Source organism: Antennarius striatus, chromosome 11 (genome assembly GCF_040054535.1).
Source record: "Antennarius striatus isolate MH-2024 chromosome 11, ASM4005453v1, whole genome shotgun sequence".
Taxonomy (NCBI): domain Eukaryota; kingdom Metazoa; phylum Chordata; class Actinopteri; order Lophiiformes; family Antennariidae; genus Antennarius; species Antennarius striatus.
This window is the reverse complement of record NC_090786.1, coordinates 55,169-124,028: the sequence shown is the minus strand read 5'-3', so window position 1 is coordinate 124,028 and position 68,860 is coordinate 55,169. Positions and strand designations below refer to the sequence as shown.

The window sequence follows — 68,860 nt, the reverse complement described above, 5'->3', positions numbered from 1 at the left end:
AGATGGAGCACCTACACACTTAAGCTGCTACATTGTAAATAAAGTTTTGCTGTTCACTTTACACTTTATACATCTTACTTTTTTAACTTTTTTCTTATTTATCTTATTGACCGGCTTACCTTCAGAGACGTATTTCGTACTGTCATATGTGGAAACGTGTGTCAGCATGACAAGTAAAGACTGAGTTTTTATTAGTATTTATTTTTAAATAAACAAATGTATTGAAGAAAATTCAGTATAGTATACAAAAACCGTATATAATTACAGACAGAGAATATATAAGAGTTGCCAGGGGGTGCGACCACAGGTCCTTACATTACACTAAAACACCTAAAGCGGAACGTATGCTTAAGGTCTTCGCAGCTTTTTTGTTGTCAGAGCCGTCAATAAGCTGTATATATTGTTCAACATCTTTAAAGAAATTGAATAAAATTCGTTTTTTTTGCTGAATTTACATTTATGAATAAAAAATTTAGCCAAAATTATTAACAGATTTATAAGAAAATAAGCCTTTTCCTCTTTCTTAGAGCACTTATAAAAACAGAAAACACCATTTTACCAAGATAGAGTAACGTCTTTGGAAACATAGTCTATAATGAATCTACTGACATCCTTCCAAAGTTTTTTGTATAAGGGCAATGCTAAAGTAGATGTAACACAGTCTCTGGGTAGTCCACACAGAAAGAACAGTCTGTATTCATGTCCCTTTTAATTTAACCATGTAGTGATTTGCAGGATAGTATTTATGAATAATTCTGAAGGAAACTTCCTTCACCTTATTGTAGATGAGATATTTGTGTGGAATCATCCAGACCTTGTTCCAATCAATGTTATTCACAAAACGATTCCAATAAGAAACAGAAACAACATCTTTCTGGAACAGAGCACGTGTGTGTCTGTTATCATTACGGGGAAAGGTCGAAAAACACATGTTCCCTATGTGGGACTCAATTGGATATTAGGTACGGAGATTGAGGGGGGTGGAAGGTAAAGACTGATTCTGATTCTCAGTGAACTGCTTCTAACGTCACTTGATGTCCCCCCCCCCCCACGGCACACACGCACGTGTAGCGGAGTTGGTTGTTTCCACTTCTCATTGGTTGATTAATTGTTAGAGCTCCCCCTATGGGACTCTGCTGGTGGTGCGCGGAATACCTGGAGACCCCTCCTCAGTCGGTAATGACCGCGGCTGAGAGAGGTACGTGTCTGTAGCGGGTGGGGTCAATCTTCATGGTTGGGGGCTAGACAAGTAGGGGTGACAGTCGTAAGGTCTCAACTAACCTTGTGCTTCACTGCGACTGTTTGAACGGAAGTTGTCTTTTCCCCCAACAGGTAGTTTGATGAGGATTTGATCGCCGTCCGCACATGTTGTGTGATGCCAGAATAACCCCCCCCCACACACACACACACACACACACACTCGGCAGCTTTCTGGATGACATTTAACAAATGAGTCACAAAGTGAGGATCCAGGGGACCTCCTGAAGGGTCCACAAGTCCTTCTAGATGGTCTGTCTGTCCTCCAGGGGGACCGGGACAGGATCTGGACCTCCACCAATCAGAACTCAGGGAGCCGAACCGCCCTCCGGCCCCTGAGGCTGGTTCCGCTCCACTGCATTGACTCCAGCTCCCCCTGCTGGCCAGAGGTGTAGCTCACACCTCCGTGACGCCTCTGTTGTCATGGTGAACAGTTGTCATGGTGAACAGTTGTCATGGTGAACAGTTGTCATGGTGAACAGTTGTCATGGTGAACAGTTGTCATGGTGAACAGTTCATGACACGTTGGGATTAAAGAAGTCATCTCTGCTAGATTAACGTCGGAAGTCAGCCGAGCTTTAATCCACACAGCTGGAGCTGCTTGTGACGTCACGGACTTTTGAATGGGTTCCGCTTCCGGTACCGACCCATCATCCATCCGTTTATCCATCCACCGTTCATCCATCCGTTCATCCATCATCCATCCGTTCATCCATCATCCATCCGTTCATCCATCATCCATCCGTTCATCCATCCGTTCATCCATCCGTTCATCCATCCTCATCTCGACAATAGAAGAATCAATAGAATCTGTTTCCGGTGGGCGGTCCCGTCTGTTCTGATCACATGACCTTTATTGTGAAGGGCCCGGGCCCGGCGGAAGTCATCGTGTTGTTGTCTCGCGCAGGGCGCGAGCACCTGTAGGCACGAGCTCTGGAGCGGTGAGGTGAGTGGATCAAAGGAGCCCCCACCGGAGGAGACCGACCGACCGACCGCTGTCCCCAACGACCGGCGGGGGGGGCAGCTAACGCTAGCTGGGGGGTTAAGGGGTGCTAAAGCTAGCCGGGGAGCTAACGGGAGCTAACGCTAGCCGGGGGAGCTAACATTAGCCCCCGGTGCGGTGAGGGGGTGTCCGCTCTGGGGGGGTTAATCGTTGTTCTCTGTTCGTCGCAGCCGTCAGGATGTCTCTTCCTCCCGCCGGAACCGGAGCCCGGGGTCAGGACGGGTCAGAGGGCGAGTCTGAGGAAGAGGAGGTGGGGGGTGTCCCGGCCTGGGGGGGGTTCAAAGGTCACCGCTGGAGACGAACGGGTGGCCCGTGATGACTCAGTCCCTCTGCCCCCACCCTGTCCCTCTGCCCCCACCCTGTCCCTCTGCCCCCCCCTGTCCCTCTGCCCCCCCCCCTGTCCCTCTGCCCCCCCCCTGTCCCTCTGCCCCCACCCTGTCCCTCTGCCCCCCCCCTGTCCCTCTGCCCCCCCCTGTCCCTCTGCCCCCCCCCCTGTCCCTCTGCCCCCCCCCCTGTCCCTCTGCCCCCCCCCCGTCCCTCTGCCCCCCCCCTCCCCAGGCGCTGGCCCTGCAGCGGTTCCTCCCCTACATCCGCTGTGGGCTCTGCTTCGGGTTCCTGATCGACGCCTCCACCATCACTGAGTGTCTGCACACCTGTGAGTTCACCTGGTGACCTCAGTGGGGTCGTGACCCCACGACCTCCACTGCTTCCTGTGCTGCACCGTCTCACTCTGTCTCACTCCCTGTGTCAGTCTGTAAGAGCTGCATCGTGAAGCACTTCTTCTACAGTAACAGGTGTCCCACCTGCAGCGCCGTGGTGCACCAGACACAACCGCTCTACAACATCAGGTGGGGCAGGGGGGCAGTTCAGTGGGGCAGTAAACCCTCTGAGCCCATGAATGGGGGTGACTAAGCTGACAGAACGTTTGACCTTCATTCACTCTGAGGAGTTCCTTCAAGAAGTGTCTGTCCTGAAGCTGGGGGGGCACTTCCTGTTGACGTGGACTCTGCTTCCTGTAGGCCCGACCGACAGCTGCAGGACATCGTCTACAAGATGGTCCCCCACCTGGAGGCGTGTAAGTGGCCCCCCCTGAGGCAGGTGCGCGTGTGCGTCCCACTGGTGACTCATCCAGGTGTTTGTCCACAGTGGAGAGACGACGCATGGTGGACTTCTACCGGGGGAGGGGGCTGGAGGTCCCACATCCAGGTCAGAGGTCCTGCCTGAAGGATCTTCAGACACGCCTCCTGCTGGTTTAAATTGACCTTTGACCGGCTGGAGGATGTCCAGTAACGTGCTGCTTGTCTTCTGAGCAGTGGTGGCACCCCCCCCAGGCCCAGCGGTCGTCAGGAGGCAGAAGAAGGACAGCGGGGCCCCGTCTGTGTTCACGGTCCCTCCTGAGCTGGACGTGTCTCTGCTGCTGCAGTTTGTTGGGTAAGACCCCACCTCCATGATGACCCCCCCCTCAAATGCCTGCTGTGTGTCAGTGACCCTCTGTCTGTCCTCAGGGCTGAAGAGGGCATCAGCGACTACAAGGTAGGTCACCATTTGACCTCTGAACTCTGAAGAGCTTTGAAACATAGAGCTGTACTGTCAAATGATCAAAGTCGCTGCTCGTTTAGTCTGGTCTGTCTCCTAAGGACCTGAGCTTTACATTAGAGGAAGGACCTTCCTCTAATGTAAAGGGACCATCAGGACCCTAAGGGACCGTCAGGACCCTAAGGGACCATCTGGACCTTAGGGGACCATCAGGACCTTAGGGGACCATCAGGACCCTAAGGGACCATCAGGACCCTAAGGGACCGTCAGGACCCTAAGGGACCATCAGGACCCTAAGGGACCGTCAGGACCCTAAGGGACCATCAGGACCTTAGGGGACCATCAGGACCCTAGGGGACCATCAGGACCCTAGGGGATCATCAGGACCCTAAGCTTTGCTTTAGACGGGTTGGTGATCGTTTAGTCTGGTCTGTCCTCCTGTCCAGCCTCTGGAGCGTCCGTACGTCCGGGTGTCGGGGGAGGCCACCGTCAGACACGTGGAGCTCTTCATCAGGAGGAAGATGGAGCTGAGCCCCTCCTGTCAGGTCAGTGACCCGACCCCCCAAAGCTCTTCCTGCTGGACCCAACCCCCCCCCTCTTTGGTGTGTGTGTGTGTGTCCCTCTAACTTGTGTGTGTCCAGGTGGACGTGGTGTGTGTCTCTAACCCCCCCCCCCCGTGTCCAGGTGGACGTGGTGTGTGTCTCTAACCCCCCCCTGTGTCCAGGTGGACGTGGTGTGTGTCTCTAACCCCCCCCTGTGTCCAGGTGGACGTGGTGTGTGGGGACCTCCTCCTGGACCAGTTCCGGTCCCTGAGGGACGTCCAGAGCTCGGTGGGGGAGGACGGTGTGCAGGTGAGGCCCCCGGTGGGAGCGACCCCCCTCCCCCGGTGGAACCCCAGTAACGAGTCTTCTCCTACAGGACGGCCTGTTGGTGCTGCACTTCGGTCTGGTGCTGCCCCCCCCCGAAGGACGGGCTGACCTTTGACCTCTGCAGACGTTCAGTAGCATCAGGGTTCCAGGGCCGAGCAGACCGTCGCCGTCCTGTTGTTGTTTATTGTTTATTGTTTATTGTTGTTTGGGGTAAACAACCTGCAGGTCTTTTCTACTGATGAACTTTTCAAACGTTTCTCTACTTTTGTCAGAATGAATTAATAAACCATAAACAGTCAGCTGGTCTGTGGCTCCTCCTCCCCACTCTCAGGGGGTCATGGGGTCACGTCCCCTCAGATCAGCTGACCCAGACGGGACCAATCAGCAGCTGGTGGGTGGTGAGCACAGGTTCACAAGCAGCTACACACGTTTCCATGGAAACAGCTTGATGTTCAGAACACTTGCGACCACACACACGTACACACACACACGTACGTACACACACACACACGTACGTACACACACACACACGTACATACACACACACCGACACAGGTTCTCCATTGGACTTGATGTTTTGCTGCTGGGGGGCTTCTCTGCCGTCCTGGGGGTCGTCCCTCAGGGGTCTCTCTTTGACCCCCCAGCGTTCCCCGGTGGCGCCGGAGAGGCGGAGCTTCTGGCTGAAGCCGGCGGCGCTGAACGGCGTCCCCGACTTGAAGTGGGTCTCCTCCCCCTCCAGCAGCTTCCTGGGGGGGCAGAGGAGGTGAGACGGGTCAGACCACCCCGGACGGTCGTCATGCCGACCAGCACCTGTAGGCGGCGATCTCCACGTCCAGCGCCATCTTGACACCCAGCAAGTCCTGGTGGTCCCTCAGGCGCCGCTCCAGCTCCCCCCTCAAGGCTCCCAGCTCGCCATCCAGCCGGCCAATCGTGTCCTATTGAGCAGAGAAGCCGTTACATGACTGTGGGCGGGGTTTATCGGTGCCACACCCACTGGGGGTTGGACTACATCGTGGAACCTTCAGTGAACGCACTTCCTGTCACTGGTTCAGGGGTCAAAGGTTAATCTAGTCAGGACGGGGCAGGAGCTTCAGAACCGATGGGGTCGGGTGGGGTCACATGACATGACTGATGTCACAGCGTCCGCAGGGAGCACCAGCACCCCCACGGCCACGCCCACCACATTATAGCACGTGAAGGACACACCTGCAGGGCGGCGCCTCGTGGGGGGGTGTGGCCTCACCTGCAGGGCGGCGCCTCGTGGGGGGGTGTGGCCTCACCTGCAGGGCGGCGACTTCGGCGCCGTGGCACTCCTCCAGCTCTTCCAGCTGGCGCTGCAGTGACTGGTTGGCGCCCCCCAGCACCTCCACCCGGGCGCTGCTGGCCGCTAGCTGCCTCCGGAGGGCGCTCTGCTCCTCCCTGCCAGCCTTCAGGGCGGCGCTGTTCCTCGCCGTCTCCTCCCTCAGGGCGCCCAGCTGCTTCCTGTAGCGCTCCTCTGCTGCCTGCAGCGTCCTGGCGCCCATGGACTCTTATTGGCTGCGGATCTCCTTCAGAGCGGAGCTCAGGTCGGCCTGGGGGGGCGGCGGCTCCAGGGGGGGTTGAGCCTCCGTCCTGGTGGACGCTCCTCATGAAGGAGATCTCCTCGCTCAGAGCCTCCAGGCGGTGCTCCAGCGCCAGACGGACCGCCCCCGCCTCGCCCACCTCCCTCCTGAAGGACCTCAGGGTCTGCTCCGCCCGCCCCCGCGCCCTCACCTCCTCCTCGTACTTCACCTGGAGCTTCTGGCAGGAGAGAAGAGGAGAAACGAGGTGAGGACACGCCCTTCCTCCTCCTCCTCCATCAGGAGGGGGGGGGATTTACCTGGAGCTCCGCCCCCACAGAGTCCCTCTGGATCAGCAGACGGTTCCTGTCCCCGTCCAGCTGCTCCAGCCGGGCCCTCAGGCCCCTCAGCTCCTGCTGGTAGAGCTGGAGGACCCAGGGGGGGGGCGCTCTGCTTCTGTTTCAGCGCCGCCAGCTCCGCCTCCAGGCCCCCGTTCTGCTTCTCCAGGTGACGCACCTTCTCCAGGAAGGAGGCAAAGCGTTCGTTCAGGCCCTGGGGGGCAGACCACAACCTTCACTTGGTTCCCATGATGACAGCTGATACACTGAGGGGCGGAAACTCAAACCACACCCTTCCTGCTCCCACGAACATGCACCTGGTGGACGGAAAGCCACGCCTCCTTTGGAAGCCTGCAGACTGATTGGTCGACAGAAGCGACCGGCTTGGGATGACGTCTCTTTAGACGCCCCCCCAGCATCACGGCTGTCCTCAAAGGGCCAGATGTAACTAATAAATGTAACTAAATGTAACTCAGTGTAATGTAACTAAATGTAACTACTCCTTAATGTAACTAATAAATGTAACTAAATGTAACTCAGTGTAATGTAACTAAATGTAACTACTCCTTAATGTAACTAATAAATGTAACTAAATGTAACTCAGTGTAATGTAACTAAATGTAACTACTCCTTAATGTAACTAATAAATGTAACTAAATGTAACTCAGTGTAATGTAACTAAATGTAACTACTCCTTAATGTAACTAATAAATGTAACTAAATGTAACTCAGTGTAATGTAACTAAATGTAACTACTCCTTAATGTTAAATAACTGAATTTCTGACTGATTCTAGTTCCAAACATTACAGTTAGACAGAAAAAACATGTTTGTTTGTTTCTCTGTTCTAACATAAATCCTTTTCATTTGTCAGGTTATTAAACCCACAGAACTCCATCAATCAAGGATCAAACTATCAATCAATAAAGAAAAATAACATCAGACACGAGTTAGGACGTTAACTTTGTTCACTACGTTTAGTCAGAGTTAAGATGGGATGAACTACTGCATTGTGGGAAATGTAGTTTTGGTCAAAGCACACTCTTGACCTTTTATGCTCTTGCGGGCCACATTTGGCCCGCGGGCCTTGAGTCTGACACGCCTCTGGACATCGGGGACTCTAATCGGATTAAGTCTAATCCGTCCCGCCTGGATCCGGTTTGACACCAGAATTAGAATCTCAGAACCGGAGCCTGAACAGTGAGGTTCGACACCCCCCTCCTCGAAGCCCCCACCCACCTGGATCTGCTCCTTCTCGGTGGTCCTCAGGGCCTTCAACTCGGTGTTGACCAGCGCGGTCCGGTTCCGGTCCTGGGACTCGGTGCGCACCGGGGGGGCTCGGTGGCCGAACGGCCGGTAGGCGGTCAGGGAGGAGTCGCCGCTGCGGGTCCCAGCCCCCGGGGGGCCCCGCCCCGGCGGGAGGGGGAGCCCCCGAAGAGCTGCCGGTAGGAGGAGGGCCCGTACCGGTCCCCGCGGCTCATGTCGGCTCCGGGGCGGAAGTACGTCACGGGAGGCGCTCAGCGCGCTTATTACCCGCGTGCGGAGCGCATCACCTGACGCGCGAGCGCACGAGCAGCTTCTGATTAAGAGGAGCTGTGACGTCAGAGGGTTTCTTCAATATCAGACGCTGATGTTCACGTGATCAAATGTCAAACTTCGCCCCTCCCCTGCCTCCATGTGACGTGCGTAAAATGATGGAAGCGTCCATTGATGCCCCCCCCACGCGCGTCACGTGGGTCAGGCGCTCAGCAGCAGCCCTTCTCCTGGGGGGGCGGGGGCGGGTAACAGGTAGGTGGAAGGTGGAAGTGACGTCATCAAAGTTACCACGAGGAGCAGAGGAGCTGCTCCAATCACACAGGCAGCTCCAGCTGCTTGTCCTTCATCACTGATGAAGCTGATTTACATTTATCACCACAGGGGGGGGCAGTAGGTGTTGACCCGTTTAAAGATCAGGTTTGTTTTCATCACAGGAACACCTGAAGGGGAGACAGACGATGTCATTTCCTGTTTTTATTTACATCCTATTTGTGAAACTGGGTGATCAATAAGTTTTGGGCAGCTAGAAAACCAACAACTCCTGTCCCTCAGACCAGTCTCTTACTCTTTCAGTTCTTCTACCCCCCCTCGTTAACAGAATGAATGGCACCTGTCTGAACTGATTAGGTTCATAAGACACACCTTCAGACCCTCACCAGGACCAGACCAGGGAGCTTCACAGATCGTGTACGACTCCACAAAGCTGCACAAAAATACTTCATGAAAAAAGAACAGTTAGAAACATTATTAGAAAATGAAGAAGTATAACATCACTGACAACCCCCCAGGAGTGGAGCCTGAAGCAGATTCCTACCCACTGGTTCTACCGGTTCTTCAGCGCGTTGGTTTGATGGTCAGGGTAAACAGATGACTCTGGAGACGATGGTTGAAGTTGGTGGTACTTTACTGAACAGAGCTCTGGGTCGTTCTCCAACACAACAAACATCTGTGCACGTGATGAGAAGGACCAGTTCTCATCTCAATACACTATTCAAGACATCATGACGTCACATGACTCCTTTACAGGGTTACTGGTAAATTCAAAGGGACAGTCTTAGAAACATGGTGAATGCATGATAACCTCAAGGTCCATAAACCACATCTTCAGAGGCAGGAAACTGAGCTTATTTAGCAGGTGTTGACTGAATGTTGTGAGAGGACCTCCTCTACAGTTCAACAAAAGGACAAAGTGTGTGTGTGTAGGATAAATCCAGTGAAACGGGTTCACTTAAAGTTCTTCTAACCCTAAAGGTGAAGAGGTCTTGATAATGTTTACTTCCAGTATCCTGAGTAATAAACCTGGAGAACAAACCTCGGGGGGAGACAATGATCACAGGGTTTAAATGCTGCTCACTTAAGAAGAAACTCAACAATGACACCGATATTCCTTCAAGCTCCCTGCAAGATCTCACCTCATGGGGTTGGAATGATCTGGAGAACAGTGAGTCATCATCCTAGACCCACACGGCGGGAACTGGTCAGTGCTTTGGAGACAGCTGGGACCCCCACAAAGATGACCATAAGTAACACACTACGCCATCATGAGGTGAAGTACTGCATTGCCCAAAGGTTCCCATACTGAACAAAAAACAAGTAAGGGCCTGTCTTAAATCTACCAAAGACCATCTGGGCGGTCCAGAGGACTGGGAGGACTGGGAGGAGACCAAACTGGACTTTGTGGGTTTTACACCACGCGCCGTGTTTGGAGGAAGAAGAAAGCTGAGTTGCATCCCAAGAACACCGTTCCTACTGTGAAGCGTGGGGGTGGAAACATCACGCTCTGGGGATGCTTCTCTGTAAAAGGGACAGGAAGACTGGTCTGTATCAACGGGTAGATGAATGGGGCATTGTGGGTAAAAACCTCCTTCCCTGGGCCAGAAAAAGAGGAAACCTGTCTGATAACGATCCACAGGTCAGGAACCACAGGTCAGGAACCACAGGAACCTCTGCCACGCAGCCTTGGTTGGCAGTGACAGAGGTCAAAGTATTAAAAGTAACTTTTGCCGGATGCCCAACTTATTGGTCACCAATTTTCACAAATAGATTGTTTAAAAATCACACAACGTGATTTCCTTTTTTTTTTTTACATTCTGTCTCAGGCTTGATGTGTTCCTAGGATGAAAATTACAAACCTCTTACGTTTTTCAGTGGGTGAACATGTAAATTTGTTAGATTGTCCATTACTGGCCCCGCTGTGGTCGAATAAACTCTTTATTTCCAAAAGACACGTGAACAAAACTTTATCACTTCCTGTGGCGCAGAGGAGACTGAACCGTCACTTCCTGTGGCGCAGAGGAGACTGAACCGGGTCACTTCCTGTGGCGCAGAGGAGACTGAACCGGGTCACTTCCTGTGGCGCAGAGGAGACTGAACCGGGTCACTTCCTGTGGCGCAGAGGAGACTGAACGTTCCAGCGCCGCCGACCTGAAGTTCTGAAGGAAAACAGAACAAAGATGTGAAGAATCTGCATGTGGGTTTCAAACCAACAACCTGTGGCAGCACAGATCTCCAATCTGTGTGTGTGTGTGGACACACCGTTCTCCTGGCTGCACCTGAACATCACTGGTGTTCTGCGTTGGACCTGGGGGGCACAAACGTGCTTTAGAGGAGCCTCGGAGGAGCTGCTTCCTGTTGGTGTGACACACTTACTTGTTCCCCGGTCGCTGAAGATGGCGCTGAGCCCCTCATCAAAGGACACGTTCACCCCGAGACCTGTGGGGGGGGGGGGGGGCAGGAGGGGGGCAGAGCTGTTAGGGAGTCCTTCAAGCAAATCTGTGTCAACTCTGCAATCCTAAAAAGATCCGTCTGAGTCTCTGGTGGGGGAAAGACCCAAACCTGGGGGTGTGTAGCGTGTTTACTGTGTGTAGCGTGTTTACTGTGTGTAGCGTGTTTAGCTCCCACCTTTGGGGGTGCTCATGGCTCTGTTGGGCGCAGCTCCTTTAGGAAACACGGGAACACGGGATCTCTGCACACGGCTGAAAACACTGAAAAGGCACCAACAGTCATGTGACTGACGTGTGTGTGTGTGTGTGTGTGTGTGTGTGTGGCACTGAGCCAACACGGACAGCGAAACAACACCCTACCTATCAGTGCCGGCCAGCCTGGCAGACGGGGGGGTGGGGGGGCGCTGCTGGGGTGTGGCCACGCCCAACCGGAGGCGGGGCCTGGAGCCCTGAGGACAGAACCAACAACGTGATGCCTTCACTGACCCCCCCCCGTGTGTGTGTGTGTGTGTGTGTGTGTGTGTCCTGACCCCGTCGGTCAGGCTCTGCCCCTCCTCCTCCCTCTCCTTCTCCTTCAGGGTGAACTCCACCTCCACTGCCAGCTGCTCGTCCCCAGAGAAGAACTTCTTCACCTCAGAGCGAAAGTCCTGCATGGTCACCTGACAGAGAGCATCATCTTCATCATCTTCATCAGTGCTGCATCACTGCTAGCCCCCCCCCCTCACCTGGAGGTAGTTCATGAGGTCTCTGAGGACAGGAGAGCGTCTCTGCTCCAGCAGGTTCTTCAGGCTGATGATGAGAGGAACCGTGTTCTCCAGGAAGACCCTCCTGTGGACCTGTGGGGGGGCAGGAGGCCCAGAGGGGGGTGATGCTAGGAGGTTGGTGCTGGGGGGGTGATGCTGAGGGCTTGTTTGGTCCAGCTCTGCTCACCTGCGTCACCACCTTCCTGTGGGCGGCCTGCTTGACGGCCGTTGCCATGGCAACCGCGTTGTCCTCCTCTGGCTCCGCCCCTGCAGCACACATGACCCTCAGCTTCATCTCCTCCAGACTCAGCACCCGGAACGTCTCTGACAGGAGCTCAGCCCCGCCCTCATCCAGGGGCAGCTCCTCATCCGCAAAGCATGCTGGGAAAAAAAAGAAGTTCCTCTAGTCAGCTGCTGTGGAGCAGGGGATTATGGGTCGTGTGGAGCAGTGCATTGTGGGTGGTGTGTGTGGAGCAGTGCATTGTGGGTGGTGTGTGTGGAGCAGTGCATTGTGGGTGGTGTGTGTGGAGCGGTGCATTGTGGGTGGTGTGCAGCGGTGCATTGTGGGTGGGCTCACTGAGGACGGTCTGGCTGATTCTGTGGGTGACGCTGAAGCGTTGGGCGTCGGTCATGTGCTTCAGCAGGAAGCGGTAGATACGGAACCTCTTGTCGGCGTGCAGCGCCCCCCTCAGGGACAGCCCCGCCTTCACTCTGTGGGGGGGTCAGCATTGATGAGTCATCAGCACAAGAACAGGAAGTGGAGGCCCCCCCCCGGTGCTACCTGTGGCTCTGGGGGAACCTGTTGTAGGACGGATGTCGGTCGTAGGCGTTGAAGTAGAAGATGCACTCGATGAAGTTCTGGCTGAACACGGGGGGGTTGGTCTTCAGCAGCACGTGGAGGAGGCAGTACTCACACAGGCTGGGGGGGGCAGGAAGATGCTGTGATTGGGTCTCACCACACCAAAGCAACACAAGCAGCACCAACCAACAAAGAGGACTGGACGACCACAGGTCATGTTACTCAGTGTGGAGCCAGGTGAGAAGGTCTTCCTGACGTCTGTGTGGTGACTCACCTGGAGATGGAAGGAACCGGGTCCACCAGCGCCACCAGGAACCGGAAGAACAGAGAACCCTTCCACTTCACGTACTCCTCCTGGAGGAACCCACAGAACATCAGACACGTTCTCCTGACCACAGAACATCAGACACGTTCTCCTGACCACAGAACATCAGACACGTTCTCCTGACCACAGAACATCAGACACGTTCTCCTGACCACAGAACATCAGACACGTTCTCCTGACCACAGAACATCAGACACGTTCTCCTGACCACAGAACATCAGACACGTTCTCCTGACCAGAACATCAGACACGTTCTCCTGACCACAGAACATCAGACACGTTCTCCTGACCACAGAACATCACACGTTCTCCTGACCACAGAACATCAGACACGTTCTCCTGACCACAGGACCATCCAGCGTGTTGGCTCCACCTCTCACCTGCAGCAGGTTGGTCAGCATGATGAGGGCGTTCTCCCTGATGATGGCCTCAGCGTCCCCCAGACAGGCGGAGATGTTGGGGATGTAGTGATCCACCATGTTGGTGTAGCGGACACACAGGTCACACATGATCACCACCACGTTGTTCCTCACGGCCACCTCGGAGCCCACCTCCAGCTCCCGGGCCAACACCGGCAGGAACCTCTGGGCCAGGTCCTCATGCTGCAGACACAGCTTCCCTGAGCCCCCCCACAAGTGACCAGGAATGGACATCATTAATATGCATCATAATATACGTACATCATTAATACACATCCTAAATGGAGGACGTGCACTTGCATAGGTAGAACAAACACCAGCGGTAGAACACACACCTAAGGTGATGACCCCGTGGGCTCGTACTTTGGTGGGCAGAGAGTTGGTCTTGAACTGGGTGACAGGAAGTGAGGCTGGAAGCTCCTCCTGGTTTCCTGTCAACATGAAAAACATGTCAGGGTCAGATTTGGGATTAGGGGTCAGATTTGGGGTCAGGGACCATGTTTAACTTTCTCCATGCTGCTCTAGAGTGCTGTGTTTCCTGTGGGGGGGGCCCTGAGGATCATGGGGCTGCCCCCCCCCCCTACCTGACAGCTGGTCGGAGTGTGTGGTGAGGATGGACTCCACCAGCAGCCTGGTCCTCCTGCTGACGCGGGCGGGACACTGGAGGGAAGCCACACCCAGAGTGTGCAGGTGTCTCACCTGAGGAGAGAGAGTCTGACTCAAACATCACCTGCTGAAGCAGGGGACACTCCGGACGCAACACCAGTGCACATGTAGACAAACACACACACCTACGGACCAATCACCTGAAGCATATCCTGGAGGGGGGAGGAAACCAGAGAAGCCACGCGACATGGGAGAACACGGCAACATACAAGCAGGAACCACCCTGCTGTGTGGCGACAGCACTGCCCCCTGCACCGTTCCCCCCCCACCTCGCCCCCTGCAACCCCCCTGTGCCTCCACGTTTGTCTGCATGAACCCAAATCAGTGCTGACACGCGTGTCACCACGACTGTGAATCTGGGGGGTTGTTCACCAGAGGACGTCGTTCAGTCGTGTCCTCAGAACAGAACATGATAATGTGACGTGTGGTGATGATGTTCTGGCAGCCGAAGGGTTAACGGCTATCTCCTGGGCGTCACATGACCAATGTTTTAAAGGTGTGCTTAACCCTGTGAGAACCAGAGTAAATGGTGGTGTCCTCACCATCAGGTCCTGGTTCAGGTTCTGGGCTCCGTCTTGGTTCAGGAGGATCCTGGACAGGAAGTCCTCGCTGGTGGACACCAGCTCCCCACAGTGCTGCTCCAGGAACGCCTGGACACAAACCACAGCACCATGGAGAAGACACACACTCCTCTGCACCAATGAGACACGACCAGGAAGTGTGGGAGCCGTGTGGCGTTCTCACTTCCTGTTAGCCCAACCTGCGTCTGCTTCAGGTCTTCGCTGCTACCGATCTGATGGAGGGTCTCCACCGCCGCCGAGATCAGCTCCAGAGGCAGGGAAAAGCTCCTCAGCCAGGACATCAGGTCACCTGGAGGTCAGAGGGCGTTAGGGTCCTCCTGGGGGTCGCGACCCCACCCACCACTCCCCACACACTCACGAACGAGCCTGCCCCGGGTATCTCCATCCAGACCAGAAGCGACGTCCCCCACCACACTCAGGACGTGACAGCAGGTCGTCACACTCACGCCCCCGGAGCTACGGACCAATCAGAGTCCTTTGAGTCAGATGGGGGGGCTGAGCCTGGTGTGGGAATGATCTGAAGGCGTGTGATTGATCCGAGGACGTGTGACTGATCTGAGGACGTGTGATTGATCTGAGGGTGTGTGATTGATCTGAGGGCATTTGATCTGAGGGTGTGTGATTGATCTGAGGGCGTGTGATTGATCCGAGGACATGTGACTGATCTGAGGGCGTTTGATCTGAGGGTGTGTGATTGATCTGAGGGTGTGTGATTGATCTGAGGGCGTGTGATTGATCCGAGGACGTGTGACTGATCTGAGGGTGTGTGATTGATCTGAGGACGTGTGATTGATCTGAGGGCGTGTGATTGATCTGAGGGCGTGTGATCGATCTGAGGGTGTGTGATTGATCTGAGGACGTGTGATTGATCCGAGGACGCGTGACTGATCTGAGGGCGTTTGATCTGAGGGTGTGTGATTGATCTGAGGACGTGTGATTGATCTGAGGGCGTTTGATCGATCTGAGGGTGTGTGATTGATCTGAGGACGTGTGATTGATCTGAGGACGTGTGATTGATCTGAGGGCGTGTGACTGATCTGAGGGCGTGTGATTGATCTGAGGGCGTGTGACTGATCTGAGGATGTGTGATTGATCTGAGGGCGTGTGACTGATCTGAGGGCGTGTGACTGATCTGAGGGCGTGTGATTGATCTGAGGACGTGTGATTGATCTGAGGGCGTGTGATCGATCTGAGGGCGTGTGATTGATCCGAGGACGTGTGACTGATCTGAGGGCGTGTGATTGATCTGAGGGCGTGTGATCGATCTGAGGGCGTGTGACTGATCTGAGGATGTGTGATTGATCTGAGGGCGTGTGACTGATCTGAGGGCGTGTCACCTGATCATGTGGTCCCAGGCGTCCAGGATCTTCTCACAGGACAGTGGTGACAGTGGTGATGCGGAGGCGGCGACCTTGGACAGCAGCAGCCAGGCGCCGTCGGCGTGAGGGACCTCAGTGTGCGACAGCAGGCTGCTCACAAACGCAGCTGAAAACCTCTTCTGATTGGTCCAGATGGTGAAGGCCCTGCTGAAATACCGGCTGCCACAGAAACACCATTAACACCCCCTTCAGTCACACACCAGAGGCACTGATGGGGGGGTCTGACCTGAGGTCCTGGCACTGGTGACAGAGCAGCCCCAGCAGGTCCCAGGTCAGCTGCTGACTGGCGTCCAGGTGGCGCCCCCTAGAGTACGGTGTGAGCTGCTGCAGCAGCACCTGGTCCAGAGCCTCCAGGGCCTTCTCCTGCACCGAGCCCTCGGCGTCCACCACGGCGGGCAGCACGCCCCGCAGCCACGCCTCCTGCACCGCGCTGCATCCCGGCTTCACCTGGAGACAGGAGGGCGTCAGCAGCAGCAGGGCTCTGGCGGGCCCAACCGCAGCCCCCACCACCTCACACTCACCGCCAGCAGCTCCCCCACACACTGCAGAGCCTTCTTCTTCACCGACACCGCCAGGTCTCTGCTGCGCTCCCACAGCCGCTCCAGGTTCTCCGGGCTCAGGGGGATCACGTCATGTTTCAGGAGACCCACCAGGGCCTGGACAACCAGAACAGAGGTCAAAGGTCGTCTGCAGACACCTCCCACATGGCCCCGGTGAATGGCACCAGTGAGCGTGTTCACCAGTGGCGTACCTGTAGAGCCGACTTCCTCACGTTCGTACTGGAGTCTCCCACACGGCGCAGGACCAGAGCCAGGTTCTCCTTGACTGCATCAGAACATTCATTTACACCATTAGTGAACAGTGCAGCGCCTCGTGCGTCACAACAGATCAGATGAGGCCAGTCACCGTCACAGCTGGCGCCGTGCGTGGTGCTAAGCTCCACCGTCCTGAAGGGCAGCGTGCTGTAGGTCCTCTGGGAGCTGGCAGCTCCTGACAAAGTAGGAGGGGTTAGAACTCTGACCTCTGACCCTCTGGTCCGTGTGGTCACCATACACTACAGCCTACCAGCAGTGGTGTCCCCCTCCAGCTCCGTCTGGGCTCCAGCTGAACAGAGCAGACAGTTCACTGTTAGAAACACTTCCCAGCATTCCTCTGAATGACGCCAGCTGTATTAGTAAAGGGTGATTGATTGATTGATTGCTAGATTGATTGGTCTCACTGGCAGAGAACAGGTTGTGGACGGCCTGGGTGACGTTGAGGGACGGCAGCTCCAGACACTGGGCCAGGCAGGCCAGCACATGTCCCCTGACGGTGGGGGAGGCGTCCCCCCGCCGGGCAAACAGGACGTTCTGGATCAGGAACCTGTGAGGCAGGAAGTGGGCCAGCTCCGGATCGGGACGTTCCCCCCAGTGTCGCTCTGGCTGCTCCAGCAAGACCATCACCACGTCCACGGAGAACAGGCGGTGCACCATCTGCACGAGTCACACCACCGTCATCAATACGCCCGATCGGCATCAACACGCCCGATTGAGTAAACACCCTCCTGTCTTCATCAGACTGTCATCAGGTGACCCGCCTCACCTTGGAGCTCCTGGAGAACCTCCACAGCCAGCGGGTGAAGCAGGCGTAGTCCCCCCCCTCCATCTGGGACGTCAGCAGACCCACAGACTGGGCGCCATGGCTCCTGAACTCACTGCGCTCCACCATCTGAACACAGCAGTGTGTGTCACACATCAGTCAATAATCAATCACACCGCACAGCGTGTCACACATCAACCACTAATCAATCACACGGACTGACCTGCACACAGAGGCGCTGCAGGAGGACCTGCAGGAGGGGGGCAGCCAGCTCCTTCTGCTCCTCCACCAGGTGACTGGAACAAAACGGACCAATGAGAAGAAGCACAGACACCTGAGCAGCCAATGGGAGGCCTGGATCAGAGGTCAGATGCCCACCAGATGAAGTGAATGGCCTGGTCTCGGGTGGACAGTGTGGCCTGGCTGGGGGCCAGCAGTGACGGGCCCCCCTGGCTGCTCCTCTTCATCATCAGGATGACGTAGAGGAGCTGGTGGAACACCCTCCTGAGGGACTGGAGAACAGACCCCCCAGGTCAGATTAGACTGTCAGTGTTACATCCAACCAATCAAAACGTTTGCCTGAAGCTTCAGTGACAGGAAACCAGGCCCCTCTGGGCCCTGCTTGTCGGCCCCTCTGGGCCCTGTCTGTCGGCCCCTCTGGGCCCTGACTGTTGGCCCCTACCTCTGTCTGGTCTCTGTGCCCGTTGGCCCCTACCTCTGTCTGGTCTCTGTGCCCGTTGGCCCCTACCTCTGTCTGGTCTCTGTGCCCGTTGGCCCCTACCTCTGTCTGGTCTCTGTGCCCGTTGGCCCCTACCTCTGTCTGGTCTCCGTGCCCGTTGACCCCTACCTCTGTCTGGTCTCCGTGCCGGGCGGAGCAGAGCAGCTCCAGGCCGTGGAGGGCCATCTCAGGGATGCTCCTCAGGGTGGTGACATCTCTATGGAGACAGAATATCAGTTCAGCTCCTCCTCCTCAGACCTTCTCCGCTCTGAGTTGATGAACTCACCGTCCAGCGGTGAAGACGAGCTGCCCAGACACCGGCTCAAAGTACAGCAGTCTGATGAAGACCTGCAGAGGAACAGAGAGGTGAAGACGTTCCAGAGCGCCACCATGTGGTGGGGCTGATGGAGGCGTTCTTCACCTGGGTGCAGCTGCTGGCGCTCTGGGGCGTGTCTTTAAGCGACAACATCTGCAGGAGTCTGAGGAGGCTTTGGACCAGAACCACCACAGCATCCCTTAGCTTCACCAGGTCCTGGTCAGAGAAACAAACCTCCTCTTCTTCCTCCTCCTCCTCCTCCTCATCTACGTCCACCTGAGGGTTAAAGGAACAGTAACTTCTGCGTTCTCCTCACTGCAGTGGTGTTTCACCAACACCCACCTGTGTGAGACCGACAGACCAGAACACACAGGTAGGAGAGAACAGAACTCAACACAAGCTCTTCAGAAACAGAGTTAAAGCGTGCTACAGCGCCCCCTGTGGGTCACTTCACCTCTGGAGAGTCTTTCTGCTGTGGTTTGGAGCGTTTCCCAGCAGAACTCTTCAGAACGTCCTTTTTGCGCTTCTTTCCAGGTTCTTGAGGCCAGCAGTGAGAGGTCAGGTCTGCACAGGTGTCCAGGAGAACCTGATGGAACGCCCTGCTGGCGATGCTCCCTGGAGAAAAAACACACACGCATCTGAACTAAACACTGCACACGGGTGAGGTCAGATGGACACGACCCAGACTCCAGGAAAGGACTCACGCAGCAGAAACCTGAGGCTCACTGGACACCAGACGGTCAAGTCCAGATGCCGGCGTGACGAGCGGAACTTCACTTATTGTGGGTTTCTGGATATTTTTTTCTTTCCAAACTCAAAGCGTTTTGTCAGTAAGGGAAGTGTTTGTCAGATCTCAGGGACACACACCAGGAATCAACTTCCTGTGTCAACACCAGACTGAACTGCTGCAGCGTTAACGTGAGAGCAGATGCCCTCAGGTGTGCGTTTCTCACCTGGGATGGCCAGAAGCAGCAGGTAGACGGCGGCAGCGTTCAAGCCCATCACTCTCTGCGGGACATCGGCCCCTTTCGCTTTGGCCCTCAGCACAAAATAAGAGAGCAGGGCCACCAGCGACCGAATGGACACGCCGTGTTCCCCCAGAACCGCCCAGACGCCCTGCAGGTCAACACAGAGTCTGCTGAGCTGCTTCACCACACCCGCCTCAGCATCACCATGACAACACAGCTGTGTGCTCCACTCTCTGCACTTGTATTTGTTTCATTACTCACTTTGAACTGCTCTTATTTACTGATCTTACTCGCTGTCTATCCTGTTCTTCCATTCACTGACTGCTGCTGATGTAACTGAACATTTCCTCATTGTGGGACAAATAAAGGCTCATCTTATCCAACTCTAAAGGAGACGGTACGTTGTACCTGGTCGTAACTCTGTGGAAATCGTATGCATTTGCATTAACTTTGATTTAGTTCACTTGAGAAAACAAATGCAGACAGGTCAAATAAAGCATGAAGTCAATCTAGTAGTGATGTAAATATATAAATAAGAATATAAACGCTCTCCAGGTGAAATGAACCTTGAACAGCAGTGACCTTTAGTCGGTCTCACCTGTGACCCGGCTCTGCCTGCAGCGTATCCCAGCAGGCTCTGGTGCAGGGCTCTAAAGGCCGTGGCTCCACCCGCTGAGAGCTCATCGTCCACGCTGCCATCCAGTGGCTCCGTCTCTGTGAACTCTAAACTCCACACCACGTCCACCCAAGCTGGAAAGCACAAGAATTATGACCTGAAGATAAACAACAGCACCAGGGACAGGATTCCAGAACTTTGTGCCTGACAGGGATCTGGTTGATATTCGAACATGTGAGCGTCTCCATTTGGATGGCACTAGTTTCCCTTCAGAAAAGCATCAGTAAATATCTGCTGCTTACTGATTCATCTGCACGATGCAGGAATCCTATGCTTGTAAAATGTATTTAATCGTAAAGAAAATACTCACATTTGATAAGAGGAAATTCTTTTCCTTTGGTTCTGGAAAGTATTTCAGCATTACCAGAATAATAATTTGGAATTGATTAAGTGAAAAGGTTGTTTATTTCAGATCTACGATCAATTGTTAGAGATTAAACTAAGAAAGAAGAGTTGTAAAATAGACATGTTGTATTTAAAGAGACGGACATTTAAAGATAACATGAGGAGAACAAAGTAAAGACACAACAACCGTCTATTGTCTTATCTCCCCATTAAACGTCCAGTGGATGAAGACTAATGGTGTTCATGAGTGTATTTAATCCTGTCTGTCTATATATTATTACTATTATCTACATGTATTTTAATCCTGTCTGTCTATATATTATTACTATTATCTACATGTATTTTAATCCTGTCTCTTTCTATACTGTGTATCATCAATCAATCAAGTTTTATTTATATAGCACTTAATCATGACTATATTATATAGAGAACTTGTTAAACTTTACACCAGTTACTGACAGTTTAACGTTGGTCTAGATAACTGCTAATGTTTCTACTCTTTTAGCTAACATACAGATAACCTGTATAAATAACATACTACTAACATACAGATAACATGTATAAATAACATACTACTAACATACAGATAACATGTATAACATACTAACATATTAATATCATACTGCTAACATACTACAGTACTGTATTAACATACCGCTAACACACTGATAACATAGCGCTAACATATTGATAACATATTGATGACATATTGCTAACATAGCGCTATTGATAACACATTGCTAACATAGCGCTAACATATTGATAACATATTGCTAACATATTGCTAACATATTGCTAACATATTGCTAACATATTGCTAACATACAGACAACACGTCTAGTTTATAATCCGCTCCCTCCCTCGCTAACACCAGCGTATAGACGGCGCCTCTTCAGGCCGCTATAATTAGAGAATTGTCCTCTTATCGGTAACAAACTGGAATGTTGCGACTGGAGTTCATCTCTGAGCATCAGATCAATAGAAAGTATCGATTCCCCAACAGCCACGATCGCATTTACCCTGTGGGATGCGATCCAACCGTAGAAGCCGCAGCGCGCCGATCAAATCCATCTTGTTTACACTTTGAATTGGCCCGCCTGAAACGCACACGCTTTTACGCATGCGCAGGGAGGCGTCTTCTTCGCTTGTCGGTTTAGAGGTAGGACTCTGCACGTCAGCGCCCCCTCGCGGCCTCCTGATGAGCGCGGAGCTTCCGGAGAGCAACAGCATCCTCCTCACCAAGGTAACGTCATAACGCACTACTAGTTAATGACCAAAGTAACGTTATAACACACCAATTAGTGACTGAGCTAACGTCATAACGCACTAATTAATGACAGAATAATCGTTACTCTGGTGGGTCTGGAGGTTAAACACATGTCACGTGGAGCCCATCTCTGCTGGTCATGTGAACTGTTAGTGAAGCTCAGTGATAAACGTTCATGTATGATGATGATGATGACACGATGCGTGTTTGAATCAATGTTACCAACCAAACCTCTTCTAACCATAAACATAACGTTTCTGTTGGCTACACCGGTGGTTCAGCAACTCTTTATAGCAGCTGACGGGATAGGGGGCCTGGCAGACGGGACAGTCCAGGAAGCGTTCGACCAGACCGCTCCTATCGGGGGACGGCATCGGAACAGTTCCAGGGGGAGCAGACGAGGTGCGTCCCATTCCGAGTGAGGGGCAGTCCTCCTGGTTCACCTAATAGGAACAGACTCGAGCCTTAGTTTGGATCCTGAGATGACAACAGCTGTTCAAGGAGTTCAGACTTAAAATCAGGCTCTCCAGAGGTACAACCTACGACCTACCGACCCACGCGCCTACCTACCCTACCCACCTACCTTCCCCTACCTACCTACCCACCTACATACTCACTTCCGTCCTGCAAACAATAAAGTATGCCTGTCGTTCTAGTTTGACCACTGATGGAGATTTTTGTTCCATTGAGACCACTGATGGAGACTGTTGTTCTAGGAAGACCACTGATGGAGACTTGTTCTATAATGAGACCACTGATGGAGACTGTTGTTCTAGGGAGACCACTGATGGAGACTGTTGTTCTAGGGAGACCACTGATGGAGACTGTTGTTCTAGGGAGACCACTGATGGAGACTGTTGTTCTAGTGAGACCACTGATGGAGACTGTGTGTAGGCTACACGTGAACAGGAGATGTAGGCAACCAGGACTACCTTTGAAGACCCATCAGCCACTGAGAAAATGCGTGACTAGTGCTGAGAGTGTGGGATAACTCATGTCTTCTAAAGACACTGTTGTACCCCATACTCCTGCAGAGCCCCGGATGAGCCTTCTTTAGACTTACAAAACGAAACTGAAAGATGAAACTCCCATCACTCCCAAAACAGACCTGCAAGGGTGATGAATTTGTACATCATCCCACGCCAAATCCACATTTTCTCCTAAATCCAAGGTTGGACGATCCATCGGAGCTCACCTTCCAGAATGTTGTGGGATCCTTGACAGGCTGAGCAAATTGGTGTCCCCAACCCAAACCCTGATGCCCTCCAGTCCGGCATATGATGGACCAGAACTGTTTTGAGTGGGGGTAGCGATGCTGTGCTTTGGACTGGAGGCTAGCAGACGTGAGACATGACGCCACAGAGATGCTGTCAGTCGTTGTCAATTTTATTTTCTTCAGCCTTTAGAGACATCGTGTTTTCTCACATGTGAACACTGAGCCCAACACACTTGCCAGCCTGGGTGCTGGTCCCCCCAACGGCATGGCCTGTGGCTTGTGTGTGTTTGCGTGTGTGTAATTGTTTCCCTTCCTTTAATTGTGTTAATTGCTCTGTTGTCATTCCACAGTGTGTTCCATTGAAGTTTCATTTTGGTGATTGTGTCTGACACAGCTTCAAAATGTCTTTACTTGTTGTTGTGACTCCTGAGATCAAGCAGCTATTCCGTAATGCAAAGGTTGTCATGAAGTGCCTGTTGACAAATGTCTGTTCTGTCTGTGATGTCATCACAGGCCATCCAGTAATGTGACAAACAGCTGCTTGGTGGTTTGAGTTAGCAGACAAGTCTTGGATTCAACACACAACTGTTCCTGGACATGCTCATGCTGATGCTGCTGGTTTCTCTCGTCTTTTCTGGGCACATTATTCAGTGACTTCAGAGAGAGACTGTTTGATGAAGTCACCATCTCACTTTCTTTGATTCTGCCATTTCTGGTCTTCTCTTGCAGCATTTCTCATTGATTAATTCAGAGGGAGAAGCTGCTGTATTGATTAGTCATCAGTGAATATGGGTGGCTCCGGCAGTGGTGAAACTACAAATTACAAGACAGTCAAGGGCCAGTTTCACGTGTGCCTTGTTTGGACACCCCGGTCTACATCTACCAGGTGACACTGGAAAGCACTGTAAACCAAGACAGCCTAACGAATAGAGCCTGCAGGCCAACGTCATCCACGTTCGGCACACTGCCACCGCAGAGCTTCTTGACTTCTTGACTCCCCTCTTCCAAAGATATGGACACGTTTAGCCCCAAGTGGCCATACCTCCACATCAGAAGACACAATAGTTTGTTTCAGGAGCCAATCACAGTGCTTCTTCCAGCACCCAACAATATTCTCAGTGTGGGTCAACAGTACTCAGTCCACCCTTCGCGCAGGTGCAAAAGGTAGAAGCAGACTGCCTTCAGCTAGGTAAATTTAGTAAAACTGAACTTTATTTAGACAGAGAAAGCCTAAGTAAAGTCTATATCACACGGGAAATTCTGCCCTGAGGGAAATTCAAGTTGTGACATCCACATTTTTTGACAGGGATGCATGATCATCAGACAGTGTGCGTCTCTTGGACACAAGCTTTAAATGCACATTTCTGCACTTAAATGTTGAACCCGAAAATCTCCATTATGGTTTGATTTTGCGCGAGACACTCGCGCAAGTTTCTCATCACGAGACTCACCTGTGTGATTCTGACATATTAAAATCGACCAAGCGGCAACGCGACGTCTGCTGGTTTAAACGCTGCAGTGAGAGAGGAGAGGAGAGAGGAGCAACAAGAAGAGTCCTGTTGGGTTTGTCTGTCTGTTAAAGCGCTTTGGAATGTCTGCTGGTGGGATTAAAAGCCATTCAAATGCAGGTTGATTGATTGATTGATTGATTATAACCATGCCTCCAAAATAGATGCAAAAGCTTAAGAAAAAGCAAGTGTAAATGAGTGTTTTCTTGAATAAAAAAACAATCTTCCTCCCCCCTCCATAAACATGCGATTCAGGTTGATTGGCCGTTCCAAATTGCCCGTAGGAATGAATGAGTGTGTGTGTGCATGATTGTATGTCTTTGTGTGTGGCTCCGCGGTGCACTGGCGTCGTGCCCGGAGTGTCCCCCGCCTCACGCCCTCCAGCTCCCCGTGACCCGCTGCGGCGGATACAGCGGTTGTGATCTGAAGATGACGGACTGACTGACTTCTACCTCATATTTTGTTCTTACTTTTGGGATACATAAACTTCATGTTGGGATGCACAAATTTTTCTTGAGGCGCATCCCAGGATGCACTAGTTCCTTGAAGTAAAATGAACTTGGTCTAATATTATGTGAATGGAGACGAATGAATGGATCTTGTTTTAGTTCACACCATGTCTTTGACTTCGCGTCTGCTGGACTGTGGTATGTTTGTGCAGCTGTGGCCGTTCTAGGAAAAGGCCTGTCAGAAGCCTCCTTCTCCACCGTGTACCTCTACTCCAATGAGCTTTACCCCACCGTCCTCAGGTCAGCTGCTGCGGACACTTCTGTTCACCTGCTGTGTTCACAATGCCTTAGATTTCTGACAAATTTATGAAGGTGAGGGTTCATTCAAATAATCCATTCAAATTGATTTACTTTTGTTTCTGTTAATATCTACACATAAACAGGCAGTTTCCTCCATCGTCAGGAGAAACATGAGTCCACGTATAGTGAGTGACTTCAGACTAGAGAGGACAGACGGTGGGAACAAGTCAACAGTAGTGACATCCAGCTGACCTGCTCCAGTCCAGGGAGTTACCTCCACCACTTACAGACTGATTCATGAAGTTCTTCTGTCTCACCAGACAAAACGGGATGGGCTTCAGCTACTTCACTTCCAGTCTGCGGGTGTTGCTGGCTCCCCTCATCCTGCTGCTGGGAGACGTGTGGACTCCTCTTCCTCACATCATCTTCTGTTCTGCTGCCACCACCTGTGGTCTGCTTCCTCTGCTGCTTCCTGAGACGCTGAATAAGAAGCTGCCAGAGACCATCGACGACATCGAGAAGCCAAGGAAGGTAAGTGAGTGACGGAGTGTGTGTCTGGTGACGGACACAGAATGAGTGTAACACCAGTGAGAGCAGTGTGTTATGTGGTCTATATACAGGACCCATCCCAACCAAACGTAACTCCCAGATTCCTCAGGGGGCGCTGCAGGTCGACTTGATGTTGTCCAGACCACAGATCTTTAGGTTCAGCACAGAGACTTCAGTTTTGTCTGAGTCGACTTACAGAACATGAGGTCCTCCAGTTTTTGTCCTCAATGCATGACTAGCAGTATGGAAAAGGATCATTTGGACATGACAAAAATGAAAATACAGTAAACCAGTGAGGGGGGGTGGTTGGGGTTGGGGTGTGGACAATGATTGTGTTTTTGTAACGCTGAGGTATAGGCAGTGATCATGTTTGGGTCATATCATTGGTCCACTGGTCTCAGGTGATTCCATCCTGCTTCAAAGCGGTGATGTCAGTGTTGGTGTGTTCGTCCGTTAGTCCACCAAACGTCTCCACAACCGTTCAGATAGAAAGACGAAACCAAAAGCACATGACTCAGGCAGCAAAGGGGATGAAGATGAGATGATGACATTGACCTTGAGAAAACTAGGTCAAGGTCAAATTTTAACTTTTGTACAACCAGGAACTGGATAAGATAAAGAGGAAGGAGAAGGCCAGTGTAAGACCATAGATCAAAGCCAGTGCTTTGATCTATGCAAATAGGTCAGAGCACTAGCTATGATCTTTGACCTATGCAAGTAGGTCAGGGTAAAATGTTGAATTCAGGGGTGTCGCAGGATGTTGCAGTCTGTGACTGCATTAGTTCTAGTTTCTTTTCTTTTTCTGACAGTATTGTAACATCCCTCAGTGTGGTGAATGTGAACAAGGATGACAACTACAGACTTCTTTTGCAAGTTTTTGAACACGTCAGGTCTGAACCATTAACTATCCCAAACTAACTCAACTCCTGCTCAACACTCACCTTTCAAACACCCAACCTCTCAAGTCTGGCGACATGCAGAACACACACACACACACACACACACACACACACACACACACACACACACACACACACACACACACACACACACACACACACACACACACACACACACACACACACACACACACACACACACACACACACACACTAATCATGCTACATCTCTTGGCACGAATGTGTCTTAAATTACAAATGTGCTCTGTCCACCGCTAAAGCTGCCTATTTCTCCAGATTAATAAGTAAAAATAAACACAACCCTCGATTTCTGTTTAATACTGTAGCCAGATTGACCCAGAAACAGTCAACGGCAAGCAGCTTGTTATTGGCGGCTGATGATTTCCAAGATTTTTTCTGCCGTAAAATTGATAACATTAGACATGAAATAACTTCTTCAGCTTCACCTGGATCAAAATTTGATGTGGTTCCTTCTCTGGGTGTTAAAACCCAACTTTTCTCTTTAACACACTTTGAGAATGTCTCTCTGGTAGAATTAACGAAGTTGGTCTCATTCTCCAAACCTACTACATGCCTCTTAGACCCTCTCCCTGCTAAATTAGTTAAAGAATTATGGCCATTGCTGGGCCCTACTATGTTAAATGTAGTTAATCTTTCTCTTGCAACTGGTGTTGTTCCCACGAGCTTTAAAGCGGCCGTGGTTAAACCTCTGCTTAAAAAGCCACATCTCGACCAAGAGTCTTTAAATAATTATAGACCAGTTTCTAACCTTCCATTCTTATCTAAAATACTAGAAAGGGTAGTATCTCAACAGCTCTTAGATTATTTATCATTAAGCGGTCTTTTCGAACCATTCCAATCAGCTTTTCGGGCCCGCCATTCCACTGAAACAGCACTTACCAAAGTTGTGAATGATCTCCTATTAAATCTGGACTCTGATACCACTTCTGTTCTCCTTCTTTTGGATCTTAGTGCAGCATTTGATACTATAGATCACTGTATACTCCTTGACCGACTGGAGAGACAGTTTGGTGTCTGTGAGTTAGCTCTGGCTTGGTTAAAATCTTATCTATCTGATAGGACACAATGTGTCTCCTACAATAATAAAACTTCTGCCTTCTCCGACGTCAAATATGGCGTACCTCAGGGGTCTGTCCTTGGTCCTCTACTATTCTCCCTGTATGTTGCACCTCTTGGTCAAATTATACGCAGCTTTGGAATAGGTTTCCACTGTTATGCTGATGACACACAACTTTACATGCCCATAAAAGCAGATGATCGATCTGAATTGAGTAAACTAGAGGCCTGTCTTTCTGCTGTGAATAGTTGGATGTCCAGTAATTTCCTGCTCCTAAACCCAGACAAAACTGAAATGTTAATCATTGGCCCTGCACGACATAGTAACCAATTTCAAAACCTAACAATATCTGTAGATAACTGTCTTATAACCCATAGTTCAACAGTCAAGAACCTAGGAGTAACGTTAGATTCGACTCTAGCCTTTGACAAGCATATTAAAGAGGTGACAAAGATCGCCTTCTTTCATCTACGTAATATTTCCAAAATTAGGTCCTCTTTAGCCATGGCTGATGCAGAAATTTTTGATTCATGCCTTTGTGTCCTCTAGACTTGACTATTGTAATGTTCTGTTATCAGGGTTGCCTCGGTCTAGAACTAGGGGCCTTCAGATGGTTCAGAACACAGCAGCAAGAATATTAACTAAAACTAGGAAATTTGACCATATCACCCCAGTTTTGGCTGCATTACACTGGCTCCCGATTCATGTTAGATCCGATTTTAAGGTACTCTTACTAACATACAAAAGCCTTAATGGGCTTGCACCAACCTATCTGTCTGATCTTGTTAAACCTTATACGCCGACTAGGGCTCTCCGCTCTCAGAATACTGGTCTCTTGTGTGTTCCTAGATTTAAAAAGAAGTCAGCTGGCCAGAGGGCCTTCTCCTATCGTGCCCCTTTCTTGTGGAATAACCTCCCTATAAATATTAGACAGTCTGAATCTGTAAATGTCTTTAAATCTAGACTCAAAACATATCTGTTCGACCTAACATATAAGTAATATCGGGGATGGCGGTCTCAATGTTTAGGTTTAGCCTAGTCCTGCCGACGAGTCATAGGATTTCTTAGTTAGGCCCCTGCCTCCCATTAATTCTCTGCTATTCTGGTCCCTCTAGCACCACTCTCGCCCCTGCTATCTCTGCTATCTCTGTTTCTCTTCCTTCTTCTGCTGTTCTCTCTCACAGGCCTTTGTGTGGTGGATCATCGGCAATCGGCTACCTCTGTCTGCTTCCATGGCTGGCGATAGCACAAGCTGTACAGTGGTCCTGTTTCACCATCCACTAGGGGAGTGCTGGTTCTGCCTCATTTGGTTCTGCTGTGGTTTTGGGGTTTTGCCAGAGTAACCTTGACTTTAACTTTTTTGAGCTGAATGACTTAGGCACTGTTTGGTCTGTCCTCAGAGTGGTGGATCCTCAGCAATCGGTGACCTCTGTGTGCTTCATCGGCTGGTGGTGACTCGCTCTACTGGATGGATCGGCATGCCTTTGTTATACATTTATTGTTACTGTTATTGTTACTGTTATTATTATTGTGTTGTTAATCTGTACATGCGGTATCTATTGCTTCGTCTGTCCACTCCTGGAAGAGGGGTCCCTCCTCTGCAGTCTTCCTGAGGTTTCTCCCATCCATTTTTTCCCCTGTTAAAAGGGTTTTTGGGGGGAGTTGTTCCTTATCCGATGCGAGGGTCGCACTGCTTGCAGTGCACAAAGGTCAGAGGGATATCGTCCATGTGCAGATTGTAAAGCCCTTTGAGACATTGCTTGTGAATCTGGGCTATATAAAAATAAATAAACTTGAAACTTGAAACTTGAAACTTGAAACTTGAAACACACACAGACACACACACACACACACACACACACACACACAAACAGAAGACAGGGGATATCACAATATTTCCCCTGCTTTAGAAAACACCCGCCTTATATAGCTGTCAACACTCGCGGCACAAACCGAACCACTACCTGAGCCAGTCACGTGGTATGAGCCATGTAGCGAGGCTTCGGGTGTCGTCACTTTCAGCTCCTCCCCTAGATGAAGCGAGCCTCGATAGGTGCTTCGTGGGAACATCCCCCTCCGCTACTCGGCACACGCTTCGAAGCCTCAATACAGAACCTCATCACTAATCATGACACACCAGTGTGAAGTCCGTTTTATACAGCGTTTCAGAGATTGTTTTCTTAGAATGCGTCGTCATGGTAACCTTAACTTTAGTTGTTCACCAGGTTCAGATCTAGTTCTGGTCCTGCTGTGAACCCAGAACCTCACAGCCGGAACCACAACAGTTTCCCAAATGGGACACGTGACCAGAAAGTTACTGAAGACTTTGGTTTTGCTCGTTTTCCGTAGGGGGGAACCAGGAACATTTACCCCAGGAAACCCCCGGAAGTAGTGTGGCTTTACCAACAAAATAAAGGTCCAGGATTCAAACGTCAGCATCACAGATTAAAGATCTCAGTGGAAGTTAGTTATTGGATCTCTGTGGTGGTTCTACTGGGTATCATCAATCAATCAAGTTTTATTTATATAGCGCTTAATCATGACAGCAGACATTTCAAAGCGCTTTAACAGACAGAAACCCAACTGAACCCTCCAGAGCATCAGAGACAGTGGAGGGAAAAACTCCCTCATTGAGGAAGAAACTCCGGGCAGGACCCAGACTCTTTTGGGGGCCATCCACCTCGACCGGTTGGGTGGAAAAGAAATCAAAGGAAGATAAAAACAGGGTCAGAGAGAGAGAGACAGAGAGAGAGAGAGACAGAGAGAGAGACAGAGAGAGAGAGACAGAGAGAGAGTGAGACAGGCCAGAGAGAGAGAGTATCAATATGGTTCAGGTTGATAAAGTCAAGGCACAACTACAGCTGATTGGATGACTGTATGGAGGAAGGAGGGAGAAAGGAAGCAGGACCCCAGCTGATGGATAGTTGAGGGGTGGTACTGGTGGGCTTGGAGGAGAAGGTCCACAGCACATGGAGAGATGGGGGTGATACTGGTGGGCTCGGAGGTGCAGGTCCACAGAGGAAGGTCCACGGCGGCTGGGCAGATGAGGGGTGGAAAAGTAAGATGACACCAAGTTAGTTATTGGGTACCAGTTAGTTATTGGATCTCTGTGGAGGTTCTACTGAGTTAGTTATGCCTTTTTTTTTCCAAGAGGAGGGACACTGATGCCCCCGCTTTGGCGAGGGCGCATTTTATTTTGAAACGCCAACCGGAAGTAGTTTGCTGGTCGCGCGTACGTCGCTTTGACTTGACGTCGCCAGCTGAGACCGTCCGGGAGAGTTCGGACCATGGAGGAAACCGGCGGAACGTGAATTCCGGTCACTCGTGTCGCTCACAAGTTGTTGTTGTTCAACGGCCGGTCAAAGCGCTATGACGGGCGTTATAACCGCTCACCGCACGGTCCGCAGCAACCGCAGGAAGAACCGGGACTCGCTGGGAACCGTGAGTGGAGTCGCCCGTCTTTGTCTCGTGTCCGGGTCGAGTGTGGCTCTAGTCCGCGGCTAGACCGGATAGTCACCGGTGTCCAGTCGTTAAACGTGAAACGCGTGGGGTCCTGCGGGGTCCTGCGGGGTCCTGCGGGGTCCTGCGGGGTCCTAGCGATCACCTGTTGCGTGACGTCGTTGAGCCAGAAGCCCTGAAACTAAAGCTGGACCAATCTGAACAGGTCTTTGTTTGTTTACGTTTATGTTTGTTTATGTTTACGTCTGGACGAACGCAGTAGTGGGTTAGGGGTTAGGGGTTAGGGTTAGGGGTTAGGGTTAGGGGTTAGGGTTAGGGGTTAGGGGTTAGGGGTTAGGGTTAGGGTTAGGGGTTACAGTTAGGGTTAAAGTTAGGTTAAGGATAGGGGTTAGAGTTAGGGTCAGGGATTAGGTTTAGGGCTAGGTTTAAGACACAAGCCAGGGTCTTATTGTGCCGGTCCCAAGCCCGGATAAATACAGAGGGTTGCGTCAGGTAAGGCATCCGGCGTAAAACTTTTGCCAAATCAAAGATGCGAATCAAACCTATGACTTCCATACCGTATCGGTCGAGGCCCGGGTTAACAACGACCGCCATCGGTGCTGTTGACCTACAGGGCGCCGGTGGAAATTGGATTACTGTTGGTCGAAGAAGGAGAGGAGGAAAGTGTGTTTGTAGGAAGAGAGAGAAGAGGAACACCAAGAGTATAGGACTGAGAGTAGGGACGTTGAATGTTGGAACTATGACAGGAAAAGGTAGAGAGTTGGTTGACATGATGCAGAGAAGGAAGGTAGACATACTGTGTGTCCAGGAGACCAGGTGGAAAGGTAGCAAGGCTAGAAGTTTAGGAGCAGGGTTCAAGTTGTTCTATCATGGTGTAGATGGGGAGAGAAATGGAGGAGGAGTTATCTTGAAGGAGGAGTTTGTTAGGAATGTCCTGGAGGTAAAAAGAGTGTCAGATAGAGTGATGAGTCTGAAGCTAGAAATAGAAGGTGTGATGTTCAATGTTGTTAGTGGGTATGCTCCACAGGTAGGATGTGAGCTGGAGGAGCTGCATTAGCTACAGCTAATGTGATCAGGGAGACAGGTAGGAGAGTACTTGGTGTGTCATCTGGAAGAAAAGTAGATAAGGAGACTTGGTGGTGGAATGAGGAGGTAGAGGAGTGTATACAGAGAAAGAGGTTAGCTAAGAAGAAGTGGGACACTGAGAGGACTGAGGAGAGTAGACAGGAGTACAGGGAGATGCAGCGTAGGGTGAAGGTAGAGGTAGCAAAGGCCAAACAAGGAGCTTATGATGACTTGTATGCTAGGTTGGACAGTAAGGAGGGAGAGACTGATCTATACCGGTTGGCAAGACAGAGAGACAGAGATGGGAAGGACGTGCAGCAGGTTAGGGTGATTAAGGATAGGGATGGAAGTCTATTGACAGGTGCCAGTAGTGTGATGGGAAGATGGAAAGAGTACTTTGAAGAGTTGATGAACGTGGAAAATGAGAGAGAACAAAGACTAGAAGAGGTGACTGTTGTGGACCAGGATGTAGCAAAGATTAGTCAGGATGAAGTGAGGAGGGCACTGAAGAGGATGAAGAGTGGAAAGGCAGTCGGTCCTGATGATATACCTGTAGAGGTTTGGAAGTGTCTAGGAGAGGTGGAGTAGAGTTTCTGACTGGGTTGTTCAACAGGATCTTAGATAGTGAGAAGATGCCTGAGGAATGGAGGAGAAGTGTGCTGGTGCCCATTTTTAAGAACAAGGGAGATGTGCAGAGTTGTGGCAACTACAGAGGAATAAAGCTGATGAGCCATACAATGAAGTTATGGGAGAGAGTAGTGGAAGCTAGACTAAGGGCAGAAGTGAACATTTGTGAGCAGCAGTATGGTTTCATGCCAAAAAAGAGTACTACAGATGCAGTATTTGCTTTGAGGATGTTGATAGAGAAGTACAGAGAAGGCCAGAGGGAGCTGCATTGTGTTTTTGTAGATCTGGAGAAAGCTGATGACAGGGTGTCCAGAGAGGAACTGTGGTATTGTATGAGGAAGTCTGGAGTGGCAGAGAAGTATGTTAGAACGGTGCAGGACATGTATGAGGACTGTAAGACAGTGGTGAGGTGTGCTGTAGGTGTGACAGAGGAGTTCAAGGTGGAGGTGGGACTGAGCCCCTTCTTGTTGCTATGGTGATGGACAGGCTGACAGACCAGGTTAGACAGGAATCTCCATGGACTATGATGTTTGCAGATGACATTGTGATCTGCAGTGAGAGCAGGGAACAGGTGGAGGAGAAGCTAGAGAGGTGGAGGTTTGTCCTGGAAAGGAGAGGAATGAAGGTTAGCCGCAGTAAGACAGAGTACATGTGTGTGAATGAGAGGGACCCAAGTGGAAGAGTGAGGTTACAGGGAGAAGAGATCAAGAAGGGGGAGGATTTGAAGTACTTAGGGTCAACAGTCCAGAGCAATGGAGAGTGTGGAAAAGAGGTGAAGAAGCGTGTCCAGGCAGGATGGAACGGGTGGAGGAAAGTGTCAGGTGTGATGTGTGATAGAAGAGTTTCAGCTAAAATGAAAGGAAAGGTGTACAAAACTGTGGTGAGACCAGCGATGTTGTTTGGTCTAGAGACAGTGTCCCTGAGGAAAAGACAGGAGACAGAGCTGGAGGTAGCAGAGATGAAGATGCTGAGGTTCTCTCTGGGAGTGACCAGGATGGATAGGATCAGGAATGAGTCCATCAGAGGGACAGCACATGTTAGAGGTTCTGGAGATAAAGTCAGAGAGGCCAGACTGAGATGGTTTGGACATGTCCAGAGGAGAGATAGTGAATATATTGGTAGAAGGATGCTGAGTTCTGAACTGCCAGGCAGGAGGCCTAGAGGAAGACCAAAGAGGAGGTTTATGGATGTAGTGAAAGAGGACATGAAGGTCGTTGGTCGTTAGAACCTGACTCTAGAATCACGGCTAGAACCTGACACTAGAACCACGGCTAGAACCTGAAGCTAGAACAACTTCTAGAACCTGACACTAGAACCATGGCAAGAAGATAACACTGTATGGAACGTTGTTCTGCTGAACTACAGTCATTGTGGGCTGCACTCACTGTGAACAGCGTGTAATCAGATTACATGCTTCTGTCACTGTGGCTGTTGAAGGGGTTTGAACTGGTTCCTAAGTCTTGAACTGAATCAACAGTTGGTCACTGTGTGAACGGACCAGATGTTTGTGTGCTGCCTGTAGGTTAATCCAAATGTGAGGAATGTTGTGAGTATGAGCCTACATCTAGACTGGATGTTGGCGTAGGCTTTGAGTGTGAGCCTACATCCAGACTGGATGTTGGCGTAGGCTTTGTGGACACACTGAACTGTTGTGTTCTAAACTGAGGTGTCCTGTCTGTAAGGAAGAGGCTGAGCGGCTCCATCAAATCCCCCAGTTAACCACAGCTCACAGGAAATGCCATCAGGCGCTGGGGACGTGCTCTGGAGAGCCTTTATAGCAGGTTATAAAGGCTCTGCTCCCAGCTAGACCAGTAGAAACCAGTGTAAACCAGTATAATCCACTGTAAACCGTTATAAACCGGGATAGACACTATAATCTAGTATAAAACAATAGAAACCAGTGTAAACTAGTATAAACCAATAAAAACCAGCCTAAACTAGTGTAAACCAGTAGAAACCAGTGTAAACTAGTAGTTTGATAGTTGTGCTGACATTACCTTACAAGTGGTTTCTTGACTGCATCATTTAGTGTAACCATGTGATTTTCACTTGAACCCATGAACAGTTTGAGGGTTGGGTGTTACTGGTGTAATCCATTACCAGAGTGTTACCTTTACCCTTTATTTCTTCTGACTAAGGTATTACTGGTGTAATCGATTACCAGTTAGTTACCTTTACCCTTTATTTCTTCTGACTGAGGTATTACTGGTGTAATCGATTACCAGAGTTAGTTACCTTTCTGTTTTTTGGCCGTGTCCAGAGAACACGGCCTTTAGAGAGAACACGTGAGGTGACGTTCACGAGGGTTCGTTTGTTCCACCCCGTTCACTGTCACTGAGTTGTGATTGAACCAATCAGCTGCCTGCATAGAGTCACATGACATTAGTGCTGCCGACAGGTGTCTCGTATCTCCAGCTGCTCCTCCAGTCTCTCAAGAACACGACCCAGGAGTTAGTCCCTGCCCCCGGGCCAGAGTCTGTCTTGGTTTCCGGATGGCACATGTGGAATGGTGATCAAGAGATGTGGAATCCAGTGGAAATCTGGAAAAGCCTTCAGCTGTAGAAGACTTTCAGTGGTAGAACAGCTTTAATGACCTGTCAGACCGCCTCCAGGTGGACGCTTCAGAGAAGGACCAGAGTTCACTAGAAACCAGTGTGAACCAGTAGACACCAGTGTGAACCAGTAGACACCAGTGTGAATCAGTTGACACACTACTGGAACTGGACAACAGAAGGTGTCGGTGACCACCCCCATGAGGGACGTGCAGGTCTTGGTTCAAACATCAGCGCCCCTCCAGCAGTTGTGTCGTCCTCGTGATCGAACAGGACCCTTTTTTGTTTCATCGTTCAGCTTTTATAATTGGACAGTGTCAGGACGTTTATGTAAATAACATCCTATCAGGTTAAAGAACGTCAGCATCAATGACAGAAACATAATGTATGAACTTTACATACACACATTAATGGAAGGACTTAGACCATGTTGTATGTAAATCAGTCTTTAATGACGTGAAACAATCTGTTTGGATCAACCTGGTTTGGGCTGATAGATAGATAGATAGATAGATAGATAGATAGATAGATAGATAGATAGATAGATAGATAGATAGATAGATAGATAGATAGATAGATAGATAGATAGATAGATAGATAGATAGATAGATAGATAGATAGATAGATAGATAGATAGATAGATAGATAGATAGATAGATAGATAGATACTTTAATCCACTGCTCAGGCATTACATGGCGAATAAATACTGGATAAACACCAGGAGAAAAAGAAACACATCACAGGACAGACACTACACTAACAGACACATGTAGCATTAACAGGACTTATATACTAAACTATAACTAAAATATAAACAGTATAAAATTAAAAAATATAAACGGTATAAAACTAAATTAAATCCATTCAACCCCGTGCTGACCTCCCACCTCCCCCCCGCTCCTCCTGAGAGAGTCATTGTACCCCCTGGTAGCACGGAGCACGAAGGAGGACCTCAGCCTCTCTGTGGAGGCGCTGTGTGACAGCAGTCTGCCGCTGAAGGTGCTTCTCTGCTGGGAGAAGGTGGTGTGTAGGGGGGGGGGTGCCTGGTGTTGTTCATGATAGCCTTAATTTTAGACATGGTCCTGCTCTCCAGAAGCGTCTCCACAGAGTCCAGGCTCAGCCCGACCACTGAGCCCGCTCTGTGGATGAGTCTGTTCAGACGGTCCATATTTCTTTTCCTGGCCCCCCCACCCCAACACACAATGGCATATGACAGCACACTGGAGACTACGGACTGATAGAACATGAGAAGGAGCTTAGGACAGATGTTGAAGGAGGCCAGCCTCCTTAGGAAGTACATCCTGCTCTGCCCCTTCTTGTACACACAGTCCCAGTTGAGTGACCAGTCCAGTCTGCTGTCTAGCTGCAGTCCCAGGTACTTATAGTTTCCTACCACCCCCACCTCACTGCCCTCCATGAGCACTGGCTGTGGAGAGGGAGGTGCCCGCCGGAAATCCAGAACCATCTCCTTGGTCTTGGAGACGTTGAGCTGGAGCTGGTTCTGTTGGCACCACTCCACGAAGTCAGCCACCAATGCCCTGTACCTCCCCTCGTACAGCCACCAATGCCCTGTACCCCCCCTCATCACCCTCCTGGATACATGCCACAATCGCAGTGTATGCAATTTCCTCCGGGATTAATAAAGTATCTATCTATCTATCTATCTATCTATCTATCTATCTATCTATCTATCTATCTATCTATCTATCTATCTATCTATCTATCTATCTATCTATCTATCTAATCGGAGTACTTCTGTATGTCGCATGTATCCGCGGTGTGCTTGAAGTCCGATGTGTAGAGGGTGAAGAGAATGGGGGAGAGCACGGTCCCCTGTGGCACCCCCATGCTGCTGTTCACCATAGAAGAAAAACCGTCCCCCATACGGACGTACTGGGGTCTGTCTGTTAGGTAGTCCGTGATCCAGCTCTCGAGGTAGGGGTCCATAGCTATGGAGGTCAGTTTATCCTGTAGGAGCTGGGGCTGGATGGTGTTGAAGTTGCTCGAAAAGTCAAAGAAGAGCACCCTGACGGCACAGCCGTCGCTCAGTTTGGTTTTCCACACTGACCAGTCCCTCTAGGGTCTTCATTACGTGGGAGGTAAGAGCGACCGGTCAGTGGTTGTTGAGCTCAGTAGGGTGTCCTTTCTTGGGTACAGGGACGATGCAGGAGGTCTTCCACAGTGACGGGACCCTCCCCAGCTGCATACTGAACAATCGCTGCAGGGGGTCCCCCAGTTCCGAAGCACAGGCTCGGAGGAGTCTTGGGGAGACCTTATCCGGTCCAGCCGCCTTATACGGACGGAGCCTCCTCAGCGTTGTCGTCACCAGGTCTGCAGTGATGACGGTCTTGGTCCTGGTGGGAGCAGGAGGTCGTGGCGAGGTTGGAAGTCCAGTGGTTGAGGTGGGGCCGGGAGTGGTGGGGGAGCTCAACCGATTGAAAAAGCTGTTTAGTTCATTCGCTCGTTCACTGTTCCCCTCCACAGTGCTGCGCCCTTTCCCGTGTCCGGTGATGGTTCTCATCCCATTCCAGACCTCCTGCACTGGTTGCACCCCAGCTGCTTCTCCAGCTTCCTCCTGTACGCCTCCTTGGCCTCCCTCAGGCAGAGTCTCACTTCCTGCTGGGCCTTCTTCATCTCCTCCTCATTCTTGCTCCTGAACACCCGTTTCTTTCTGTTCAGGACAGCCTTGACTTCCTTTGTTACCCAGGGTTTGTTGTTGGGGTAAAACCGGGCTGTCCTAACAGGGGCCACAGTGTCCACACAGAAGTTCATGTAGTCTGTAAAACACTGAGCTGCCCCGTCAACGTCCTCCCCATGTGAGCCCACGATGACATCCCAGTTGGTGGTCTGGAAGCAGTCCCTCAGCGTTTCCTCTGCTTCCGAGGACCACCTCCTGACCTGTCGTGTTGTTGCTGGCAGCCGTTTCACCTTTCACCTTAGCATTAGTGTAGAACAGATCGATGGTTCTGTTCTTCCGTGTGGGACAGTCTACACACTGGACCATTGTGGGGAGAGATGAGTCCAAGGTGACGTGGTTAAAGAGCGCCTCCGGGTGCCGGGTCCGAAGAGCAGAGGTGGTCACACAGATGGTCTCTCGTGCCGTTTCTGGGTCCGCACGTGGAGGGATGTAGACGGCGAGGACAATAACGTGTGAGAATTCATGCTCCAGGTAGTAGGGTCTGATGCTAACAGCTGTTAGCTCCAGATCGCGTTTGCACAGTGTTGATTTCACCGTCACATGTCCCGGATGGCACCATCTATTGTTGGTATAGATAATTATGGATGATTCACGTGCTGCTGATGTCACCGTTCTGTCATTGGTCCAACCGCTCCTGGTGCACGTCTGTGCTGTTCTGATTGGCTTTGACTTCTGGATGTACAGATTTTCTTTATTTAGAACATCCCCCCTCCCCCCGCTCAAAAATGAGTGTACAGTTCAACCCAACAGTTGAATTTTTTAAATTACTTATTCCTTATTATTCCTTATTGCTTCTCTTCCACCTTTTAATGCACCGACACCACGTCAAGTTCCTCGTGTGGTAAACTGTACTGTACCTGGCAGTAAACTATTTTCTGATTGTGATGCAGGTTTTGTGGTGAATGATGTAAAGTGGTCTGTTGTTCACATTGGTGAACAGTTGTTCTTTCTCTTCCAGTACAGCCAATGAGAGCAGCCGGAGCTGCTTCCTGTCTTCATGTCAGCAGAGACACCTACGGCAGCCATCATGTCGGGCGGCAGGCCGGAGCGCAAAGGCAGCTTCTTCAAGGTACCCCCACCAGACCGACAACAGCCCCCAGCAGGGGGTTCAGTTCAAACCCCGGCAGGGGGTTCAGTTCGAACCCCCCAGCAGGGGGTTCAGTTCAACTCCACAGGAGGGGGTTCAGTTCAACTCCACGGGAGGGGTTTAGGGTTAGGGATTAAGGTTGGAGTAGGGTTAGGGTTAGAGTAGGGTTAGGGTTAGAGTAGGGTTAGGGTTAGTGGACTCCGGTTCTCCACCAGATGTTCTGACTATAAACAGGACCCCAGTGTCGACACAGTGAGCTCTCAGATCTGATTGGTTGCTGAAGATGAGCTCTCAGATTTGATTGGCTGCTGAATGAGCTGAAACGTAAAGACGTGTCAGCCGTTTGAACAGCCAGCGCTCTGGGGAAACTGACACTTCTGATGTATGCAGATGAAATTAAACCAGTAGGTTTCTTTGTGTGTGAGCTGCACAGAACCAACCCAGCCTTGTTGCTAGTTTTTAGTTTCCAGACTTATTGATCATCTGCAGCCTGTAATGATTATTGGCGTGCCTATAATTTAGTGTAACCACTCCAGAGCGAATGGCTTTCGGTGGTCCTGTGTTCCCATTGGCTCGAAGGTTGTGGGCTCTTTCACGCTGTCCAGTGTGAACGTCACTCTGCTCACAATGTCTGCTCAATTTTTGTTCTCCTCCTCCGTCTGCAGTGATTTTTCTTCCTGAAAAGTTGATGTAAAATACTTTTAGATTTTCAGAACTCCTGGCAGTAGTTTAATAATCTATGGGATTATTAAACCGTGCAGAGAAATGCTCCTTGAGTTAAAACAAAGAAGATCCTGTGGCATTAAGACGTTTCTTCATCAACACTCTGGTCAGTGTTTGTCCTGCAGCATCTCTGCGTGTTGGAGGCGTCCTTCAGACAAGACCTGAAGTCCAGGCTGTCACCCAGTCCGGATGTTGTTTTCCTGCTCTGGTCGTCATGTTGCCCAATAGAAACGTTGCTCAACCCGACGGAGAAGAGGGAAATGAAAGTGGGGTCCAGAGCGAGCTGCTGTCCTGTGTGTGTGCTCTTCTCTTCGGTGTGTCTGTGACTGAACAGAGCCTTCAGTTCTATTGGTGTGGCCACGCCCACGTTGGTCTCACCTGGGTCTTTGTCTAAGCTTGTCTTCAGGAAGCCGCTGGCGACGCTTCGTTCTTCCTGTGAAGACACGACAAACAGGAAGCGTTCCAGCTCCACACTCCACACGCGTGTTGGTACCTGATCCAGACGCTGCTTCCTGATGACGTCAGATGTTCCTGAACCTCGGGCAGCAGATCCGTGATCAGACGCGTGACGTGAGCTGACACGCGTGACCTCAGCAGGTTGTGTCGTGGACACGGTTCCCACACAGGATGAAGTCAGACTGTCAGTAGGTTCTGGTTCTGTGGATCCCAGGACATGAATCGATGGTTGAAGTTCACGTTAACGATGAGTCTCTGATAGACTGCCCCCCCCCCCCCCCGTTCCTCTTCATCGGTGGGGAGGGTTTAGGCCTGAAGAGAGGGGACACACACACACACACACAGACACAGACATCGGAAGACGCTCCTAGAAAACCAAACTGAACATTTTCTTGTTGTGTCTGAACGTCTCCTGCAGCTCATCGACTCGTTTGCCTGGGAGATCGGCACCTTGAAGAAGGAAATGGGCAAAAAGACTGAACGTCTAGAGAGAGACAGCAATGCAGACACCCTGCTCAGGTGTGTGTGTGTGTGTGTGCTCACATCACTGTAATTATACTGTATGTTCCATATGTTTACATATGAAAAGACGGTGCAATTCCCCCTGTCTCCCAGCAGAGGGCACCGCAGTGTTGTGTTGTCCTGTGTGTTGTTTGTGTCACTCCAGGAAGTGTTTGTGTGGTTTGTGGTTTGTGTGTCTCTCTGTCCACCTTAACACCCAGCATCCCTCTGTCCACCTTAAATCATGGTTCTGAGGTGAGTGTTGGGCTGTGATGTCAGACCTGCAGTTGAACTCTGTCTTGTCTTTGTCGGGTGTGGTTTCAGGCTGGGCGAGGAGGTGGGCGGTCTCTTCCTGCAGGCGTCTCCCTGTGCCGGGGGGGGGGCCGGAGGTGGGGCCAGAGATTCAGGCTACGACTCCCTCCACCGCCGCCTCAGCGTTCTGGACAGACTGGTGCGGACTCACCCCGTGTGGCTGCAGCTGGGCGTCAGCCACCAGGACGCCCGCCGCTTGCTGCAGGGCCAGCCCGCCGGGGTGAGGGGCCCTCACCCGCTCTGAACGTCTACGGCCCTCACCCGCTTTAAACGTCTACGGCCCTCACCCGCTTTAAACGTCTACGGCCCTCACCCACATTTGGGGAACTAAAGCTGCTCCAGGTCCTACCTACACGTTTAGGGAACTAAAGCTGCTCCAGGTCCTACCTACACGTTTAGGGAACTAAAGCTGCTCCAGGTCCTACCTACACGTTTAGGGAACTAAAGCTGCTCCAGGTCCTACCTACACGTTTAGGGAACTAAAGCTGCTACAGGTCCTACCTACACGTTTAGGGAACTAAAGCTGCTCCAGGTCCTACCTACACGTTTAGGGAACTAAAGCTGCTCCAGGTCCTACCTACACGTTTAGGGAACTAAAGCTGCTCCAGGTCCTACCTACACGTTTAGGGAACTAAAGCTGCTCCAGGTCCTACCTACACGTTTAGGGAACTAAAGCTGCTCCAGGTCCTACCTACACGTTTAGGGAACTAAAGCTGCTCCAGGTCCTACCTACACGTTTAGGGAACTAAAGCTGCTCCAGGTCCTACCTACACGTTTAGGGAACTAAAGCTGCTCCAGGTCCTACCTACACGTTTAGGGAACTAAAGCTGCTCCAGGTCCTACCTACACGTTTAGGGAACTAAAGCTGCTCCAGGTCCTACCTACACGTTTAGGGAACTAAAGCTGCTCCAGGTCCTCAGTGAATTCTTTGGTGTCTCCTCCTTGCAGACGTTTCTGGTCAGGAGGTCCAGCAGCCTGCAGAGGAAGGTGATTTCCCTCCGGATGGACGACGACTCTGAGGCCTCTGTGAAGGACTTCCCTGTGAGGGAGAGCCAGTACAGTAAGCACCTGAAGCACCTGAACACCCCCCAGAGACAGACCAGAAATACTAGTCTTCAGGGGGGTCGGTGTGGCCCTGCCCTCAAAACTCATGGTGGTTTTCATGACATAAATAATCCTTTTTGCTTCTGTGATGGTGTGGAAGCTGCTGTTCGTGTCTGCTGTGTGCAGGAAGCAGCGGTTCTCATGAAGCACTAGTTCTCATGCTGCACTAGTTCTCATGCTTCACTAGTTCTCATACTTCACTAGTTCTCATGAAGCACTAGTTCTCATGAAGCACTAATTCTCATGAAGCCACGGTTCTCATGAAGCACTAGTTCTCATGAAGCACTAATTCTCATGAAGCACTACTTCTCATGAAGCAGTGGTTCTCATGAAGCCGCGGTTCTCATGAAGCACTAATTCTCATGAAGCAGTGGTTCGCATGAAGCACTAGTTCTCATGAAGCAGCGATTCTCATGAAGCAGTGGTTCTCATGAAGCCTCCATCGTTCTCCTCAGCTGGACAGAAGCAAAGCGCTGCAGCTCTTCTTTTCATTGGTCGAAGGTTTTTTGAAATCGTCTATTCCTGCACACTTGCCTCTTTTCAGCATTAAACTGGAATTTCCACATATTGCCCAGCGAGGGTGAGCTGCTGGTGAATCAGCGCCGCGGCGTTTCCTCATTTGACCCGTTTGGGCTCACAGTCAGGAGAAGGTGTGGCTGTGGAGTCGCTCACGTCATTAAAGAGGTGGTCAGCTTCACGTCAAGTCAAAGTCACCTTTATTTTCAAATCTACAGTATACGCACGACATACAGCACAGATGAAATGACAGTCCTCTCAGACCCTCAATCAACAGGCAGTACAACAGGCAGTACAACACAGGCAATGCAACAGGCAGTGCAACACAGGCAGTGCAACAGGCAGTGCAACACAGGCAGTGCAACACAGGCAGTGCAACAGGCAGTGCAACACAGGCAGTGCAACACAGGCAGTGCAACACAGGCAGTGCAACACAGGCGGTGCAACACAGGCAGTGCAACAGGCAGTGCAACACAGGCAGTGCAACACAGGCAGTGCAACACAGGCAGTGCAACACAGGCGGTGCAACACAGGCAGGACAACATAGGCAGTACAACACAGGCAGGACAACACAGGCAGGACAACACAGGCAGTGTAACACAGGTAGTACAACAGGCAGTATAACAGGCAGTACAACACAGCCATTTCTGTAGGCTGACTCGTTATTGTTGATGAGACCCACCACTGTCGTGTCGTCTGCAAACTTGATGAAGACGTTGAAGCTGAAAGTTGGTGTGCAGTCGTGGGTGAAGAGTAGGGGGGGCTTGGGGTGCTCCCGTGTTCAGCGTGATGGTGCTGGAGGTGTTGTTACCGACTCAAACTGCCTGTGGTCTCCCTGTCAGGAAGTCCAGCAGCCAGTTGCGTGTGGAGGTGTTGAGTCCAAGATGGTCCAGTTTATAGATGAGCTGCTGGACGATTGTGTTGAATGCTGAGCTGAAGTCGATGAACAGCATTCTGGTGTACAAGTCTTTGGTCTCCAGGTGGGTGAGGGTTGAGTGTAGGGCCCTGGAGATGGTGTCATCAGTCGAGCGGTTGGACCGGTAAGCAAACTGAGAAGGGTCCAGGGTTGAAGGGAGGGCAGACTTGATGTGCTGCATGACTATCCGCTCGAAGCACTTCATGAGGATGGGAGTGAGTGCAACTGGGCAGTAGTCGTTGGAGCCGGATGGGGGCGACTTCTTTGGGACTGGGATGATGGTGGTGGCTTTGAGGCAGGTGGGGACAACAGCCTGGATCAGGGAGATGTTGAAGATGTCTGTGAAGACATCTGTGAGCTCATCAGCACAGTCTCTCAGGACACGACTAGGAATGTTGTCAGGACCTGGGGCTTTTCAGGCGTTGGTCCTTCTGAGGACTTACCTCTGCATTCCGTGCCCTCAGGAGCCTGTGGACTTCCCCTGTCAGCCGAGGCTTCTGGTTGGCTCGAACGGAGATGGTTCTGGTGACCGTGACATCATCCGTGCATTTTCTCATGTATTCCTTGACGGTCTCCGTGTACTCCTGGAGGTCTGTGGCGTTGTTGTGGGTGGCTGCGTCTTTGAATACGCTCCAGTCTGTGGTTAAAAAGCAGTCCTGGAGTGCCTCTGACAACCCATCAGGCCACACCCGGATCTGGCTCTTCACAGGTTTAAGGACTCTAACCAGCGGTCTGCGTTAGCATGACAGTGGTGTGGTCTGACGCCCCAAGGTGGGGGAGGGCGCGGGCCTTGTAGACATCTTTATGTGTCGTGTAGACATTGTCCAGGATGTTAGCTCCTCTGGTGGCAAAGCTGATACGTCTGTGTCATTTTGGAAACACACTCTTGTCAGTCGCTCTGTGTGTTCACCTTAGTCGTTCCTGAATGTTCACGTCAGTCGTTCTGAATGTTCACGTCAGTCGTTCTGAATGTTCACGTCAGTCGTTCTGAATGTTCACGTCAGTCGTTCTGAATGTTCACGTCAGTCGTTCTGAATGTTCACATCAGTCGTTCTGAATGTTCATGTCAGTCGTTCCTGAATGTTCATGTCAGTCGTTCTGAATGTTCACGTCAGTCGTTCCTGAATGTTCACGTCAGTCGTTCTGAATGTTCACGTCAGTCGTTCCTGAATGTTCACGTCAGTCGTTCTGAATGTTAACGTCAGTCGTTCTGAATGTTCACGTCAGTCGTTCTGAATGTTAACGTCAGTCGTTCTGAATGTTAACGTCAGTCGTTCTGAATGTTCACGTCAGTCGTTCCTGAATGTTCACGTCAGTCGTTCTGAATGTTCACGTCAGTCGTTCTGAATGTTCACGTCAGTCGTTCTGAATGTTCACGTCAGTCGTTCTGAATGTTAACGTCAGTCGTTCTGAATGTTCACGTCAGTCGTTCTGAATGTTCACGTCAGTCGTTCCTGAATGTTCACGTCAGTCGTTCTGAATGTTAACGTCAGTCGTTCTGAATGTTCACGTCAGTCGTTCCTGAATGTTCACGTCAGTCGTTCTGAATGTTCACGTCAGTCGTTCCTGAATGTTCACGTCAGTCGTTCTGAATGTTAACGTCAGTCGTTCTGAATGTTCACGTCAGTCGTTCTGAATGTTAACGTCAGTCGTTCTGAATGTTAACGTCAGTCGTTCTGAATGTTAACGTCAGTCGTTCTGAATGTTCACGTTTCAAGTTTCAAGTTTATTTATTTTTATATAGCCCAGATCCACAAACAATGTCTCAAAGGGCTTTACAATCTGCACATGGACGATATCCCTCTGACCTTTGTGCACTGCAAGCAGTGCGACCCTCGCATCGGATAAGGAACAACTCCCCCCAAAAACCCTTTTAACAGGGGAAAAAATGGATGGGAGAAACCTCAGGAAGACTGCAGAGGAGGGACCCCTCTTCCAGGAGTGGACAGACGAAGCAATAGATACCGCATGTACAGATTAACAACACAATAATAATAACAGTAACAATAACAGTAACAATAAATGTATAACAAAGGCATGCCGATCCATCCAGTAGAGCGAGTCACCACCAGCCGATGAAGCACACAGAGGTCACCGATTGCCGAGGATCCACCACTCTGAGGACAGACCAAACAGTGCCTAAGTCATTGAGCTCAAAAAAGTTAAAGTCAAGGTTACTCTGGCAAAACCCCAAAACCACAGCAGAACCAACTGAGGCAGAACCAGCACTCCCCTAGTGGATGGTGAAACAGGACCACTGTACAGCTTGTGCTATCGCCAGCCATGGAAGCAGACAGAGGTAGCCGATTGCCGATGATCCACCACACAAAGGCCTGTGAGAGAGAACAGCAGAAGAAGGAAGAGAGACAGAGATAGCAGAGATAGCAGGGGCGAGAGTGGTGCTAGAGGGACCAGAATAGCAGAGAATTAATGGGAGGCAGGGGCCTAACTAAGAAATCCTATGACTCGTCGGCAGGACTAGGCTAAACCTAAACATTGAGACCGCCATCCCCGAGATTACTTATATGTTAGGTCGAACAGATATGTTTTGAGTCTAGATTTAAAGACATTTACAGATTCAGACTGTCTAATATTTATAGGGAGGTTATTCCACAAGAAAGGGGCCCGACAGGAGAAGGCCCTCTGGCCAGCTGACTTCTTTTTAAATCTAGGAACACACAAGAGACCAGTATTCTGAGAGCGGAGAGCCCTAGTCGGCGTATAAGGTTTAACAAGATCAGACAGATAGGTTGGAGCAAGCCCATTAAGGCTTTTGTATGTTAGTAAGAGTACCTTAAAATCGGATCTAACATGAATCGGGAGCCAGTGTAATGCAGCCAAAACTGGGGTGATATGGTCAGATTTCCTAGTTTTAGTTAATGTTCTTGCTGCTGTGTTCTGAACCATCTGAAGGCCCCTAGTTCTAGACCGAGGCAACCCTGATAACAGAACATTACAATAGTCAAGTCTAGAGGACACAAAGGCATGAATCAAAATTTCTGCATCAGCCATGGCTAAAGAGGACCTAATTTTGGAAATATTACGTAGATGAAAGAAGGCGATCTTTGTCACCTCTTTAATATGCTTGTCAAAGGCAAGAGTCGAATCTAACGATACTCCAAGGTTCTTGACTGTTGAACTATGGGTTATAAGACAGTTATCTACAGATATTGTTAGGTTTTGAAATTGGTTTCTATGTCGTGCAGGGCCAATGATTAACATTTCAGTTTTGTCTGGGTTTAGGAGCAGGAAATTACTGGACATCCAACTATTCACAGCAGAAAGACAGGCCTCTAGTTTAATTAATTCAGATCGAACGTCAGTCGTTCTGAATGTTCATGTCAGTCGTTCCTGAATGTTCATGTCAGTCATTCCTGAATGTTCACGTCAGTCGTTCTGAATGTTCACGTCAGTCGTTCTGAATGTTCACGTCAGTCGTTCTGAATGTTTACGTCAGTCGTTCTGAATGTTAACGTCAGGCGTTCTGAATGTTCATGTCAGTCGTTCCTGAATGTTCATGTCAGTCGTTCCTGAATGTTCACGTCAGTCGTTCCTGAATGTTCACGTCAGTCGTTCTGAATGTTAACGTCAGTCGTTCTGAATGTTCACGTCAGTCGTTCTGAATGTTCACGTCAGTCGTTCTGAATGTTCACGTCAGTCGTTCCTGAATGTTCACGTCAGTCGTTCCTGAATGTTCACGTCAGTCGTTCTGAATGTTAACGTCAGTCGTTCTGAATGTTCACGTCAGTCGTTCCTGAATGTTCACGTCAGTTGTTCTGAATGTTCACGTCAGTCGTTCCTGAATGTTCACGTCAGTCGTTCTGAATGTTAACGTCAGTCGTTCTGAATGTTCACGTCAGTCGTTCCTGAATGTTCACGTCAGTTGTTCTGAATGTTCACGTCAGTCGTTCCTGAATGTTCACGTCAGTCGTTCTGAATGTTAACGTCAGTCGTTCTGAATGTTCACGTCAGTCGTTCCTGAATGTTAACGTCAGTCGTTCTGAATGTTCACGTCAGTCGTTCCTGAATGTTCACGTCAGTCGTTCTGAATGTTAACGTCAGTCGTTCTGAATGTTCACGTCAGTCGTTCTGAATGTTCACGTCAGTCGTTCCTGAATGTTCACGTCAGTCATTCCTGAATGTTCACGTCAGTCGTTCTGAATGTTCACGTCAGTCGTTCTGAATGTTCACGTCAGTCGTTCTGAATGTTCACGTCAGTCGTTCTGAATGTTCACGTCAGTCGTTCTGAATGTTCACGTCAGTCGTTCTGAATGTTCACGTCAGTCGTTCTGAATGTTCACGTCAGTCGTTCTGAATGTTCACGTCAGTCGTTCCTTTTGGTTCACGTCAGTCGTTCCTTTTGGTTCACGTCCATCGTTCCTTTTGGTTCACGTCAGTCGTTCCTTTTGGTTCACGTCAGTCGTTCCTTTTGGTTCACGTCAGTCGTTCCTTATAGTTCACGTCAGTCGTTCCTTTTGGTTCACGTCCGTCGTTCCTTTTGGTTCACGTCCATCGTTCCTTTTGGTTCACGTCAGTCGTTCCTTTTGGTTCACGTCAGTCGTTCCTTTTGGTTCACGTCAATTGTTCCAGTGTTCTCCACAAAACCAGGTTCAGACCTGCTGCCCAGCTGATTGGCTGAGAGACGTTGGTCATATTTGTATAATACACACATGTCACCGCTGCAGTAGGTGGATTCTGGTGGTTTAGGTGGTCCTCCAGTCGCTCTGATTGTTGGCGCTCAGGGGAGACCAGAGGTCTGAAGCTTGAAGGCCCTTCTATATTTCTCCATTGTTCTGTTGAACACAACATGAAGACCACAACAGACCACTGGGGGCAGTGTTTTTGACAACACCTTGATATGCTGACACTCCCACCCACACCAGATCGACTGCTTGCTGTCGTGACTGTGGGCAGAACCAGTTCTCCTTTTGTCCTCCCACCTCATGGACTCCCCGGTGAAGACCAGCAGTCTGATCTCACTGTGATGAGTTCATCATGATATTTATATTATGTGAATTTAGGGTTTATGCAGATGTTTTTAACAGATGATGGGCCTGATGGTTTCCATGGTTTCCACAGCTTTCTCTATGGAGGGCTCGGGCCTGAGCTTCGCCGACCTGTTCCGTCTGGTGGCTTTCTGCTGCATCAGCAGGTGAGTCCGTCACTCTGCTCGTGTCTGTGTTTAAAGAACGTTCTGAACTCCTTCCTCATCAACGTGACAGGAAGTGTTTTCAGCTCTATTGTTTGTCTGACTGCTAGAGTTGTGTTCTGTCTCGGTGCAGCGTCATTCGACTGTCACTACATCACATGTATTAGCTATGAAACACACGTGACGCTCTAAATGTAAACCTTCCATTTATCAGCCCAAGTCCTGCTGTCGTGGTCGACATGACAACAGCGTGGATGATCGAAACGCTCCAGGCGTCATCAAAGTGGAGATCGTTTTTCATCCTGTCACAAGTTCAGCTGTAATGAACACACCTCCACAGGTTCAGCTGTAATGAACACACCTGCACAGGTTTGCTGAAGCAGTTCTAGACCCTGGAAGTCATGCAGGAGACTCACAGAGGAGCAGCTGGCATCTATTAGTCAGCCAGAAACAACCCCCCCCCCCAATGGAGCCGTGTTTGTCTGCAGCGCCTGACCCACATTCCTGAGAATGGTTTCCTGGTCCCACCCTCTTTCCTTCTGTCTGCTTGCTCTGAAGCGAGTCTCGCTGCCTTTCATTGGACGGTTTCTCTCTGTTTTAGGGATGTGCTGCCATTCATTCTGAAGCTCCCAGAGGCCATTGCCTCGGCAAGAACGTCCGCCGACCTCGAGGAGGTTGCTCAACTTGGAGCAGGTTGGTTCTGTTATTTCTCACAGTAGGGCTAATGTGTGTATGCAGTAAGGCTAATCTGTATGAAGTAGGGCTAATCTGTATGCAGTAGGGCTAATCTGTATGAAAGTAGGGCTAATCTATGCAGTAGGGCTAATGTGTGTATGCAGTAGGGATAATCTGTATGAAGTAAGGCCAGAGGGACCCTCTGGGACCCAGAGGGACCCATTCCTGCAGACTGGGAACGTTTACATGACTGAACTTAACATCTTAACAAAGTTAAAAGCCCTGGAAGAAAAGTGAGAACATCGTTTGTCTGTTGCTCCAATGAAAACCCAACTTGTCTCATTCATTTATTTACAGACAATCAATCAAATAAAATCTGTTTGCATTCTGCAAGTAGTGATTAATCAGGATTCACAGCGTTGTCTCCCTGATAGCTAGCGCTGCCATGTTAGCGCTGCTGTGATAGCGCTGCCATGTTAGCGCTGCCGTGATAGCCATCTGTTTTAGACTCCTGATCCTCTTTGAATTGAATCGGCCCTGAATTCCAAACCAAACCATATTCCCTGTCCTCTGACCAGACGTTAGCCTGAACATTCATGCTATCATCACACACGTGTTGCTGCAGTATCCCCACCTATATATTTGAATAAGCTCACTTGAAAGTCTCATGCTGTCAACTACTCCACCCACTACCTGTCAATCAATCACCCAACCAGTCACGGTGCATCTGCTAGAAGGAATCAGGTGACCAACATGGCGTCAGGCTTCTGTTATGTCAGGAGAAGAAACACCTCTGATGCACTCCAGGTAACACCATCTAGAGTCAGAACTGTTAACAATGTTCAGATAAGATAAGATAAAAGACCTTTATTGTCCCACAGTGGGGAAATTTGTGCGATCGTGGCAGCAGGGGGGGGGGGGGGGGTCAAACATAAATAGTTAAATAATATACATACATATTAACATCTGCAACATATGAAATTTACATATTCACATATTGGAAACATATTAACATATATCATATTATCCGAATGTACATTATATTTACACACCAAAAAAAGAATATACACTACAGGCTGGTTTTTACACTGCTCATCCGGAGTTAGAACGTTGTGTTCTTTGAGTTTGGTGAGTTGTTGTAGTTCCCTGAGTTCTTTGAGTGGTCTGCTGGGAGGACGGCTGGTTGTACAGTCTGACAGCCGTGGGCAGGAAGGACCTGCGATAGCGTTCCCTCACGCATCTCGGGTGAAGCAACCTATCGCTGAAGGAGCTCTCCAGTGATGTCAGTGTGCCCTGTAGAGGGTGGGAGTGGTTCTTCATCATTGATGACAGCTTGTTTGTCATCCTCCTCTCCACCACCACCCCCACTGAGTCCAGGGAGCATCCTAGGACAGAACCCGCCTTCTTAATCAGCCTGTCCAGTCTCTTCCTGTCGGCCGCAGTGATGCTGCTGCCCCAGCAGACCACCCCATGAAAAATAGCTGAGGCTACAACCGTGTCATAAAAGGTCTTTAGGAGTGACCCCCGCACTCCAAAAGACCTCAGCCTCCTGAGCAGATAGAGTCTGCTCTGACCCTTTTTATAAAGTGAGTGACTGTTGGTGCTCCAGTCCAGTTTATTGTTGAGGTGAACACCCAGGTACTTGTACGAGGACACCACCTCAATGTCCGTACCCTGGATCTTCACCGGTGTAACCGGGCAGCGTGATCGCCTGCGGAAATCCACCACCAGCTCCTTGGTTTTACCCGCGTTGATCTGGAGGCGGTTCCGCTGGCACCAGTCCACAAAGTCCTGGGTCAGTTCTCTGTACTCTCTATCGTCCCCATCGGTGATGAGGCCGACGATTGCAGAGTCGTCAGAGAACTTCTGCAGGTGACATGTGGGGGAGTTGTAGGAAAAGTCTGCAGTATACAGGGTGAACAGGAACGGAGCCAGAACCGTTCCCTGAGGTGCCCCTGTGCTGCAGACAACTGTGTTCGACACACAGTCCCGGGTCCTCACGAACTGCAGACGATTGGTCAAATAGTCCAATATCCAGTCCGTAAGGTGGTGGTCCAGCCCAGTGATCTCCAGTTTGTCCCTCAACAGTGCTGGTTGTATCGTATTGAAAGCACTGGAGAAATCAAAAAACAAGATTCTCACAGTGCTCCCAGGCCTCTCCAAGTGGGACAGTGCTCGGTCTAGGAGGAAAATGACGGCGTCATCCACCCCGATGGCAGGTTGGTAAGCGAACTGGAGTGGGTCCAGTGATGGGCTCACCAGGGGGCGGAGATGACAGAGGACCAAACGCTCCAGGGTCTTCATCAGGTGAGACGTTAGTGCCACCGGCCTGTAACTGTTTAGGTCCTTGGGATGCGGGATCTTGGGCACGGGAACCAAGCAGGACGTTTTCCACAGCTGTGGAACCCTTCCCAGCTTCAGGCTCATGTTGAACATGTGTCCAACAATCCCACACAGCTGGTCTGCGCAGGATTTCAGGAGCCTGGAGCTGATGCCGTCTGGACCCGCAGCCTTCCTCGTCTTGATCCTCCGGAGCTGGTTTCTCACCTGGGACTCAGTGAGGGACAGGGTGGAGCAGGGGGACTGTGTGCTGGGGGGTGTGGGTGAGGGGGGTGGGTTGAAGAGGTGAACTGTAGGGGGTGGTTGTAATATGACCTGAGCAGTCGGGGGTGGCCGTGAGCTGATCGTTGTAGAGGGGGAGGGGGAGGAGCTGTGGTGGTGTTGGAGAGGGGCAGGGGTAGGGTGGGAGGAGGAGGAGGGGGCTACAGCGTGGAGGGCTGGGCTGGGGGGGGGCGTGGATGCCTGATCAAATCTATTGAAAAATTTGTTTAGGTCATCTGCCCACTTCTGGTCCCCAGTGACCTGGCGGTCGGGTCCTTTATGGCCTGAGATGGTCTTCAGGCCCCTCCACACCTCGCTGACGTTATTCTGCTGCAGCTGGTCCTCCATCTTCCTCCTGTACATATTCTTCCCCTCTCTGATTTTCCTCCTCAGCTCCCTCTGGACAGCCTTCAGCTCGTCCTTGTTTCCAGACCTGAAGGCCCTTTTCTTCTCCTTAAGAAGGGCCTTAATGTCCGGGGTGATCCAGGGTTTGTTGTTGGGATAACACCGTACGGTCCTGGTGGGTACGGTGTTATCCACACAGAAGTTAATGTAATCTGTGACGGTGTTTGTGAGACCGTCAATGTCCTCCCCATGAGAGTCACAGAATAAATCCCACTCTGTTCTGTGGAAACAGTCCTTCAAAGCATCTTCTGCCTCGTCGGACCATCTCCTCACAGTGCGGGACACAGCTGGTTGCCTTTCCACAAGAGGCTTGTAGACGGGCAGGAGATGAACCAGGTTGTGGTCTGCTCTTCCCAGGGGGGGGAGGGGTGATGATACGTATGCCTCCTTGGTGTTGGCATAGCATAGGTCCAGTATTTTACTGTCTCTGGTGAAACAAGTAACATACTGGGTGAAGGTGGGCAGAGTGGAGGACGGGGGGGCGTGATTAAAGTCTCCAGAGATGAGGATGAGGGCCTGTGGGTGCTGTGTCTGCAGCCTGCTCGTTAGGGAGAGGAGGACGTCGCAGGCTGCGTCCGCGTCGGCAGAGGGGGGGACATACGCAGCTATCACAATGGCGTGTGAGAACTCCCGCGGCAGATAGTACGGCCGCACGCCGACCGCCAACAGTTCAATGTCCCGGCAGCAGTGCCGCTCCTTCACAGTGATGTGTCCAGGGTTACACCACTGATCATTCACGAACACTGCCAGCCCTCCTCCTTTCCTCTTCCCGCTCTCCCTCGTCCTGTCCGCCCGCACCAGATTGAACCCGTCCAGATGAACGGCCGTGTCTGGAGTCGCCGCGCTCAGCCACGTCTCCGTAAACACCATGACGCTGCACTCGCGGAAGTCCCTCTGATGCCGGGTCACCGCCGCCAGCTCATCCATCTTGTTGGGGAGAGATCGTACGTTCCCCATGATGATGGACGGGAGGACAGGTCTGAATTTCCTCCTCCTGGCCCGGCGTGCAACTCCGGCACGTTTCCCCCGCTTCCTCCTCCTCAGCTCCCGGGGGATGTCGGGTTTCTCCTGGGGCAGCACCGCGTTGCCACGGAGCGCCAACAGCTGATCCCTACTGTAAACAATAGGGCCCTGGCTGCGTATGGGGTCCACAGACACGGTCGTGACCAGTGTAAAAAACAGCATGAAGACCAACGCATGTACAACAAACTTGGTCTCCATGGCACACTACTTAGTTACTTTTAAAAAAATTGAAAAGAAAGAGGTAAGAAAAAAAAAACAGTTAGAAAGAGGAAACAAGACCGGTGTGGGAGAGCTGCCGTAATCAGTCGCCACTAGTGCAGCGCCATCTTGAAAAAAAAAAAAAAAAAAAAAAAAAAAAAAAAAAAAAAAAAAAAAAAAAAAAAAAAAAAAATGTTCAGAGCAGAGGGTCCAAACAGAACGACACACAAAACAACCATTAGTGAGTGAAACTAGCTGCTAGCACCAACAGTCTGTCCACATATGGTCTCTGTTTGGAATGAGACAATCCATGCAGTACCCACAATGCTCCTGGGGGGCTGACAGAACGCTCTTTAGTAACTCCATACAGTTGTGTTCATGTAGTCACTAACAGAACCATCACTTCTCTAACATTTCTTTAACACCTGCTCTTTGGACAGGAGCCTTTTCCTTTAGCGTTAGCTCCTTTAGCGTTAGCTCCTCTCCCAGTCTCACCAGTAGTTAGCTTTCTTTCTCCAGTTAGCCTGCTAGCATTCATCTACGGCTTCACAATGCCCGCCCAGCGCCATCCATGATTGGCCGACACAAAGTCGTTACGTCACCATGTTGATTTTTGATGGCGGTGATCTTGGTTTATAAACCAACACATTAGTTTTATATGTTTGGTATGAAGTCTGATGTTATTGTTTATCGTGGAATTTACACGGATTGCCCCTGATGTTCTATAACATAACCAGAATAGTGAACGCTAGCAGAGCGAGAGCACAAGGGGAGGGACTTTACCCAGAGACCAAACAGTCGAGTTGAGTTGGGAAGTTTTTCCTCCTCTGAAAGGGAGGGGGGAGCAGGAATGCTGTTCCAACAGCACGCCCACTGACACGCTAACAGTGAGTCATAGCTCAGATTGAGTCAGTCCAGTTCTAGCCTGCAGACACAGCAGAGAGTCAGGAGTCCTCCGAGCTCAGCTCACAACCACCGTGAGTACCGACCCCTTCCTACCCTGCAGCCGCTGCCGTGGTGACGGACCGTCAGGGGGTGACGGTTTCCACCCCTCCGGTGACAGACCGTCAGGGGGTATTTGTTCCTACCCCTCTGTGGTGACTGTTATGTTTATCAGGTGATTCTTCAGGACGTCTCAATCGGGCGTTTGGCTCTGAGCGGACTGATGGTCCCAGACGTCTGCAGCACGTCTGCCTGTGTTGGGGTCGGGGCGACTAGCACCCCCAGACCAGTGGCTGAACGGTTGTATGTCAGGGTACGGGTGTGAACTGGTGCTGTAGGTGTGAATTCGTGCCTTAGGTGTTAACCGGTGCCTTAGGTGTGAACCGGTGCTCTAGGTGTGAACCGGTGCGCTATGTGTGAACTGGTGCTCTAGATGTGAACTGGTGCTCTTGGTGTGAACTGGTGCTCTAGGTATGAACTTGTGCTCTCGGTGTGACCCGGTGCTCTCGGTGTGAACCGGTGCTCCTGGTGTGAACCGGTGCTCCTGGTGTGAACTGGTGCTCTCGGTGTGAAACGGTGCTCCTGGTGTGAACTGGTGCTGTACATGTGAACTGGTGCTCTCGGTGTGAACCGGTGCTCTAGGTGTGAACTGGTGCTGTACGTGTGAACTGGTGCTTTACATGTGAACTGGTGCTGTACGTGTGAACTGGTGCTCTAGGTATGAACTTGTGCTCTCGGTGTGACCCGGTGCTCTCGGTGTGAACCGGTGCTCCTGGTGTGAACTGGTGCTGTCGGTGTGAACCGGTGCTCTAGGTGTGAACTGGTGCTGTACGTGTGAACTGGTGCTTTACATGTGAACTGGTGCTGTACGTGTGAACTGGTGCTTTACATGTGAACTGGTGCTGTACGTGTGAACTGGTGCTCTCGGTGTGAACTGGTGCTGTACGTGTGAACTGGTGCTCTCGGTGGGAACTGGTGCTGTACATGTGAACTGGTGCTCTCGGTGTGAACCGGTGCTCTAGGTGTGAACTGGTGCTGTACGTGTGAACTGGTGCTTTACATGTGAACTGGTGCTGTACGTATGAACTGGTGCTGTACGTGTGAACTGGTGCTCTCGGTGTGAACTGGTGCTGTACGTGTGAACTGGTGCTCTCGGTGTGAACTGGTGCTGTACGTGTGAACTGGTGCTGTACGTGTGAACTGGTGCTGTACGTGAGAACTGGTGCTCTTGGTGTGAACTGGTGCTGTACGTGTGAACTGGTGCTCTCGGTGTGAACTGGTGCTCTCGGTGTGAACTGGTGCTGTACGTGTGAACTGGTGCTGTACGTGTGAACTGGTGCTGTACGTGTGAACTGGTGCTGTACGTGTGAACTGGTGCTGTACGTGTGAACTGGTGCTCTCGGTGTGAACTGGTGCTCTCGGTGTGAACTGGTGCTGTACGTGTGAACTGGTGCTGTACGTGTGAACTGGTGCTGTACGTGTGAACTGGTGCTGTACGTGTGAACTGGTGCTCTCAGTGTGAACTGGTGCTGTACGTGTGAACTGGTGCTCTCGGTGTGAACTGGTGCTGTACGTGTGAACTGGTGCTTTACATGTGAACTGGTGCTGTACGTGTGAACTGGTGCTTTACATGTGAACTGGTGCTGTACGTGTGAACTGGTGCTCTCGGTGTGAACTGGTGCTGTACGTGTGAACTGGTGCTCTCGGTGTGAACTGGTGCTCTCGGTGTGAACTGGTGCTGTACGTGTGAACTGGTGCTGTACGTGTGAACTGGTGCTGTACGTGTGAACTGGTGCTGTACGTGTGAACTGGTGCTCTCAGTGTGAACTGGTGCTGTACGTGTGAACTGGTGCTCTCGGTGTGAACTGGTGCTGTACGTGTGAACTGGTGCTTTACATGTGAACTGGTGCTGTACGTGTGAACTGGTGCTTTACATGTGAACTGGTGCTGTACGTGTGAACTGGTGCTCTCGGTGTGAACTGGTGCTGTACGTGTGAACTGGTGCTCTCGGTGGGAACTGGTGCTGTACATGTGAACTGGTGCTCTCGGTGTGAACCGGTGCTCTAGGTGTGAACTGGTGCTGTACGTGTGAACTGGTGCTTTACATGTGAACTGGTGCTGTACGTATGAACTGGTGCTGTACGTGTGAACTGGTGCTGTACGTGTCAACTGGTGCTGTACGTGTGAACTGGTGCTCTCGGTGTGAACTGGTGCTGTACGTGTGAACTGGTGCTCTCGGTGTGAACTGGTGCTGTACGTGTGAACTGGTGCTGTACGTGTGAACTGGTGCTGTACGTGTGAACTGGTGCTGTACGTGTGAACTGGTGCTCTCGGTGTGAACTGGTGCTGTACGTGTGAACTGGTGCTCTCGGTGTGAACTGGTGCTGTACGTGTGAACTGGTGCTGTACGTGTGAACTGGTGCTGTACGTGTGAACTGGTGCTCTCGGTGTGAACTGGTGCTGTACGTGTGAACTGGTGCTCTCGGTGTGAACTGGTGCTCTAGGTGTGAACTGGTGCTGTACGTGTGAACTGGTGCTGTACGTGTGAACTGGTGCTGTACGTGTGAACTGGTGCTGTACGTGTGAACTGGTGCTGTACGTGTGAACTGGTGCTCTAGGTATGAACGGGGCCCACTGAACTGGATGTCTCTCTGTTTCACACAGGATTCTGGGATGCTGAGCTGTGCCAGAAATGGAAGGGCTCCACCCCCCTGAGGTTAGCTGCTCCTGACAGACCCCGCCCTCCTGTTCAGAGACCTGTCTCCTTGGCAACCACCCCGAGGACCCCGTGGGTCCGGGCTCGTGCCCCATCAGAGCTCGAGTGTAGCCAAAGCAACGGAGCTCTGTGCTTCATCAACCCACTTTTCATCCGGGTACATCGCCCGGGAGACCAGGTCCACGCCCCCCCACCCCCCCGTGGCTCCACAAAGCCGCACCTGGGGGAGGAGGGCGTCGACATCCAGGGGGACACTCAGCAGTTTCAGGTGTGTAGCAGCGATCGCACTGACGGCAAGCAGCTGGGTGACCAGTCGGGTCACCAGCCGGCCCCCCAGCCGGGTCACCAGCCGGCCCCCCAGCCGGCCCCCCAGCCGGGTCACCAGCCGGCCCCCCAGCCGGCCCTCCGGTCGGGTCACCAGTCGGGTCACCAGTCGGGTCACCAGTCGGCCCCCCAGCCAGCCCTCCAGCCGGGTCACCAGTCGGCCCCCCAGCCGGCCCCCCAGCTGGGTCACCAGCCGGCCCCCCAGCCGGCCCTCCAGTCGGGTCACCAGTCGGGTCACCAGTCGGGTCACCAGCCGGCCCCCCAGCCGGCCCTCCAGTCGGGTCACCAGCCGGGTCACCAGTCGGCCCTCCAGTCGGGTCACCAGCCGGGTCACCAGTCGGCCCTCCAGTCGGGTCACCAGTCGGGTCACCAGTCGGCCCTCCAGTCGGCCCTCCAGTCGGGTCACCAGTCGGCCCTCCAGTCGGCCCTCCAGTCGGGTCACCAGTCGGCCCTCCAGTCGGCCCTCCAGCCGGGTCACCAGTCGGCCCTCCAGTCGGCCCTCCAGTCGGGTCACCAGTCGGCCCTCCAGTCGGCCCTCCAGCCGGGTCACCAGTCGGCCCTCCAGTCGGGTCACCAGCCGGGTCACCAGTCGGCCCTCCAGTCGGGTCACCAGTCGGCCCTCCAGTCGGCCCTCCAGTCGGGTCACCAGTCGGCCCTCCAGTCGGCCCTCCAGCCGGGTCACCAGTCGGCCCTCCAGTCGGGTCACCAGCCGGGTCACCAGTCGGCCCTCCAGCCGGGTCACCAGTCGGCCCTCCAGTCGGGTCACCAGCCGGGTCGAAGCCGTGGGGGCGACTCGCATCAGCAGGACGACGACACGGAAACCGGCAGGGGGGGTCAGCGTGTTGCAGACGGGATATCACGCTCGCCCCCCCCTCGCCCACCCCCACCTCGCTTTGGGCCCAAACGCCCAGCGGCACCCCCCCAGCAGCCCAACATGCCGGTGAAGATCTCCTGGATCAACGCCCCCAAACCCAGGGGTGAGGACAGGGAACGGGGTGGGGGCTTCCTGTCCCGTCTGGGCTCCTCGCTGAGCATCAGCCCCTCATCGTCCCCCCCCAAGAGGTTCAGTATCAGCTCGCCCATATCCATCCCCCTGCCCTCCCTGCCCCTCTCCCTGTCCTCCCCCCGCCGGGCCAAGGCCTCGCCCCTCCCCAGCCAGGAGGACGCTCAGTGCCACCTGGCGCTGCAGGACAACACCATCGAGAAGGCTCTCATCCGGGCCAAACTGTCCCACCCCAAGGCGGGCGGGTCTCCGGGCGGGGCCCCCAGCAGCCTATCGGAGGCGTGCGAGGCGGGGGGCGGACGGGGGGCAGATGAGGGCGGCGGCCAGAGGCTGAGCGACCTGAGCATCTCCACCGACTCCACCGACTCCCTGGACTACCCCCAGTCCCTGGCCTTCTTCATCCCCCCACTGCACGAGCCCAGCCCCCCCACGGTGGACGAGCTGGACACCCACCTGCCCCTGTCCCTGCCCCCGCCCCACATCGCATACTGCAGCATGGAGGAAGATGATGCAGACGTGGATGATGAAGATGAACTGGACCAGGACTATGGCGTCAGTCTGGAGAGCGACCAGGACCAGGACCTGACCATGGTGCCCCCAGGCCACCGCCCCCGGCGCCGCTCCAGCGCCGGCGCCCTGGTGCTGCGCCGGGCGCTGCGGGGGCACCTGCGCAAGATGAGCGGCGTGTTCAACGCCCTGCTGATGCCCGAGAAGAGGGCCATCCATCGGGTGGTGGAGCTGTCCCGGGACCGCAGCTCCTACTTCGGCTGCCTGGTGCAGGACTACATCAGCTACATGCGTGAGGGCGCCGCCCCCCAGGCCTGGCAGAGCTACGCCTCTGGGCTGGAGCTGCTGCAGACCCTCCGACAGTTCCTCACCCAGATGAAGAGCTACCTGCGCCAGAGCTCCGAGCTGGAGCCCCCCATGGAGAGCCTGATCCCTGAGGACCAGATCGGTGTGTGTGTGTGTGTGTGTGTGTGTGTGTGTGTGTGTGTGTGTGTGTGTGTGTGTGTGTGTGTGTGTGTGTGTGTGTGTGTGTGTGTGCAGGAAGCTGAGTGATGGTTTGAGGAAGTGTGAATGGGGGATGGTTTGAGGAACTCTCCTTCACAGAAAACACTCAATGCAGACGTAGTGTTTTCACTTCTGGTGTTTCATGTTTGTGAATCCAAAGAAGGGTTAGGGTTAGATGTACATTTAGGGTTAGACGTACATTCAGGGTTAGACGTACATTCAGGGTTAGACGTACATTCAGGGTTAGGGTTAGATGTACATTTAGGGTTAGGGTTAGACTTACATTTGAGCTAATCAGAGCAGCAGCTTCTTTCCAATATAGGACTCCTATTTTCATTTCCTTCGTTTCCTTTTTTAAAGAACCCATTCTCCCACAATGACAGGAACACGAGAGAAACCACACACAACTGTGTATCTACACGAGACACACACACACACACACACAACACACACACACACACACACACACACACACACACACACACACACACACACACACACACACACACACACACCTGCCGGAAGAGCAGTGTGAATGATGGAGCCAGCATTCAGACCTTGGTGGACTCACTTGTACACAGAGAGCACAAAGAGGGTTTTATCTCAGGAGGAAGGGGCCGCTGAGCCGTCCTGGTGCCACTGGCCCTTTGGCCCCGCCCACCAGGAGCCTCCGCTCAGGCACCCACGACTCGAGTTACCGCGGCGCTGTAGCTGTCTTACAAACCTCAAACTTCGACGTTTAATGTTTAGTGGTCATTAGAGGGTTAAGTTAAACCCAAACATGAAGCTAGCTAGTCCCTAACCCGCTTGGTTTAACTTAACTGACTTAACATAACCTAACAAACATCATTTGAATCTGTCCTGGGACGTTTGCAGAAACAGAGAGATAAAACACAGCTTCCATGACAGCCCACAACCTCTGCTGTTGGGTAGTAGAGGAAGTAGTACTGCTGGTAGTAGTACTAATAGTAATACTGGTAGTAGTATTGGTAGTACAAGTAGTAGTACTAGTAGCAATACTGGTTGTAGTCGTTGTCCTGTTTCCTTTTGGAACATGTGATATGTTTTCTGGCCACAGGGGGCGCTGTGGCATAGCGTCAGTTCTTGGAATTGTTGCTCAATACTTTGTTGTTGTAACTCTGGAGCGTGGCCGGCCGGTCCAGATGCATCTGGGGGGTTCCAGTCTGCCCCCGCCCTCTCGTGGGTCGCTGCAGTCAGCAGGATGGGGTGTGCAGCTCTAGCAGGCGATTGGCCAGCTGGAGCTGAACAGAGCTCACCACAGCGTCAGGACTGGGGGGGAATCCTAGCGCTGTGGAGATGAAGTTAGCCATGTGTGTCTGCGCTCAGGATGTTAGGGCGGGGGCGGGTGGTTGTGGGGTTGGCAGAATAGAGCTCCTTGTCTTCTGCTCTTTGCATACTGAGAGGCTCTTCTCCAGCAGACTCACCATGAAGCTCTGTTTGTGCTTCACAAAGTGTTTTTGTACGCTAACGGAGGGCAAAGGGTCCTGATAGGGGTCGAAATATCTGCCTCCATATATCACGTCCAGCACCCAACACGTAAACCCTCCAAAAGCATTGTGGGAAAAGTGTGTGTGGATGATCTGGTCAGTGTCTGTTCCAGGGCTCAGTGGCTAAGCTAAGCTAACGGGATCTGGCTTTAGCTGTGAACAAGCCCCTCCCCCACAGTGTTTACCCATAGATTGTTGAGACATTTTCTTGGATGATTTTCTTGAACGTTCACTGTTACGCTGTAGATATTAAAGGACATCCAACATGATGGGTGATAATGTTGGTTGAGCTGCTGCATCCATCAGGTCCACGTCAGCAGAAACAGGACTTGTTTGAGTGGCTGCTAAAAGGTTGTTTCTGAGGTGCGCACCGTCCCAACAGGAAGTCGTCTGGCATTACGAAAGCGTCTCGTTCCTGTGACGGTACTGGTGGCCGGTACCGGTAGACAGTACCGGTACGAGTACGAGATTGCTTCCACCCACCAGTACCGGCGGCAGTCACGTAGATTGTAACAGTGTATGGTATTGGTTGATGGTACCAGTTGCAGTACCGGTTGGCTGTACAATTGGGCGGGGCCCCCACCGGGCCTCTCTGTCTTCTGGGTTTTCCGGGTTGATGAGTTTGGTTTTACTGGACTGTTAAAGCTGGGGGGACGGAGGAGCTACTGCCAGCAGGACGGACGATGTTTATGCGAAGCAGGAAAGGTCTGTTTGGAATGAGGCGTGTCTGATTGGACTGACTAGACTGATTACCCAGAAGCCCCGGGACTGATGTCTGCGATACACCCCCAACCAAACATCGTGTTTGTGCGGTTTATCTGAAAGGGACCAGAAGCTTCTTCGTGCGTCATTTGACGACAGGATGGGACACAGGATGGGGGTGTCAGGTTGTTTTTGATACTTTTGATACCAGTTCTTGTGACCAATAAGAAGCCAGCAGTCCACCCTGTCCACTCCTGAGATCTTGTTAAAGTGGTTTGGAGCTCTGCAACGAGGAAGTGGGTCATGTTGGTGTGGCGCAGACACAGCAGGTAAACTCCAGGTGGCCGGGGAGCAGGGTATTTTTAGGAAGATCAGTATAGGAGGGGGCGGTAACCAGCAGTCATGAAAGCCGATGCTGGATGTCATCCAGCAGAGACGTTTTCAGACACGCTCAGCTGAATAAAGTGCTGACTGGAGGAGGTCTGGGGAGCAGCAGCCTCACACGTGGCCCTTAGGCAGCACTGCTGTGGTCTGGCCCCCAGCCTCTATCCATTCGTCTGATCTGTTTTGCATTCGTCAGGCTGTTTGAGCTGAGCTGGCAGAAGTGGACGCCGTCAGTGTGGAGGAGCATCCTGCTCAGGCGTGACAAGACCAGATCAATGGATCCCTGCACAGGGAGTCTCCGACTTTGGGCTCTTCACTTTAAAACAGATTTAGTGCTTCAAAAATCTAGGTCACAACTTCTGTACCATGACAACTCAAGGAACTGGGGGGCAGTGGTGTGACTGGCTCAGGTTTCAGGAAGCTTATTCTTCCTGAAACCTGAGCTGACTGGTAGAGTTCAGATGGTGGAGACAAAGAGCCAAACCATCATGAAACCCAGTCTGGTGAAGAGTCGCTCTTTCATGAGAAGGTGGTTGTCCCGCACACCCTCATGTGACCTGTTATGATGAGCTGTTGGTTGGTTTCTGGGGATGGGGTCAATACTGTGGTAGGTGGCTGATGGATGGTGTCTTCATTGGATTGACAACAATGACTTCTGTCTCTCCTCTGTCAAAGCATATGTCTCTGGCTAAACCCTGGAAAGGACTGTCCTGAGTCTTTCAGGTGCAGGTGAACAGTCTTTTCCTGAGGACTTGTCTCTCCTGAGTTGAGCTTGTGGAGTGTTATGGTGTCCTCAGTGGACCTTCTGGTGGTCTGCTCTGGACAGCAGACACTCTGTTGTTCTGGTTGTGGTGTTTTGTCCTTGGACCAGCGTCTGTCTCTGTGTTACCAGGTTTGAAAGGTGTGGGAGTCTAGTGTTTACTGAAAATTCTCTGGAATTTTCTGAAGTCAAACAACCTCAGAATATGGAACAACATGGAAACAAGAGAGGGTTAGCAATTAACCTAACATAGCCTTAGCCTAAATGTTTCCAGTCAGTGATTTGAAAGCCTGTCTGCTCCCTGAGGTCTGTATGTAATCGTCCCACAGAATGCCTGTACAGATATCTCTGCACAGAGGAAAAGGGTTTAAAACATTCAGCGGTCTGTGGCTTCACGTCTACGTTCCTCTGCACTGGCAGCTCAGTCCACTTCACCCTAACCCTGACCCTTAACCCTTACTCTGACCCTAACCCTGACCACGAACTCTAACCCTGACAAACACGTCTGAACAAGAATGAACTTTGGTCGTTGCCTCCCAGGTTCCTCTGATGTTGTGGAGAAACGTGTTCCACAGATCCTTTCATGTGTTTGTCTTGCTTCCCAGCACTAATGTGGGAAGCACAAACTGTACCGTATTTTATTACGGTACAGTTTGTGTCTGTAATATCAGGTTGTTGTTTTGTGGAAGTCCACTGAGACAATCTACTGGTCCCCTCTGCAGACCGAGTCCTGGAGAAGTCTCTGCACAAATGCGTCCTGAAACCACTCAAGCCGGTGGTGATGGTGGCCCTGCAGGAGTTCGAGGTGCAGAGTGGAGCTTGGCGGGAACTGAAGGAGAACCTGTCATTGGCCAAGGCCCGGCAGCCACATGAAATGGGTGTGGCCGACATGCTGCCCCCTGACAGAGCGGCGATACAGAAGATCAAGCACAAGTTCTACACCATGATCAAACTGTACTCCCCTGAGAAGAAGGTCTCCACCTTGCTGAGTGTCTGCAAACTGATCTACACCATCATGGAGGAGCATTCAGGTGCCTGGAGCTCTGCAGCGTAATACAGTCATGAGTTTCAGGTGTGAAACGGGGTCTCATGGGTCTGCCTACCTCTCAGGTCGTCTGTACGGTGCTGATGACTTCCTGCCCATGCTGACCTACGTGTTGGCCCAGTGTGACATGCCCCAGCTGGACAATGAGATTCTGTACATGATGGAGCTGCTGGACCCCACGCTGCTCCATGGAGAAGGTCTGTGTGTGTCCTGGAGGGCCTCCTGGTCCTGTCTTTCCAGTTGTCCTCCATTCATGCTGTGTTGTTTGTGTCCAGGTGGCTACTACCTGACCAGCGCCTACGGAGCCATGTCACTGATCCGCAACTTCCAGGAAGAGCAGGCAGCCAGGGTGTTGAGCTCTGAAACCAAAGACACGCTCCACCAGTGGCACCGCCGGCGCACCAACATCCGCTACACCCCGTCCATCGACGACTTCCAGGTACAACCGTTCACACCTACCCTTAAACCTCAACCTGTAGCCCCTGACCCTTACCCTTAACCTTAACCCTAACCTCTAACTCCTAACCCTAACCCCTAACGCTAACCTCTAACTCCTAACCTTAACCCTAACCTCTGACTCCTAACCCCTAACACTAACTCCTAATCCCTAACCTTAACCCTAACCGTAACACTAACCCCTGACCCTAATCCCAATCCCTAAATTTAACCCTAACCCTAATCTTAACCCCTAACCCTAACCCCTAATCCCTGACCTTAACCCTAACCATAATCCCAATCCCTAAATTTAACCCTAACACTAACCCCCAATCCCTAACTTTAACCCTAACCGTAACACTAACCCTTAATCCCTAATCCCTAACCGTGTCACAAGTTTAAGTTTTCTATTCCGTCTGTGAGGAGTCACATGTTCCTCTGCGATCAGCGCCTCATGGTCACTGACTATCATTGATGATGTTCTTGAAGCTCCTTTGCTTCAGGGTGAACTCACCAGGACTCTTTCCCCCACTCAGAACTACCTCCGGGTGGCGCTGCAGGAGCTGGACAGTGGCTGCACAGCCAAGACACTGCCGGTGGGGCCTCACGCCACCGTGGAGGAGGTGTGCCAGCTGTGCGCCCAGAAGTTCAAGGTGTCTGAGCCGGAGACGTATGGCCTGTTCCTGGTGATGGACGGCAGCAGCCAGCAGCTGGCCCCCGACACCCACCCCCAGAAGATCAAGGCTGAGCTCCACAGCCACTCCCAGGCCACCATTTTCCACTTCGTCTTCCGCCGCCTGGCTCCTCTGAATGACCGCACTGTGACCTCTGACCTCCAGGCCAGTTTGGATGACCTCAGCATGGACCGCTCCAGCCCATCCTCTGAGCGAGGCCTCAGCCCCACCCTGGGCCTCAGTCTGCCTCCAAGCTGCCTCAACGGCAGCTCCATCCTCATCTGACTGCTGTGGACAGTCTCCCAGAAGGCCAGTACTCCACCAGCAGACGTGATTCCACCAGGCTGGCAGGTTCAGCTGGACCAACCCTGTGGAGCCTCTCATTACTAATGACTGGACAGAGGGCAAAAAGGGCAGGAAAGGACCAGAAGGCGGGGACAATGAGGGTGTTGGAGACCCGTCGCTGTTGGTCGGTCTCAGATACTCGAGGCTCCTCCTATCGATCCCTTTAGATCCTTCATGCTAACTATGTATGTGTTCAGGCAGTTGCTGGTAAACTGCGTTTTGATGGGTTTGTGTTTTAAGTGTTTTCAGACGGTTAATCCTTCAGGTCGTGTGTTCAGAGCCGTGTCACGTTTCCGTGAAGTCAGACCACAGTAAAAACCCTCTGCTCGGTTCCACGTGGATGATTCAGTTCTGTCGGGTCGGAGCAGCAGCTGATGGCTCGTGGTTCTCTGAGTTACAGCATGGAGTTCCTGTCAGTCTGGAGTGTCTGCTGGGGCCGTCTACTTCCTGCACCTCGTGTGCAGACTACCCCCCAACTTTTCCTCACTGAGAGGAAAAGATCTGCAGCAAACAGGAAACAGGAAACGTTGGACGACGGTTTTAATACGAGCGGTGCTCAGCGAGTGAGACAGGATCCTCCACGTCACGACCGTGAATCCTGACAGCAAACAAACAAACAAACAAACAAACAAACAAACAAACAAAGAAACACGGCTCAAAGCCTGGCGTCCATTCCATCTCTCATAAATGAAATAATGTTTAGTCCTACTGGAACCAGTCATACAGGTCATGAATATATACTTTCCATCTATGCTATCGATCTATAGATATCTAAACATGGAGACAGACAGACAGACAGACAGATTTCCGGTCACCAGAAGGTAAACCCTGATGTGAGGTAGTTTCAGGTTTCTCTTCCTTCAGGTTTGTCTTATGGTCATAATTCTAGTCTTTACTGAAGACCCAGAATTCCTGTGACTGTAAACGTGTGAAAACCCTCTGTGACCTCCAGGAGGAACGCGTGAGGATCCAGAAGTGTCCTTCAGGGAAACCAGAGCCATGATGGCGATGCGTCCTCACTGGACTTTAGTGCCTTATTTTCTGTGTTGATTGAAGCTGAAGCTTCTGTTTTTAGTCTGTCAGCCAATCAGAGATGAGCCACTGGTTTTCCCCTCTGTTGTCGACAGGAGGCTATTTTTGTGCAGAAAGTCTTTACAGGAAAATCCCAACATGTCTAACAGAGTTAACGATAAACCGTTTGGCCCTTTTGTCGGCTTGTCTTCAGGATCCACATTTTGTAAAATAATCCTCTGTGTAAAATGTTAGAAACAGGCAGGTCTGCCAGTGTTCACTTATTTATGTATTTAGTGATTATCCTGGTGATATGAAAGCTAAATAGTGCTTATTGAAGAGCATCACAGGACCACATGTGACCAGCCTAGGCCTGAAGCTCAGCCTAGGCCTGAAGCTCAGCCTAGGCCTGAAGCTCAGCCTGGGCCTGACGTTCCACCATGTTAGGACAGACACAGATATGTAGGCGGTAGGCGGTAGGACGGATGTGAAGGAGATGGCGCTCTGCACTGGGGTGTCCATCAGGGTGGGGTTTAGGGTCAGACATGTACTTGAAAGTTTGTGGAGAACTATTTAAGTTTGGGGCTTCGTCGGATCAGATTGGTGTATTTGTGTGTTTTGAGTAACGCTGTCTCAGTCAAGGTCTGAGGTGAAGTGATGTCGCCATGGGAACGGTGAGAGCATCTGCAGGTGGTCAGTCAGCAGGGGGTCGTTCTGTGTGGGACTCTCATCTAAGCCAGCCTTGATTATCGGGGGGGGGGGGGGGGGGTGTTGGAACACGTTCTGTCCCGTTATGAACGCGGCTCCATAAAGCAAAGTGAATATTTATGTCTGTGCAGGAAGTTTTCACAGACGGCTTTTACCTCTAATCTATTTGTCATGCAGGAGACGCTTCCTGTTTCTCCTTTGTGAGTCAATATCATAAATATTCTTTTGCACTTAATAAATGCTGGAAGTGGAATGGAGTGTCGGTTCCTTAGTGTGTCGCGGTGTCGCCACTAGAGGGCAGTCACCGCAGGTTCTCACAGACCACGTGGTTTGTGCATCAGTGGCTGATTCAGGAAAGGAACCCCACCTGCAGCATGAAGGACATCCAGATCACCTCCAGATTAATATTCAGTCACTGCAGAGCTGAAGGCGCTGGATTTAATACAACAGAAATCTCTGCTGAATAAACGTCACAGTTATTTCAGTAACTGGGACAACACACGAGAACTACTCGTGTTAAACTAAATTCCCTCTTACAGCAGAACCCCCCCCCCCCGACACAAGAATCGAGATGTTTTCCTCTGCAGCCGTTTGCAGGAAGGAATCCTATCTGAGGCAGTTCTTCTATTGAGCTGTGTGGTGTGACGACCTGCTCATGTCGGATGAGGTGGAAGACGACCAGCTCCAAAACCCTTCCTGTCTGTCGGAACTGGGACCCGAAACTAAAAGAGGATTATTAATATGTCAGTTTGAAAGAGCCGGAGAAATGTGTATTAAAAGTGCAACATTTCCATCTAGTGGAGAAACCAGAACGATGCTGCTGCTCCGTTCAGCTGTAGACCACAACAATAATAATGAGATGGAATGTATGTAATAATATACAGAAGCACTAATTCAGCAGCTCTTCTACATGAATATCTTTGCGATATAATGTTTTATATTTTGAGGTGCGGTTCTTTTCAATATGGTCGTTGGAATAAAAGCACCATATCACTATATATAATAATATGATACAGCATTCGTGTTCCCTTGAGCAAAGACAACTTTATTATGCTCAGGTAGCAAAATCATGTCTAAAAGTACATTTGAAACATCTAAAGACAAAGTAAAGCGTTCTGTTGAAAAGTTTCTCGCGTAGAACGAGGTAAAGAAATGCATCATCTGCATACACGTCAGTGCTTATATCCTAGAATAGCAAGAAGCATGCAGTCATGTAGGATATCCAGTTCAAACTAAATCCAGTGCCATCTTAAACCTCCCTGGGCTTCCATCCCATAGTACCATTAGATTTACATCAATGATTTATTACACTAAAATATTCCCATGCGCCTAAACAGAGCGATAGCTTCAGAGGTCTCAAATACATGGAAACAAAAGGAGGACAGGGATACCTAAGATCTATGAAAATAGATTTAACAGATATACAGATTGAGACAAAATATATATAAATACACTTAAACTTATCTATATAAATACAGTATGTACATCACCCATGTGAATATCACAAATTATTTAGAAATCTCTTCTACAAGATGCCTGTTTTCAAAATGTCAGCATCTTCTGGTAGTTCGGTAGGTCGGCTTTGAGGACATGGTAGTCTACGTGTAGGATAGCAGCACACATCA

General features: G+C 51.2%; 4 protein-coding genes, 1 long non-coding RNA gene and 1 pseudogene across 11 annotated transcripts in view; 3 read left to right on the top strand and 3 right to left on the bottom strand.

The window, feature by feature from the left end:
• LOC137603569 (RING finger protein 122-like) overlaps positions 1-61 on the top strand; it is a 5,893-nt gene extending 5,832 nt beyond the window's left edge. For both annotated transcript variants that reach the window (XM_068327156.1, XM_068327157.1), the window contains exon 6: positions 1-61. This exon is cut by the window's left edge and continues 694 nt beyond it. The gene's annotated coding sequence lies outside the window, so the exon portion shown is untranslated.
• Positions 62-874: 813 nt separating this feature from the next.
• On the top strand, positions 875-4,961 carry pcgf6 (polycomb group ring finger 6). 4 transcript variants are annotated; one of them, XM_068327153.1, is made up of 11 exons: positions 928-2,203; positions 2,431-2,510; positions 2,819-2,915; positions 3,012-3,108; positions 3,280-3,335; positions 3,407-3,466; positions 3,574-3,691; positions 3,766-3,793; positions 4,243-4,341; positions 4,561-4,647; positions 4,715-4,946. In XM_068327153.1, the coding sequence occupies exons 2-11, from the start codon at positions 2,439-2,441 to the stop codon at positions 4,778-4,780; spliced, it is 780 nt and encodes a 259-aa protein (XP_068183254.1). In that variant the 5' UTR covers positions 928-2,203; positions 2,431-2,438; the 3' UTR covers positions 4,781-4,946. The 4 variants fall into 4 exon arrangements, with proteins under 4 accessions (XP_068183255.1, XP_068183253.1, XP_068183256.1 ...); XM_068327154.1 differs by lacking the exons at positions 4,561-4,647; positions 4,715-4,946 and adding an exon at positions 4,438-4,467 and having other exon boundaries at positions 875-2,203; positions 3,280-3,466; XM_068327152.1 differs by lacking the exon at positions 3,766-3,793 and having other exon boundaries at positions 886-2,203; positions 3,280-3,466; positions 4,715-4,961.
• Positions 4,962-5,022: 61 nt separating this feature from the next.
• On the bottom strand, positions 5,023-8,460 carry LOC137603566 (alpha-internexin-like; annotated as a pseudogene).
• Positions 8,461-8,976: 516 nt separating this feature from the next.
• Positions 8,977-21,415, bottom strand: ncapd3 (non-SMC condensin II complex, subunit D3). 2 transcript variants are annotated; one of them, XM_068328179.1, is made up of 34 exons: positions 21,332-21,415; positions 19,890-20,041; positions 19,277-19,439; positions 18,778-18,938; positions 18,429-18,599; positions 18,294-18,355; positions 18,104-18,224; positions 17,668-17,801; positions 17,513-17,585; positions 17,293-17,418; positions 16,931-17,183; positions 16,777-16,815; positions 16,618-16,701; positions 16,463-16,536; positions 16,233-16,367; positions 15,938-16,158; positions 15,670-15,870; positions 14,691-14,788; positions 14,512-14,621; positions 14,294-14,401; positions 13,670-13,784; positions 13,421-13,516; positions 13,047-13,285; positions 12,616-12,695; positions 12,324-12,461; positions 12,120-12,253; positions 11,730-11,923; positions 11,525-11,635; positions 11,330-11,458; positions 11,160-11,248; positions 10,978-11,060; positions 10,726-10,788; positions 10,612-10,657; positions 8,977-10,508 (listed from the first exon to the last, which is right to left on the bottom strand). In XM_068328179.1, the coding sequence occupies exons 1-34, from the start codon at positions 21,381-21,383 to the stop codon at positions 10,454-10,456; spliced, it is 4,110 nt and encodes a 1,369-aa protein (XP_068184280.1). In that variant the 5' UTR covers positions 21,384-21,415; the 3' UTR covers positions 8,977-10,453. The 2 variants fall into 2 exon arrangements, with proteins under 2 accessions (XP_068184280.1, XP_068184281.1); XM_068328180.1 differs by having other exon boundaries at positions 18,137-18,224.
• Positions 21,416-30,863: 9,448 nt separating this feature from the next.
• On the top strand, positions 30,864-67,488 carry rin2a (Ras and Rab interactor 2a). 2 transcript variants are annotated; one of them, XM_068328310.1, is made up of 12 exons: positions 30,864-31,040; positions 38,960-39,070; positions 40,686-40,786; positions 41,093-41,300; positions 42,029-42,140; positions 48,696-48,768; positions 49,367-49,458; positions 57,274-59,607; positions 63,740-64,048; positions 64,128-64,259; positions 64,338-64,501; positions 65,034-67,488. In XM_068328310.1, exons 2-12 carry the CDS (start codon positions 38,999-39,001, stop codon positions 65,454-65,456), a joined length of 4,020 nt encoding a protein of 1,339 aa, XP_068184411.1. In that variant the 5' UTR covers positions 30,864-31,040; positions 38,960-38,998; the 3' UTR covers positions 65,457-67,488. The 2 variants fall into 2 exon arrangements, with proteins under 2 accessions (XP_068184411.1, XP_068184412.1); XM_068328311.1 differs by lacking the exon at positions 30,864-31,040 and adding an exon at positions 31,243-31,263 and having other exon boundaries at positions 38,965-39,070.
• LOC137603971 (uncharacterized) lies at positions 45,778-48,662 on the bottom strand. Its single transcript, XR_011037372.1, has 2 exons — positions 48,287-48,662; positions 45,778-46,018 (listed from the first exon to the last, which is right to left on the bottom strand). It is a non-coding gene; the product is annotated as an uncharacterized lncRNA (long non-coding RNA).
• Positions 67,489-68,860: the final 1,372 nt, after the last annotated feature.

Coding starts and splice junctions, on each gene's coding strand:
- pcgf6 (XM_068327152.1), top strand. CDS start 2,439: ATGTCTCTTCCTCCCGCCGGAACCGGAGCCCGGGGTCAGGACGGGTCA. Junction 4,342..4,560: donor AGCTGAGCCCCTCCTGTCAG/GTCAGTGACCCG, acceptor CCCTGTGTCCAG/GTGGACGTGGTGTGTGGGGA. Junction 4,648..4,714: donor TGGGGGAGGACGGTGTGCAG/GTGAGGCCCCCG, acceptor CTTCTCCTACAG/GACGGCCTGTTGGTGCTGCA.
- ncapd3 (XM_068328179.1), bottom strand. CDS start 21,383: ATGGATTTGATCGGCGCGCTGCGGCTTCTACGGTTGGATCGCATCCCA. Junction 13,785..14,293: donor ACCTGAACCAGGACCTGATG/GTGAGGACACCA, acceptor CTCTCTCCTCAG/GTGAGACACCTGCACACTCT. Junction 11,249..11,329: donor GGCAGAGCCTGACCGACGGG/GTCAGGACACAC, acceptor TTCTGTCCTCAG/GGCTCCAGGCCCCGCCTCCG.
- rin2a (XM_068328310.1), top strand. CDS start 38,999: ATGTCAGCAGAGACACCTACGGCAGCCATCATGTCGGGCGGCAGGCCG. Junction 41,301..42,028: donor TGCAGGGCCAGCCCGCCGGG/GTGAGGGGCCCT, acceptor TCCTCCTTGCAG/ACGTTTCTGGTCAGGAGGTC. Junction 49,459..57,273: donor GGTTGCTCAACTTGGAGCAG/GTTGGTTCTGTT, acceptor TGTTTCACACAG/GATTCTGGGATGCTGAGCTG.